This window comes from Gordionus sp. m RMFG-2023, chromosome 1, assembly GCF_954871325.1.
Source record: "Gordionus sp. m RMFG-2023 chromosome 1, tfGorSpeb1-WG-v2, whole genome shotgun sequence".
In the NCBI taxonomy this organism is placed as follows: Eukaryota; Metazoa; Nematomorpha; class Gordioida; order Chordodea; family Parachordodidae; genus Gordionus; species Gordionus sp. m RMFG-2023.
The window spans coordinates 77,212,905-77,284,993 of record NC_088775.1 but is presented as its reverse complement, the minus strand read 5'-3'; the positions used below and the strand labels follow the sequence as shown (position 1 = coordinate 77,284,993).

The 72,089-nt window shown below is 25.8% G+C and overlaps 4 protein-coding genes across 9 annotated transcripts; 3 read left to right on the top strand and 1 right to left on the bottom strand.

Moving 5' to 3' along the window:
- The first annotated feature begins 19,955 nt into the window (after nucleotides 1–19,955).
- LOC135931975 (putative histone H1.6) lies at nucleotides 19,956–23,723 on the top strand. 3 transcript variants are annotated; one of them, XR_010573235.1, is made up of 4 exons: nucleotides 19,956–20,662; nucleotides 21,705–21,888; nucleotides 23,380–23,546; nucleotides 23,591–23,723. XR_010573235.1 is itself a non-coding variant. In XM_065469296.1 (3 exons), the coding sequence occupies exons 1-3, from the start codon at nucleotides 20,090–20,092 to the stop codon at nucleotides 23,481–23,483; spliced, it is 921 nt and encodes a 306-aa protein (XP_065325368.1). In that variant the 5' UTR covers nucleotides 19,956–20,089; the 3' UTR covers nucleotides 23,484–23,585. The 3 variants fall into 3 exon arrangements, 1 of the variants encoding a protein (XP_065325368.1); XR_010573234.1 differs by having other exon boundaries at nucleotides 21,705–21,948; nucleotides 23,591–23,714; XM_065469296.1 differs by lacking the exon at nucleotides 23,591–23,723 and having other exon boundaries at nucleotides 21,705–21,948; nucleotides 23,380–23,585.
- An 8,066-nt stretch (nucleotides 23,724–31,789) lies between these two features.
- LOC135930557 (uncharacterized) lies at nucleotides 31,790–32,778 on the top strand. Its single transcript, XM_065467377.1, has 3 exons — nucleotides 31,790–31,825; nucleotides 32,040–32,109; nucleotides 32,234–32,778. Exons 1-3 carry the CDS (start codon nucleotides 31,790–31,792, stop codon nucleotides 32,776–32,778), a joined length of 651 nt encoding a protein of 216 aa, XP_065323449.1.
- A 5,292-nt stretch (nucleotides 32,779–38,070) lies between these two features.
- On the top strand, nucleotides 38,071–48,683 carry LOC135922767 (very long-chain specific acyl-CoA dehydrogenase, mitochondrial-like). Of its 2 annotated transcripts, XM_065457229.1 has the most exons (13): nucleotides 38,071–38,102; nucleotides 38,260–38,338; nucleotides 38,378–38,450; nucleotides 38,492–38,556; nucleotides 41,850–42,063; nucleotides 43,001–43,165; nucleotides 43,492–43,681; nucleotides 44,222–44,383; nucleotides 44,748–45,021; nucleotides 46,421–46,585; nucleotides 47,347–47,444; nucleotides 47,704–48,055; nucleotides 48,203–48,675. In XM_065457229.1, the coding sequence occupies exons 1-13, from the start codon at nucleotides 38,080–38,082 to the stop codon at nucleotides 48,356–48,358; spliced, it is 2,016 nt and encodes a 671-aa protein (XP_065313301.1). In that variant the 5' UTR covers nucleotides 38,071–38,079; the 3' UTR covers nucleotides 48,359–48,675. The 2 variants fall into 2 exon arrangements, with proteins under 2 accessions (XP_065313301.1, XP_065313302.1); XM_065457230.1 differs by lacking the exon at nucleotides 43,001–43,165 and having other exon boundaries at nucleotides 48,203–48,683.
- A 353-nt stretch (nucleotides 48,684–49,036) lies between these two features.
- On the bottom strand, nucleotides 49,037–71,848 carry LOC135922768 (MAP kinase phosphatase with leucine-rich repeats protein 1-like). Of its 3 annotated transcripts, XM_065457232.1 has the most exons (10): nucleotides 71,775–71,848; nucleotides 65,590–65,755; nucleotides 63,738–63,898; nucleotides 61,963–62,099; nucleotides 52,913–53,225; nucleotides 51,443–51,561; nucleotides 51,013–51,175; nucleotides 49,974–50,245; nucleotides 49,686–49,823; nucleotides 49,038–49,412 (listed from the first exon to the last, which is right to left on the bottom strand). In XM_065457232.1, exons 2-10 carry the CDS (start codon nucleotides 65,703–65,705, stop codon nucleotides 49,383–49,385), a joined length of 1,449 nt encoding a protein of 482 aa, XP_065313304.1. In that variant the 5' UTR covers nucleotides 65,706–65,755; nucleotides 71,775–71,848; the 3' UTR covers nucleotides 49,038–49,382. The 3 variants fall into 3 exon arrangements, with proteins under 3 accessions (XP_065313305.1, XP_065313304.1, XP_065313303.1); XM_065457233.1 differs by lacking the exon at nucleotides 49,686–49,823 and having other exon boundaries at nucleotides 49,037–49,412; XM_065457231.1 differs by having other exon boundaries at nucleotides 49,686–50,245.
- Between the last annotated feature and the right edge of the window lie 241 nt (nucleotides 71,849–72,089).

Here is a 72,089-nt window from a genome sequence, read left to right as displayed (position 1 = left end):
GATAATTTATAAAGAAAAAATAAGATATTATTATTAATTGAAGGATGAATAGAAAATATAAGTATTTTTTTAATAGTTAATAAGAAATTTGGAAGAAGGTAAAGTGAGTAGTAAAATTATAATTATAAAAGAAGATATAAATTTAGTAATCTTATCTATTTTGATCCATAGAATTACCACAACAATAATATAGAATGAAATAAGAATACAAGAATTATTTCTATTGAAATTAATATCAATTGATAAATAATTCCATTTATGAATTTTATAAGATTGTTTAATAATTTCCATTTGTAATTGTAAGTCTATAACGATTTTGAGAGATTTAATGTTCATATCAATTGAATTTCAATTAGTCTAAAGAACAAAATTTAATATATATAATTTATAGTTTCCATTTCATCTAATTCACTTTATACATTACTCTATTAATGTAATCTTGTTTATCTTTCCGTGTTTCAATTAAGATAGAAAGAATTCAATAATAACCATTGTTAAAAACATAACACAATAAATCTGAGAACATTATTAATTAGCAGAATCTTTTTAATTTTTTCAAGCATGTTTATTTCAAAGAATCTAAAAATAATAAATAATAATATATAGAAGAAAAAATGAGATAAAAATTTCTTTTATTGACGCAATTATAAAAAGATTTATTTAAAAAAACATATATATACTACATTATAACTTCTCAATATTATAAAAATAAAAGTATCACATGATTATATCCTTGAGCTTAATTGCTTATTAGCTTTAAAAAAACAGCTGTTGGATAGCTTTTATTTAATTTAAAAAAAATGGTGTTAAAGAGAATAATTTCAGTCCGTGACAGCTACTAACCAGGGTTGCCAGATGTCACGATTTTGCCGTGATTCTCACGATTTCATACCTTATTTTTTACTTACTCACGTTTTCTCACACTTCACGCTTTTCTCACGTTTTTGAGTAAATTAAAATAATCACACTTAGTCTCACACTTTTTTTCACGTTTTAAATTTTTTCAAAATATTTTTAAATTTTTCTAAAATATTTTCAAAAACAAATATAAAATTTTAAATCAATTTTATTTTAAAATATTTAAAAAAATTGTAGTATTTGTTAATAGTCTGACTGACCAATCATATTCATTGTTCAATTCAGTGTTTTAAACGCTACTTTTAAAAATATCGCGCTATCGCACCGCTATCGTTTTCAAATGCGTAGCGCGTTATTAGCTACTTTCATTTTATATAATTGTATAATAGAAAATAAAAATAAAGTTTTGACCTTTTCTCAATGCCCTTCAGCATAGACTCTACCAGTGGTTGGTATAATTTTAGATTATTGATTCTTTTGAGCTTGGTAATTAATATACTCAGTGTGGGAACATAATATCCCATGCTCATATTATCTTGCCCTTCCAAGATTTTAAATGAGGATTTTGTAAGACTATGGATTTCTAAAATAATATTTGCTAGAATGTCATAAGTCTGACAGCTTATTCTTTTTAGAGCTAATGCTACAGATTTTCGTATTAGATTTTTTGGATCAATCCAATGTGCGGTCACTCCTAAATAAGCTCTAAAAATATGAATATCATATTCTAAATCAGAAAATAAACATTTTTACCTTCTATTGTGCGTCCAGCAATCTGCCGTTGTACAGATGTAGGAGACATCTGATAGATTTAATATTAAAGATTCTTTAAGCTATCCAAAATTCTTGCCATCAATGTCTGCCGGCAAAATATCTTGGTACGTGGAGAAAAGGTGTTTATCATCTTTATATGGTTGAACAGTCTCTATTATAAAGTTCATTATGACTTTGTCAATTCATTTTTGAAATACACCTGGTGTTGATGAATCCAAATTGCTTAATTTTGTTTGAATTAAATTTGATTTAGAGATGGATGTATCTTCTTCCATTACCCCAAAACTTTTGAGATATTTTTCAATCTCTTTATAATTTGAGGTGTGAGTGTTGTTAAATGGCTCATTTTGAGCCGATTTTTAAAAACGGCTAACTCAATATTTTATTAAGAAAATTATTATGCAAGCCTTAAGATTTTGCTCATAGGTGGCACAAAGGTTTGAACATCTGTTAACGAAATCTCGAGGCATAGACAATATTTTTTTGGCTAAAATATTGAGTTAGCCGTTTTTAAAAATCGGCTCAAATTGAGCCGTTTAACAACACTAGGTGTGAACAGTCTAAAATTATAACAGTAATACTTAGAATAAAAATTATGTAGAAGATAAGTACATAAAAATGATTGAAATAACTATTTTAAAATGTTTTAAATAATTTAGATAAAATTTATGAATATAAAAAAAAATGATTGGTCTTTGATTTCAATTTATTTTAAAAATTAAGGATTAGCCTACACATTGATATTAAATTTGTTTAATATATTACCTTTAAATGTTTTGTCAAATTAAAGCTGCTTGTATGATTTGAGGATAAAATTTTATCAAAACCGATATCCAGTAGTAATTTTTTCTTCAAGATTAAAGTATTTTTTGAATTTTGGGAAAGGTTAATCTATATTTTTCTCATTTTCCAAAGAAATTTTGCTATATTCAACAATCTCACACATTTTTAATAACTAAATTTATAATGCTAACTAGATTTATAATGTATATTTTTAAATATAAATTTAAATTTCATAATTAAATTAAATAAAAGTATTATAATTTAGATTTAATAAAAAATATATTTATATAATTTTTAAATGTATTTATTATTATAAAATTGAACTTTCTAAACTAGTAGCGAGCTCCCGATATCGCTATTTTCTAAAAAAAGAAGCCCGCTAAAGCTACCGCTACTGAAAAAAGTAACGCGCTACTATAACAACACTGGTTCAAATACCCACACAACACAAATTCAATTTTTAGAAAGTTTATCAAGTATAATTATAATATGAATTTAAATAACTATATATTTCTTTTATGGATTTTATAAATCCTATATTAAAACTCGTAAAATTTTATATGAAATAAATTAATTGTACATACACTCACAAATTATAATTAGTTTAATTTAACTTAGATATTGCTAAATTAACAATCAAATTAAGAAATATCTAAAAACATTAATTGCTAGAGTTGATTAATTAGATTCACGCACGATCATTTTTATATAATTAAGTAAAATTAATTTATAATAAAGGTAATATATATTCAGTAGATCAGATTATTATTTTTAAAAATGCTAATTTATAATTTGATTTATTCTGTATCTTCTTAAAACTAATATTATAAAAATTTATTATAATATCTATTTCTTGAACTTGTTACAGAATGGATTTTCAAATTCAAAATATTTCAGGAAGCTCATCCTCAAGTTATAATTCTCAAGATAAAAAATTGAAATATAAACAAACAAAAAAGAGGAAAGTATGTAAGGTAAGTTATAATAAGTTGGGAACAAAAATATGAATGGTTAAAGCAGCATTCAGGGTCGACTGTAAAATGTGGTATATGTGCATCACGCTTTTCAATAAGCAATGGAGAGTGTGTTATAATCAAACATATGAAATCTAACAAACATAAGCTGGCAAATGAACAATCTAGAACCAATACTTCTATATCATCATACATAACCGAATATTCTAAGAACGAAACCTTGTCTGTTATTGCTGAAACAACATTCATATATCATTCCATAAAACATTCCCATAGCTATATGTCGGCTGATTGTTCAAGCAAGATATTTTACAAACTTTTTCCTGACTCTAAAATTGCATCAATATTTTCATGTGGCAGAATAAAAGGCTCTAAAATATTATAAAATATTTTGGCACCAGAAACAAAGTCAAATATTATAAAAGATCTAAAAAACAATCATCCGTTTTCAATACTAACGGATGCATCGAATAAAGGTAATATAAAAACATTTCCCTTGTTACTTAGATACTTCAACAAAAATAATGGAATAAATGTTAAATTACTTAAAATTTTTTCGTCTGATAGTGAAATCTCTAAAGATATATCTAGATGTTTGCTAGAAAATTTAAAAATCGCTGGACTTGATATGGCTAATGTAACGGCCTATTGTGCAGATAACGCATCTGTAAATTTTGGGAAAAATCAAAGTATTTGGACAGAATTAAAAAGCCATAATAATAATATTATACCAATAGGTTGTATATGCCACATTCTTCACAATACGCTTAAAAAGGCCATAATTTTTCTCAAATATGATAATGAGAGTATAGTAATTAAATGCTATAATAAATTTAGCAACTCGACAAAAAGAGTTACAAATTTAAAAGAATTGGTAGAATGGTGCAATTTAGAATTGCCAGAATTACTTTGCCATGTTTTAAACGCTGGCTTACATTAATCCCAGCGATTGAGCGGATGCTTAAGTATTTTCAACCACTTAAAGAATATTTTTTATCATTATCAGCAACCCCACCAATTTTGAAAATATTTTTTGAAGATGATTTTGCAGAGGCATATTTATGTGTTGTCCTTAACGTTGGCATTACATAAGTTTACAATTGCAATCTGAAGATGTATTAGCAATATACATATATATGAACTTATCCTAAAACTAAAGAATTCATTAAATTTAAAAATTCAACAAAATTTTTATGCATTTCCAAAATTATTTTACAACATAATAATGATGTAGAAAAGGCAATAAATTTCAAAAATGAATCAAAGATATTTAAAAAAATTATTATAGAATATGTAGAAAAACGTTATGATATTATAGATAATATAGGGAAATATCTTAGCCCTATGACATTAGAAAAATGTCTAGAATTTGAACAATTACAAATAATAATTATTAATTTTTAATGCCAAACATAGATACAGATATTCTCTTTGAGGAATATTCACAATTTTATTCCTATTATGAAGAAAAATTATCAAAAAACAATCACATGAATACCCCCCAAAAATGGATGGATTTTCTTTCTAATAAAAACTCACCATTGGTAGAGAAAATATGCAATTTTATATTTTCTATTCCGCATTCAAATGCTTCATCAGATTCAGTCTGATGACTACTGCCTGAAGAAAAGAACGTAATAGATTACAGTTATCATCATTGGAAGCTAAACTTATGGTTAAACAAAATTTTAACTATTCATGCAAAGAGTTGTCAGCCTATCTCCACAGTGCTGATAGGAAATCTCTATAAAATATAATATATAATATTATGCTATATTTATAAACATGGGAAAATTATACATCATAATTGTTATTAGTAAATCAATAAAGAATTTTCATTGTCTTAAAAATCATGTTATATTCAATATAACATTAACCTATATAAGTATGCTATATCGATTAACCCGGCCGAAGGCCGGGCAAAAGCGGGCAAATTGGGGGTATGGGGGCGAAGTCCCTCATTAATTATTATAAAAGAAAAACTCACGTTTTCAAGTGAAGAATATCTGGCAACCCTGGGTGTATGTATCATAATATCTTAGATTTTTTTAGATAAATTGAATCATATTTTAGTAAATTGAGTTCATAAAATGCTATTAAAAAATAATTCAAACCCTCAGAATTATTTAAATACTCAATTAATTAAATTGTGATTTATTTTATTTATAATATAATTTAAAATAAATTACTAATCAATCGTATTTATTTCCTTAGTTAGTGAGTGTATTTTATATTTAAAAAAATATTTTTTTGTTTATATTAATATTAGTAACTAAAAAAGGGGTATGACTAAATACTGCATTGCAAAATTGCATTGCTAAAAAGAAATTACTCATAATCAATCAAATTTTTATTAAGTATTCTTTTTTTAAAAATAATTTTCAGAAACATTTTTTTAAAATATATTTAAATCAATTTTTATTAAAAAATTGATATTAAAAACAAATAATAAATAATTCTACTTTTATTTAATATTCATGGAAAAAAATATATTTACTAGCTTACAACTCAAATTTTATTTTTCAATTTTAAAATTTAACAAATATATCTATAAATGCATAAATATTAAATATTATCTTAGGCAGTGGCGTAGAAAAGGGGGGGGGGCTGAACATCCCCCCCCCCGCCATAACTTCCGAAAAAAAATTTTTTAAATTTATTTTTATTCCGATTAATTTTATTTAAAAAACGGTTTCAATTTATAAATTAAATAATATATATGTTAGCGTCAATGTGTTATTTTCGGCAATGTGTTCCGGTGGTAGGCAGGGTAAATTAGTTATTTAGGCAATGTATTATTTTTGTAATATTATAGATTATTATTTTACTTAATTTATATTTTTTTTAGATAATATAAATATAATATTTTTATAAAATGATTTTTGATCGCTAATTTTTAATATTTTTTAATATTATATTTTACGTATTTTTTTCTGATATATCTTTTGATCGCTAATTTTTAATATTATTTTTTACGTATTTTTTCTGATATATCTTTTGATCGCTAATTTTTAATATTATTTTTAAATATTTTTTAAGATTATTTTTTACGTATTCTTTTGATCGCTAATTTTTAATATTATTTTTTACGTATTTTTTTCTGATTTGATATATCTTTTGATCGCTAATTTTTAATATTATTTTTAAATATTTTTTAAGATTATTATTTACCTATTTTTTTCTGATATATCTTTTGATCGCTAATTTTTAATATTATTTTTAAATATTTTTTAAGATTATTTTTTACGAATCTTTTTCTCTCTTTTGATCGCTAATTGAGTTTTTTTTAAAGTAAATAGGTAAAAATATGTTTTGTAAACATGTTAAATTAATATTTCAGTTAAAGTGTACTATAGAAAAGTGACAATTGTCATAATCGATATTTTTGAACTTTTTTGAGTTTTTTTAAAAGTAAATAGGTAAAAATATGTTTTGTAAACATGTTAAATTAATATTTCAGTTAAAGTGTACTATAGAAAAGTGACAATTGTCATAATCAATATTTTTGAACTTTTTTGAGTTTTTTTAAAGTAAATAGATAAAAATATGTTTTGTAAACATGGTAAATTAATATTTCAGTGAAAGTGTACTGTTGAAAAGTGACAATTGTCATAATCGATATTTTTGAACTTTTTTGAGTTTTTTTAAAGTAAATATGTAAAAATATGTTTTGTAAACTGTTATGTTCTACCTCCCCCACCCCACCCCCTTTGTCCCGTACAACTTATTTCTTTTTTTTCTACTTGTTTCTTTTGTTTTCCCATCTTTTTTTATTTTGTTATGAAATTGATATATTATACCTTATTTTTATATTGCATTTGAAACTGGTTCTTACCAGTTTCATGAATGATTGTATCGCGATAAAATAACAACTTTTTTTTCCCCCTTTTTGTTTTAAAAATTATAAAGGTTGAAAACAAAACACCTTTTGAATTAATTATTTTCGTTCGTTTTAAAAAAAAATTGATACTTTATTTGTAATTTTACTTTGTTGAATAAACTTTGAAAATATTATTTTAACTACGTTGTCCAAGTGATTCCATGACTAAATCGTTAAAACCCGGCCCCCTGGATCCCGTCATCGACCATCCCGGACCCCCAATCACGGACTGTATTTTTCCCATTCAGACTGGGGGATCCATCGGTCCAAATACTACATAAACATGTTAAATTAATATTTCAGTGAAAGTGTACTATGGAAAAGTGACAATTGTCATAATCGTTATTTTTGAACATTTTTAAGATTTTTTAAAGTAAATGGGTAAAAAAATGTTTTGTAAACATGTTAAATTATTATTTCAGTGAAGATGTACCATAGAAAAATGACAATTGTCATAATCGTTATTTTTGAACTTTTTTAAAATAAATAGTGAAAAATATAACTCTAGATATAAAAATTTCGGTAAGATTTATTATGATTGTGTTAATGATTAAAATAATAAAAATTTCTACTATTATAATTAAACTTTACTCTTCACAGCAATCAGAAAGTTTTTAACATAATGTATAATGCTCGCAGATGTATAATTAAGGCATTTTTTAAATTAATTTATTTATAGATTTTTAATAAATATGTCAAAGATAGTTAGGTGATATACAAAATAACCTATATTTAGTAAACATATTTTGAAAAAGTAAATTAATTTAAAATTAATTATACATATGCTAGCTATTATTCATTATGTTAAAAATCTTTCTGATTGCTGTGAAGAGTAAAGTTTTATTATAATAGTGGATTTTTTTATTATTTTAGTCATTAATACAATCATAATAAATCTCACCGAAATTTTTTTATCTAGAGTTTTTATAAAATCAAGGAACGATTTGCAAAAAACTCATCATTAATTTTGATTATAATAATTAAAAGCGAATTAAGGAATTTTGTTTATAACTATATGACAATTGTCACTTTTCTATGGTACATTTTCAATTTTAATTTAACTTGTTTACAATATATATTTTTAGCTATTTATTTTAAATAAATTCAAAAAAGTTCAAATATAACGATTATGACAATTGTCACTTTTCTATGGTACTGAAATTTTAATTTATCTTGGTTACAATATATATTTTTACCTATTTACTTCAAAAAAGTTCAAAAATAACGATTATGACAATTGTCACTTTTCTATGGTACTGAAATTTTAATTTATCTTGGTTACAATATATATTTTTACCTATTTACTTCAAAACAGTTAAAAATAAAGATTTGGACAATTGTCACTTTTCTATGTTACATCTTCACTGAAATTTTAATTTAACTTGTTCAATATATATTTTTAGCTATTTATTTTGAAAAAATTCAGAAAAGTTCAAAAATAACGATTATGACAATTGTCACTTTTCTATGGTACTGAAATTTTAATTTATCTTGGTTTTAATATATATTTTTACCTATTTACTTCAAAACAGTTAAAAATAAAGATTTGGAAAATTGTCACTTTTCTATGTTACATCTTCACTGAAATTTTAATTTAACTTGTTCAATATATATTTTTAGCTATTTATTTTGAAAAAATTCAGAAAAGTTCAAAAATAACGATTATGACAATTGTCACTTTTCTATGGTACATCTTCACTGAAATTTTAATTTATCTTGTTTACAATATATATTTTTACCTATTTACTTTAAAAAAACTCAAAAAATTTCAAAAATAACGATTATGACAATTGTCACTTTTCTATGGTACATCTTAACTGAAATTTTAATATAACATGTTTACAAAACATATTTTTACCTAAACAGAAAAAAAGTACTATTTTAAAAATCCTTTAAAAAAAACTATATATTCAAAAATATTTATGATCAAAAATATTTATGATCAAAAATATTTATGATCAAAAAGATGTACCAGAAAAAAAGTACGTAAAAAATTAAAATATTAATATTTACGATCAAAGATGTATCAGATAAAAAGTACTTAAAAAATTTATATATAAAAAATCATTTAAAAAATTTATTTTTAAAACAATTATCAATCAAAAATATTAAAAATAATAATATAACAAATTAAAAAAAATTATTCAAATATATATTAAAAATCCTTTAATAAAAATATATTCAAAAATATTTACCATCAAAAGATGTACCAGAAAAAAGTACGTAAAAAATTAATTTTTAAAAATATTTACGATGAAAAGATGTACCAAAAAAGAACGTAAAAAATTAATATATATAAATATTTATATAAATCTCAAAATAAAAAACATTGACAATCTTAAAAATATTACTTAAAAATATATCTAATAAAATCTTTAAATTACAAAAATAATAAATTTATAAATAATAAATTCATCTCAAAGAAATATTAAATTAATATCAATTAAATAATAAATTAATCTCACAAATAAATAATAAATTTATTAATTTATAAAATAAAATACATTGCCTAAATAAAATAACTAACTCACCCTGCCTACCACCGTAACACATTGCCTCGAAAATAACACATTGACGCTAACAGGGAAATTTTCATATATTATTTTTTTTTTATTTTTTTTTTAATATTTTTTTTTTACTTATTTTTTTTAAAATTTTTTATTTATTTTTTTTAGATTGTGTGAATTTTGGTAGAAATTTTTGAATTTGGCGTATTTTTAGATTTTTTTTTGATAAATAAATATCGTGTGGAGTATTGAACGTTTATGGAGGGATCTTAAGGCAAGCATCCCAAGAAATGGAAAAAAATCTTTTTCTCATTTATATTTATGTGAATATTCTTATTTCCGTAATATTAAAAATATGTCTAATATAAATAAATTAATTAAATTTTTAAATGATATAAATTTATATAGAACTATTTTTGTTTTTCCTTAAAAATATATATATCTATATTATCATTGTATATATGTTATGTTTATTCAAATAAATTGATTAATTATTTAGTATACCTATTTTTATTAAATTCTTAAATATACTCGGTTTTTCTAAATTCTTAAATATACTTTTTTTTCTAAATTCTTAAATATACTCTTTTTTTCTAAATCTAAATTCTTAAATATACTCTTTTTTTCTAAATTCTTAAATATACTCTTTTTTTCTAAATCTAAATTCTTAAATATACTCTTTTTTTCTAAATTCTTAAATATACTCTTTTTTTCTAAATTCTTAAATGTACTCTTTTTTTCTAAATTCTTAAATATACTCTTTTTTTCTAAATTCTTAAATATACTTAAGATTTTTTTTAAATTTAAAAAAAATAATAAATAAAAAAATATATTTTAAAAAAAATAAATAAAAAAAAATATTAAAAAAAAATAAATAAAAAAAAATAATATATGAAAATTTCCCCGAAAATTTCCCCATGATTTAATCTGTTACCAAAAAAACAAATAAGAATTTTCAATTTTAAATGATAACATGGTTTAAAATTACATATAAAAAATTATATGTAAAATATTAATAACAATAAAAATATATTGTAAATTTTTTCTGGCAAAGTTAAATTAGATATTTATAAATTTAATAAGAAAATTTATATTGTTAAACTAATTAGATAGTTTTAAAAATTTTAATTAATTTTTTATAATATTTAAATAATAGAAAAATCATTTAATTTGGTAAATATAATGAGAAAGTGCAGGTGATTGCTAATATGTTTGGGATTAAAAATTTTAAACCTAGAGTAGTTTCTAGAAAGTCCAATCGCTTAAATATTGATGCATCTACGATTGAGGATTTTATAAAATAAATATTTTTATTTCCCTTATTGATACATTTTTATTTCAATTAAAGATTTATTAGTCACAATTTTATTTTAAACAGCTTTTATTTTCTTTTGCCAGTTGAGTCTGATGAATACACTTGAAACGAGAAAGGATATTAAGAAAATCTCAGTGTTTTATTCTGATGAATTATCAGGATCGTATGATAGTTAATTTGTGATGTCGAATTTTTATATAAAAATCTAGACAGAATGGAGTATTCTTTGAGATCAATGCTTTGCATGCTCTTTCTATTTGTAATTGCACTTTAGATTCCCTGCCTAATATCAAAACATTGCTTTTTATTTTAGCTACCTTACCGATTAGCACCTGCATTAATGAAAGGTTTTTCAACTTTGAAAAGGTTAAAAATCTATTTAAGAAATAGCACCGGTGAAAGCCATTTAAATGGATTCGCAATATTAAGTATTTATAAGGAGATTATTCTAGATAAAAATTTGATTCTAGATGAATTGACCAAGTCTCAGAAAAAAGTAAACCTCTCTTTATAAATTCAAATCATAAAATTGCTATATGATTATAATATGTTTTTAGTCATGAAATTTTTATATTCAAAACGTAATTATAATGAATTCTTAGTCATAATATTTATCTTTATACTATTTTTAATAAAAATATTGCATTTGCAATAAGATTATTGATCTGCATCGAGCCTAATATTTCAAGTCCGGCCCGGCTCGAAATCATTTTAAAAAGTTTTGCCGGCCCAACCTGAAATTTTTTTTTAAAAAGTTTTGTTGGCCCGACCCGAATTAAATTTAAATATAGAAATTCATTTTTATAATTACTCAAAATAAAAGATATATGTATATGGCGTCTAGTTTTTATAAAAAAATCAAATATTTTTATTTTACATAAAAAATTTAACATAAAATTAATTTATTTAGATATATTTTAAAAAATTTCCAAGGCCCGACCCAACCCGGCTAGAATTATTTTAAAAAATAATGGGCACGACCCAGCCCGATCCCCATTTTCTACTTTTGCAGATCTCTAATAAGAATTATTTATGTTTTGTTAATATATTCATTTGTATTAATTATAATCGTTAAATTAGATTTTTTTAAAATATAGTTATTTACAATAAATTTTTAATGTAATCTGTATATAATTTCTACATTTTGAAATTTATTATATTATATATTATCATTAAAATAAATACGTAGTTAAATAAAGGGTTGTTTATGCTAAAGTATTTTAATAATAAATAAAATCTATAATGAAATTCTCTGCAAAGTTTAATTAAAATAATTATTTTTAACTGTAAGATATATTGAGTTATCATAAAAAATGGGTAGTTTGGGGGACAATTTTCTTCTTATTTCTACACCGAATGGATTGAATTAATTTAGAATTGACCAAACATTGATAAAATTTTCAGAATAATGCTTTCAGTCGCTTATTAATCATAAATTTGGCTAAAATTTTGTTACTAATATTTTTTTCATTTAAGCTGGCTACTATGTTAAACACTAATAAAGCACAAAATATTGGCAAATTTTTAAAATGGAGTTTGGGAACGAAGCCCCCTCCCAAAAAAATTTAAACCCCCCACCCCCCATGGATCAATCCTGGCTACGCCATTGATCTTAGGAAACCCGAATGATTATTGGCTAGTACTTTCTTATATTTGGGTGCAAATACATGTGGAAAACCTAAAAATTAAAAAATTATAATATCTTTGACAATTAATTAATGAGTAGGTTTAAAATCGAAAAATAATAGAAAACTTGTAAGGCACATATTGCTGGCATTATTGATCATATCTCTTCATTTTTGTTTCCAATGCTTATATTTACGTGTATAACATTATCCTTATTAAATATCGTGATTTGACCGATAACCGAGTCGTAACAAGAAAGTGGTCGGTTTTGAGCTCGGCAATTGGTCAAATCACAATATTTTTTAAAATAAATTTGGAATAATGCTTAAAACGTAAATATCACGAACCAAAAATAAAGATTTTTTCATGAATAACGCCAAGCAGTATTTACTCATTCGGTCGGTTACGATACAGTTATCGGTTAAATCAAGATATTTTTAAAATATTTTTTGGGATAATGTATACGTATTTATAGATATATAAAACAAAAATGAACACTTTTCAATTGATATTACTAGCAAATTGGTAAATCGAATATTTAGTGAGTGTTTTGAGCCTCGGCAATCGGTCAAATCACAATATTTATAATCACAATATTTATAAAATAATTTATGGAATAAAGCTTAACACGTAAATGTACACATATAAAGCAAAAGTAAAGATTTTATCAAACGCCAACAATGCAGTATTTAGTCATTGGGTCAGTTTCAAATCGGTTATATATGTTTTGGGATGATGTATTGCACATATTTATGAAGATATTAAACAAAAATGAACATTTTTCAATTTATACTACGAGCAAATTCGGTCAATCGAATATTTAGTAAGTGGTCGGTTTTGAGTTCGGTAATCGGTCAAATCAAAATATTTTATAAATTCTTTTTAGGATAATGTTATACATGTAATTATAAGCATTGGAAACAAATATGAAGAGATTTTGATAAAGCCAGCAGGGATGTGAACCCTTCAACAAAAAAAAGGGTCCAGGATCCGGACTCAGGGAACATTAAAAAAATGACTCAAAATAAGACTTTTTTCATTAATTTATTACTATACTTCAATATAGACACCTACATAATTTACAAATAAAAATTTAAAAATGAAATAATTTATATTTGAAATGTTTTATTCAATCACACAATCATAATATCTTCTAAAATATTATATTTAAAAGATGAAAATCCACGTTCTACGCTGACCTAAAATAGATAGTTATCTTTATATTATGTCGCCGGTAGAGCCATGACGATTCTCTTAACTTCTGAGAACTTTTCTTTTAAAGATGTAATAGGCATTTTTTATCCTCCTTACTATCTGATAATAATTTGATTTTTTTTCTCCATCTAAAGTAAAATTTCAAGTCAATGTTGCTATCATTATCATTATTATCACTACAACAAATATATATTGTCGTAGCCTCCATTAAGTTGTAAATAATGGAGTTTTGCGTGTGCCATAAATTCTTAGATGGTCTTTAATTATCTGCTTTTGCTCAATACTCAATAAAACTTAATATCGAGGGTCTAAATATATAGAAGCATATACAACACTATTTTTCAAATATTGTTGTTCTAGAATTTTCATGTGATCATATTTCGTATGAAAAAGGAATAGTAAACTTTCTAAAACTAATCAGCATCTAATCCATAAGCCATAAAAATCAGATAAACACAATTGTTCTGATTGTAATCTTAATGTAGTTATTTTTAAAGGAATTAATACAGTAAGGTCCTTTATTTGGCACCAATCATTCTAAATTAATATTATATTTTAAAATTACTTTAAAGTTTTTAAAAAATATAGGGGATAAGACAAGAGCCCTTACATTTGAACCTAAAGAATTTTATTTTTTAAAACAAAACCTTCAAATCACAATTTTAAAATATAATTACGCATGTTTTTTGGGAACTTGTAGTCCCACCTCCGTTTTTATATAATATTGTTTTATTTTATTTTATATTTGATGTGAGAAAACTATATTGAATAAAAATATATTATTTTAATGTAAAAAAAAAAAATTAATATTATTACTTGCATTACAAAATAATTCACTTTCAAAATAATCATAGTATTTCAATAATATAGCATATTAATAAATTTACATAATAAAATGTTATTACCTACACTAGAAAATAATTTATGATATCAATCTCTAAATAAAATGGAAGTCCAGGAAGAAAATTGAAAGAAAAACGCGAAGATAAAAAAAATGATTCCACGAAAAAATTTTATAACCCCTGGAATCCTTGGACCCTCTATTTTTAAAAAGGGTCCGGGTTCGGGTACAGCCAATTTCGATGGTTCAGGATCCTGGTCCGACTCTGGGTTCATATCCCTAAACGCCAGCAATATATATACCTTATAAGTTTTCTATTATTTTTCGATTCTAATCTTACTCATAATTAGACCTGTGCGCTAGGCCTTCTAATAATTGGTCAACACCACTCTTGTAATTTTTTAATGTCAATCATGATGGTTTCAAATTGGCAATTCCAATGATAATAGTAACAATAATTCCACGCATATGAAAACCTTAAAATTAAATATCCCAACACGTGGCATAGTATATTAATTATGCTAGAAAGCATATCTGGATTAAATAAGAATTTAATTAATAATGTTTTGAAAAGAATTGGGAAGCACTTTCTCAAATTATCAAATTATGAATCTGATCTGGTAGAAGAACTACTCGCATTTCTTTTAAAATTCAAAGAAACTGTCGAATTTCTTTCAGTACTAAAAGGGCCTACTTTAAACTTGGCGTTACTTTTTAGAAGTGAAATTGAAACACATTTAATAGTAAATGATAGTGATAGTTCTGAAATTATTTCACTTAAGGAAAATATGCTAAAAAAACTTGCGTTACGATTTTTGGTTTGTAATTTGCAAGTAATATTATATAAGTATATTCTTTTATTTTTTATTTAAAATTATCTAGGTATTTTTAAAAATTGACAATTGTGTCAAAGTATTTAATAGAGCAAAATTGCTCAGGTTCAGAATTTATAATAAAACATCTTAAACTTATAGAGAATGATGATAATCAGGTAGTAAATATAGCTAATGAGAATGAAGATGAATTATTAAATTCAAGTTGTTTGACAAAATTGGCAAATAAACATTCAACAAATATATTATGATTCTATGTTAGGTGACTTAGAGCAAGAATGCCACAGTTTTCTTGGAAAACGACATTCACAAAATATGGACGTTCTAAATTTTTGGAGAGAAAAGAAGAGTGAACTTCCCAATCTTTCCAGGCTCGCCAAAAAATTTTCTTTGCATTCCGGCGACTAGCACATCTAGTGAAAGAGTTTTCTCTACCGCTGGATTGACGTTAAATTCAAGGAGATCATCATAATGTCCCAAAAATTTTAATAAAATAATTTTTATACATGATAATTAAATTACGAAATCGATTTTGGATATAATAAGTTTTTTATTAAATGAATATTAAAAAATATGCCGAGATATCTGTAGAATAGTGTATATTTATTTGTTTTTTTTAAAATTAATAAGCAATTAAAAAAATTTATCTTATAAAAATTTATATATGCGCCGATTTACGCCGATTTTATTGACGGCGGCTAAAAATCGGAGCGCCGCCGGGTTTATTAGATTTTTTAAAAATTGCGCCGGCCGCCAATATTTTGTTGGCGCACAGGTCTACTCTAAATGTCAAAACATTTTTAATTTTTAGGTTTTCCACATGTATTTACATCCAAATATTAAAAAAAGCGCTAACTAATAATCATTCGTAACGCCCTAAAATAAGGACAATTATTCCTTAATAATTCAATGAATAAAATTTCTAATTTGTTAGATTTTAAAATTGAAAAATAAAATTTGGGTTGTAATAAGCTAGTAAATATATTTTTATATATTATTTGATATTTAATCTAAGTATATATTAAAAAACTTTCTGAAAATTATTTTAAAAAAGTATATAATCAAATTTTGATTGATCATTATTAATTGCTTTTTAGCAATGCAGTATAGCAATGAAATATTTAGTCATACCACAAAGGGTAAAATTTAGAATTTCACTCTATTTAGCACCTAAAAATCAAATATTGTAAATTGAAAATGTTATCGAATGTTGATCATATATTGATAAAATTATCCTATTAAGAGATTAATTTTAATGCACCAAATTTCATTCGTGAATTCTTTAAGGCATAATGGAATATTTGTAGGCTATCTATAAATCAAAGTTTAGTAAAAATCTTAAATAAGAATTTGAAGATTTTTCGTTTAAAGCTTTGAGGAAAAATCTTTGAGGATCATCAAAATTGAATATCTTTTTTAAGATCACTTTTTAAAAATTTAAAATTTTGGGCAAAATTTGATCAAAACTCTTACTTGATTCTGAAAAAATCTTCATTTTTTTATCTTCAGAAGATCAAAAATCTTTGAAGATTTTTTATTTTCAGCAGTTTGTTTTGCTTTAAAGCAACTCGAGATATAACCATATTTTGAAAACAATTAATTAGTATAAGTCTGTATCTGCCAAAACAGATTTGAAAATTGCATATGTTGAAGAAAATTCCGTATCTCAAAGTAATAATCCTAATACATTCAACAATCTCAAATAATTTTGTCAGACATGTAGGCATATCACATTGAAAGTTCAGCTTATTTAGAAGCTACAATAATTATGATCATAGGTCAATCACCTGAAATAAATTTTACCATAGTACCAAATCCTTTTTTGGATTATTAAAAATTAAGTATATTCCTTGTGAAAAACAACGCTACTTCGCATAGCTTAAGCTAATTAAATACTCTAGTTTATAAAAATAGGCTACGACCTTTTGGATCTTTATACAAACTTGAAAAAAATAGTAAAGTGTCCTTCAATTTTCAAATAACGTTTAATATCCATCATTTTTGTACACTAAGCTATATTTATTTGAATCCAGGACAGGTGGACCAGTATTTTGACTGAAATAGGTCTGTGCTGGCAGAACTCTAGTATAAACATTATTTTAATATTTGAAAGTTTATAATACCATTTTTGGGTAACCTTCGCTGCTGTGTAACCAAGGTGTTCGCAAATTTGCCTGCTCTCATAAATATATTATAAGCTTAACCCCCCCCCCCCCCCCCCACAACCTTCTCTCTCAAAAATTAATACAATATATCACTAGAGTGAAGAATTTTAAAGAAAAATTAGAAGTTAATAACATTTAAAAATAATGGTCATAATTCAAAAGTTTTCGAAGAAAAGCCTTTTTATAAATAAGAAACGCAAAATTATTTTTATAAAAATATAATATGGCCAAAGGCCTACAAAAAGTGAACCTAGACCTCCAATAAAATTTATAGGGGTAACCTAAACTAAAAGTGCTTCCCCTTCCTCACTTAGAAAAATCCTGGATACGTCTATGACCCAACTCAACGATATTATTTAAATATATTTTATTATAATTAATGAATTTTAATTGGAAGCTTTCTCAGCTCATTAGTTAAAGGCCTTAGAAGGAAGTCCTTCCCATTCAAAATTGCGCCAAACAGACTCGCGCATAAATAATCCGGCTGACTCGATTGGCAAAAAAATCTGTTTTTAGGATACGATTGTTAGGTTTAACGCAGAGCCCTATTACAAAATCTGCAATGATACATTATTATGATGTTAGTTGAATTTAATATAATTCAGAAATATTTGTAGAAAGAGAATGACAATGATAAATTTATTACAGTGCTATATACGCATACGTATATTGAATAAAGAAATTAAAGAAAAATACATAGCTCTGGCTTAGGCGTCAGCCCTCCATTAATATTGAACATTGATTTAAAAAAACACGATTTCAATTGAATATAGTTTTATAATAAAGAATAAAAGGCAAATCTTTAATATCCTGAAATTTCTCTCCCTTTCACCATTTTTTTCTAACCCATCATAATATTACTTCGAAAGGGTCTAGTTATTTCCGAGAGTATAGCAATCTACATCCATCATATCTCACGAACCACGGAGAAAGTCTAATAGTGTTTACAATTTTATCGTTTTTTTAATATAATGCATGTCTGGATAAATTACTCTATTCTTTTAACAGTATATCTGACTTTTTCACTAATTAAATTTCTTAATTGGTATGGAATATTTGACTAATAATAGTACTCTTTAACAAGGTTCTATAGAACTAGGTAGGGACAGTTTAAAATATATTATTTAAATGCAATACTTAATTATATACACTCAGTTTAAAAATATGAAACATCCTATTAGCCTCGATACCAGTGTTACCAAGTGAAACCTAAGAGACAGTATACCCCATATCGTCCTTAAGGCAATGAGTCTTCTCACAAAATAATACCTCTGCTTCAATGAAGCAATTAAATATTAAGAATTTTTAAAAAAATAAAATACTAATCTTTACCAATTACAATATAGATATCGAAAATAATTCAAATTATAGAAAAATTTTTAACACCCACTTGTGGCAAATGCCTCAAGTGTTTATCATGATAGAATTTACTGAGGTATTGGCTTCAGACTCCCCGGTTATAGGAACCACTTCTAATAGAAGGGAAAGTAGATATTAGAGGCCTAATTCGATTAAGTATCCTAATATAAACAATATGATTCTAATCTAAAAAAAATTTAATTCTGAAGTCAAATCTAGTGGTGGCAGAAAAATAGGTATTCAAGCTTCTAATTAAAATTTCTATTTGTAAGAGTTTTACTCAAATTACTATAAATCTTTACTTCTAATTTTGTTTTTATTTGGTCACATTAAATAGGGGTTTCTGAGTTCAAAATCGTTTTTTAAAATTTTATAATAGTAGTTGATGGCAGTAAGCATATTGTAAAACATATCTTTAACGTTTTATAGCCTCTAAGTTAGCTATTTCTATCGTATTAAAGCATATTTCTTGAAATTTTAGTCAAAACACTTAAAAATGATATAGATTTAGAGGCCTAAAAATGCTCTTAAAATCATATTTAGCGTTGAATTTTCTTTCTGGAAGGATGTATGGTTATTTTTTCTTGATACTGTTACAAAAAAAATTAAGAAAATTGACTTTTAAATTGGTCATACTATCGATTAAAGCAGATTTAACTAACACAAAATTTGGCCAGGCCTTTGTTAAATAAATACAAAAAAAAATTCTCAAATTTTTTTTTTAAAAATTATATTAAAAATTTAAAGGGGTTTCGGAAAGGTTCGAAGTTGTGTATAAATTGGTACTAAATGTATAAATATTTTAAAATTATTAAAAATTTTATTGTGAAATAAAGTTATTTTTGATTATTTATAAATTATTTTATTAAAATTAATCTAGTAAACTTTAAAAATAAGAACGCAAAGTGGTATTTTATTTTTTACTTCAGCTACAATTATAAGGATTGGCTCTACTGAATATGGCTATTGAAACGAATGCTATCAATGGAGAAACTAACAATTCCCATGCAAATGCCTCCAATTCACCAACTTGCGCCGATAATAAATCCAAAACGTTGAAAAGTGTCAATGATAAGAAAAATAAGAGTAAATTTATTCATGGTGGAAGCAGAAAGAAACCTAATGTGAATAGACTGAGTTCCAATTTAAAATCTAAGAAGCCTAGTACTAAAGCTAAACATAACGATGATAGCGTTGATAATAATGAAGTTACATTTAATGTGGGTAATACTAATGGTAATAAAATAACTCATTCTAGTGCAACCAAATCCAAAAAAAATTTGAATAGAAAAAGAGTTGCGATAAAAACTAAAGCGATTAAAAAAGATAGCACTACTTATCATCCACCATACAACACAATGATTCTACAAGCTGTTAGTGATCTCTTGGAAAAAGGTGGAGCCTCGATTTCTAAGCAAGCCATAGTTAAATATATTCTTCAGAATTATGAATTGGGAATAGACATGAAATCTATTAACTCTCGCATGAAAATAGCTATAAAGCGATGCGTGGAAAGCCAGACAATTAAACAGGTATTATATTAATAAATTGGAATTTATCTTAAACTAGTCTAACTTACTCAAGGATAATTAAAGAAATATAATCCTATATTGTTGTTATCCATAAGGATTCGGGATTTTTCATTTTTAAATTATTTACTGAGGGCCATTTTTCAAATCTAAGGGAACCTAATTTGACCGGAAGTATATTCTAACATGTGTAGGTTCCACCTCAAATTTTATCGTGAACATTTGAATTCCTTTTAATTACTATTAATCTTGCAGTTTTCATATAAATTAAAAAATTGTCTGAAATACAACATGTAACTCTAACCGGGAAAATAATTTTAAATGGCGACTTCAGTAAATAATTTGAAATTAAGGGATTCCTAATCACTATGGATTTCATCCTAATGCAACTTAAGGCTGGGAAAATTTGATTGAATATAAATATCTTAAGCTAAAATTAAGCAAGAGGCATTCAGATAGTATTTATATTTTGTGTTTATGGCCATATTTTCAATATATAATCATAAGATGAAAAATATCTTAGGCTTTATTAAAATTATTTGGGCTTAATTTGATGAAAAATCTTTGTAGATTTTTGGTTTGGGAAGCAAATATTTAATTTCTCTACTCTTCCGCCCTGGGAAGACTCAACCTTGGCATTATTTATTATAAAATTGATTTTTTTAATCATTTATAAATAAATACTGACGGGTCTGTGCTCGGGGTTCGTGCTCAGAACTGGTTTAGTCGATATTTTCGACCCAAACACCGGGTCTGGTCTCTACACAACCAACCAATTAACAACACTACATCAGATAGTATTTATATTTTGTGTTTATGGCCATATTTTCAATATATAATCATAAGATGAAAAATATCTTAGGCTTTATTAAAATTATTTGGGCTTAATTTGATGAAAAATCTTTGTAGATTTTTGGTTTGGGAAGCAAATATTTAATTTCCCTACTCTTCCGCCCTGGGAAGACTCAACCTTGGCATTATTTATTATAAAATTGATTTTTTTAATCATTTATAAATAAATACTGAATCTCTATTTTAAATCAAGATTAGTGGAAGTGGCGCAACGGGTTCTTTTAGGCTTAATGACTCAAAACCAGTTCAACCCCATTACAGCAGTAGCTCACGAGGGAAAATGACTTTATCCTCTCCAAAAAAAGTTGTTAAAAAGCCCAAAAAATTATCCCCATCGAAACCGATTCCTGTGGTGGATAAAACTCAAAACTCTTCTCGTATTAGTAACCTTTCAAAATCATCAAAATTTACTAAAAATAAGAGTAAAAGGAAATCTAGTGAGTCATTATATTGATATAAATCTTATAATGCTAGAGACTTTGAATAAATTCCCATTCCTTTAATTTTAAAATGTTTATTTTCAAATTTAGTTCCTTCTTATAATTCCAGTAAACAATAATTAGACCCTTCGAAAATGAGGTAGTTGCAGTGGCGTAGACAAAGGGTGTTGGGGTTGAACCATCCTTATAACCCCCTCCCCCAATAGAATTTATATCTTTATATTTCTATTAAAAAAAACTGAAAAGAACAAGCAACATCTATAAAGATCATAGAATCATGAGATTTATAAAGAAATTTTGAAACGGGGAAAAACTTTTATGTATATAGAGTGTAATTGATTTTTGAATCGTAATTTAAAATTTGATATTTAAGAGTCAATCCTAATGCATGCCGTAGTTTTTATTTCGCTTATAACTGGTTTTTATTTATATTGATTAGAAAAATTGATTGATGAATTAGTAGGTAATACATATGTCTTACATATTGTTTCTATGATCTTCAAGCTGTATACATACCAAACAGGTTGGAGCAATAAAATATGAAATACGTACTAATTATTGACATAAATATCAGAGGTAATGTTTCTATATCTTTGGATTACTTTACTTTAAAGTGATATCAGTTTATATTTGGTTACTTTTTTGTGGCTGGCGAAATTGATAAAAGAATTAATAAGTAAGGCACTAGATATTAACGCAAACCAGATAGTTAAAACTCCTATATTCTTCGTTCTGGCATGATGCTAATTTTGAATTTTTTACCAATATTTTTCTTCTCCTTTAAACAATCTACCAAACAAAATAAAACAATAAATGTTCTAATAAATCACATTGGTTTGGTATACGTTTCATATTAACTTCGCTGACGTCTTAGTTTTCATTTTTTTGTGGTTCTCATATTAGTTGAGGATATAAAAGTACTAGTTAGGCACTAAATATCAGCCCTCACCTGATAAATAATTTTTTATATTTTCTATTCTGGCATAACCATTTTTTTTCATTCCATTCTTATCTGAAAATTAAAAACAACAAATTTCACTTATTCTATTTCCATTTTTTCGATTCTTAGAAAATATTTCTAGGGAAATATTATTCAACTAATCATTAAAGCGAAGGCCGTAGAAAAAATTTATATACCAAAATTTTTTTTTTAAAGAAATTGGGCAGGCATTTTTTTTCAATCTCCAGGTCTGATAAATATACAACTAAATAAAACAATATATTTTTGGAATTTTATATAAAATATAAAAATGTATTCTTTGAAATATTATTTATTTCGTTTTTTTTGTTTAAACTGGAATAATATTCTTAAATCATACTTTCTTTTCTCCAAAACCTTAAGCGTTCCAAATTAGTTTATTTCGTTCTAAGTCTATAAATATAGTGTATTATGAAAATTTACCAATATTTTTACTATTATATTTAAAGATACCAAAGTGACTATTAAAAGTAGTAATACTCTCCAGAAATCAACCAAATCAGCTGGGAAAGACAAAAAACACCCTTCAAAATCGAATAAATCAAGAAAATAACAAAAATCATTATTTGATTAGCATATTTTTAAATTATTCTATGGAGACCTTATTAAATTTTATGTAAACAATAATATTCTTATAAAAAAATTTATATTTTATTCTAGGGGTTAGTATAATATTTAAAAATTAGAAAAACAACCTTAATGAATTAAGCCTTATAAGTCAATGAATAATTGATATAATACTGTTTGTTTTAATAGTTTTCTGAAAATCCAACATGATATGGAATTTAAAGACACATAATGTAATTATTTTCGAAATGAAATATTCTATTTAAGTTTAAAAAAATTAGACAAATCAACAATTGAGTAAAAAGTTATATCTGCTTCACTGAAATATTTTAAAAAAATGATTGCTAAATCAAATTGCACGAGTAGAGGATCAAAATTTTCAATAATGCTTATTAAGTTCATAGCAAACCAATCATTTATTTCTTTCCTCGAAACGCGTTTATTACTAATTATTGTGTTATCTCACAAATCAGATTTAATCGCTTAATACTAATTCGATTTATCTGAACAATAATTCAATTATTGTCCATATCTCTTTTTAAAATGAATTGTCTACGAATTAGTAAATTAACTTTTTTACTTAATAAGTAAATTTCGAAGTAACTTCTGAAGATTAGAATTTCACGTTTTAGAAATATCTCCAAATCTTGCCTTTTTAGCTAGAAAGTTAAAGTATATTTTTTTAAGTGTTTTTTCTATTTCCTCGTAACTCCTCAATCGAATAATCTATAAATTTTTATTTGCGATGTCCTAATTAATGAGTAAACGCTTTCCACGAGTCAGACGCATCCTAAGTTCTCAAATTCCAACTATTATAATGATTATAAATAAAATTAATATATAAAACAATTATAGTATGTCTTCAATGTAATCTTAAATAAATTTATAATTTTAATAGGGAGATAATGTCTAAATAGTCATTTTCAATATTTATTATTACTAAATATAACATTTCTTGTCCTATAATTTCCACTTGTAACATTAAATTCGTTTAACTGATTGTGAAGCAGTGCCCTCTATTTCCCTATCACGGAACGAGATCTTCGTAAGGAAGTACCCTTGGACATACGCAGCACTCGTAAACCTATGTCAACTTTTAAATAACTGATTTCTTAATCTAGTTTGCTTTCCATAATATTATGCAGTGAAAGGTGAAATAAAATGGATAGTTAGCTAATGCGATATCTCACATTCACTACTACCATAAGTTATATAGTGTAAAAGTATCATTAAATTTAGAATTATGCAAATGACGAATTCACCATTTTGTGAATTGTTCAAAATTTAAATTTTTTACGGAGAGCTTAATTTATAAACAGAACTGTTGCATGTTGGTAACATATAAAAATGTTTTATTTCAATTTAATGTTTTAAAGGCGTTAATGTCTTATTATAATATATTTCTTCATTTATTTTTGTCTAAAGCGTTAATATACATGTACATTTAAATGTTCTGTTTAAGGCAATAATTATAGATCGTGTTATGTAAATTGGACATTTAGTTTTATTAAATTATATTTAATTTTGATATGTATTTTAAATGAAAAGATATAGAAAGAAAATTTTTTCTTAAAGATAAAACCTTTTCTGTAAATAAATTCCATCATTATCGATTCTGTATCACAAGACCGTTATTAACAACATATTCCAAGATTTTTATCAACCAATTCTCAGTGCAAGACCACCCCATTTGCATTAAGAACAAAGCTCCATAATATTTTTTAATACCATCTGGAGTAAAATATAGATTTATTTGATACAACATTAAAACATTTCGCTGGTTGCAGAGCCAGTAAGATTAATGCAAACCAGTTTCATTTTTTAAGAAATAAAATTCAAATCTTAGATATTACTCTGTTGCAGGCGCGTATGCAGCGAGAGGAAGTGGACAAATCTTTCCCCCCCCCCCAAGCCAAAAAATGCAGATGCCGGATATATTTTTCTAAAGTATTGTTTATATTAATCTATATTTTATAATATTTATTCTTATCTCTTTCTTGTTAAAAATATATTTAATTACATTTAATTATCATTCATTTACTAATTTATTTTATCATTAATTTCGATTTCAAGTTTTCCTTAGCAAAATTATCTATTATTGTTAAATTTCTAGTGGCGTAATATTTAACTACTGTAGTGTCTTTTTAATAATAATGGAAATATATAAATTTTTTGTATTGTATTTTTTGTAGTAATAGAATTCTCGCAATTTTATTTTATCTCAAAAATAATAATCTAATTTTTTGTTATTCAAATTCATATGATAATATAAAATAATGGAAATAAACATTTTATAAAAAATACAAAAATAACAAATCAACAATTTATTATATATCATTTATCCACAATCTATTGGGTTTCGTTCGTATTCCTTTCGGATAACGATCTTGACTTGTAATTTCTTCCTCCCTCTCCTTTAGATTCATTTCATCGTTATTGCTTATTATATTATGTCCTCTTTGTTTACTCTCTCTTCGGTTCTCTTTTCTACTTCGGGTCTCTCTTCTACTTCGGGTCTCTCTTCTAATTCGTATTCTTCAGTTAATATATTTTGGGTTCTTTTCCTTAATTTTTCAGTATGACGTATAATCGTTTTACCCTCTATACTTACTTCATATCGTAGTGATCCGAGTATGCTTCTAATAAAGGCTTTTTCCCATTTTTTTTTCTTTATTATTGTAAATGCGCGACAACACTTTTACATTTATCTAGAATTTTTGAGTGTAATATCTAACTTCTCCTTTTTGTTCCGTTCAAATATTTGGTCTAACAATCCTCTAGGTTTAATTTTTAGTAGTATTTCAGCAGAACTTTGTTTATTTTCTGCCCCTGGTGTATTTTGTAATTGTAGAGAAAAATAGTTAGACTGGTTTCTAAATCCCCCTCATTTATTTTATTCATGCTCTGTTTAAAAATTCGAACTAAACGTTCGGTCATGGCATTTGTCTGAGGATGGTAAGGACTTCCGTGCGCTAATTGTATTCCGTTTTTTTTCGCAGAGATCATGGAATTCTCTGCTGCTAAATTGTGGCTTTATCAGAAACGATTATCTTAGGAAATCCGAATCAAAAAATATTTATTAATATTTTTATCGTGCTTTCGGTTGTAGTACCAGTCATGGGAACTATTTCTGGCCAGCAACTGCTAGTATCTATCACTACCAACCAATAATGATTTTGAAATGGTCCAGCATAATCAATATGTACTCGGTGCCATGCTTTTGGTGGTTTTGGCCAATTTTGAATTGATGTCTTTTGAGGCATATCATGTTGTTCATGGCATTCTCTACATTTTTCGACCCATGAGCTTGGTTTATATTTGACCACCACGCGTATTGTCTTGCTCTCATCTTCATTTTTACCATTTCAATATGTCTTAGATGTATCATGTCTAACACGTTGTTATGGTATTATCATTTTAGTTCTCCACAATAAACAACCTCTCTGTTGTAACTTCCTCTCTCCTTTGGTTATACTCCTTTAAACATGCATCATAGTTTATTGGTCATCCGTCTATTGTATACCTGTATACTTTAGAGAGTACATCATATCGCATTGTTTCTCTTTCAATTTCGCTTGCATTTAAAGGTGTTTGTTCTCCCACCTGTATTTGATCTAGTGTTTCTTATTTTGTTATTGGGGTTCCCTTTATAGGTAATCGAAATAGCATGTCAGTATTGGCTAGTTGTCGACTACTTTTAAATCTATTTCATATTGGTAACCTGCTAATAATAAAGCCCATCTTTGTATTCTGGCAGTAGATGTTGTTGGAATATCTTTTCTTAGATGAAATAAACTCATTAATGGCTTGTGGTCTATTTGTAATGTGAACTTTTTTCCATATATAAATTCTTTAAATTTTGTAACCCCAAATATGATGGCAAGAGCTTCTCTTTCTATTTGGCTATTGCAAAATTTGAAATAAATTTTGAATAGTATGTAGGTGACCCTAGAAATGACTGTAATTGTTTCAAGTTTGTTGGTTCTGGTGCTTTTTTTACTGTCTTAATATTTTTTTCGGTAGTTGTAATCCCGTTTTTTGAAATTTGGTGTCCTAAGTACTCGATATCTTGTCTGAAAAATTTACATTTTTCTATTTCTAGCCTGATTCCATTTTCATCTAGAAATTTTAGTAACTTTTTAAAATTTGTCGTGCTTCTCTATATTTTTCCCTGTTATTATAATATCCTCTAAATAACAAGCTACCCCTTCAAAACCTTTTAATAAATTCTCGATGGCTTGTTGAAATATGGCTGGAGAAGACGATATACCAAAAGGTAGTCTTGTATATTTAAATAATCCTCTATGCGTATTGATTACAAGAGACTCTTCCCCCACTTTAATTTGAAAATAGGCATCTGAAAGATCCAATATTTAAAATTCCTCTCCTTTCCCCAAACTGGCTAATAAATCTTGGATTGTTGGTATTTGGTATGAATCAATATTAATATTTTGATTTATAGTTCTTTTAAAATCCCCGCAAATTTGTAATGTTTTATTGAACAATTACTATGGGTGATGCATTAAATGAATGATTGATTTTTTCTATTACTCCTTATAGCAATCTGTCTAAATCTTCTTCAACTTTATCTTTTAATGTGTATAGTACGGGACGTGATTTACAGAAAATTGGTTTCTCGTTTTTCATATATATTTGTGCCTTAAATTTTTTCAATCACTCTATCCTTTGGTAAATAATTGAGGAAATTTATTTTGTATATTAATTTTATTTATTTGTATGGTCCTTTCAGGTATTTCAGTCATTTTGGGAAATTTAGTTATCCAGTTTCTTCCAATGAGATTTTTGGTATATCCTTTTGTAATTATGAAAGATAGTACTAATGTTAGTCCTTTATATTGTACTTTTACTACAGTCTGACCTAATAGTGGTAAATTGGTTCCTGTATAACTTTTATGTTTTAGCATGCAATTTGTTAATCCTGGACAATTAAGTTTATTTTTCCAATCTATTTCGTTAATTATGCTTACCCCAGCTCCAGTATCTAATTCCATTCTGATATAGCTGTTGTTTATTTTAACATCCATCCGAAATTCTGGATTATATTCGTTTGTTTTATTATTATTAAAATTCACTATTTCTTTTCTGTAGACTCGAGGAATGTGCCCAATTTTGTTGCATTTATAACAAGTGGCTCTTGAAAAAACTATTTTCTCTTCTATGGTTTCCGCCGCAGGAGTGGTAGGGATTTAGTTTTTTGTAACTCGTATTATAATTATTATATGACTTGTAATGTTTATTATTATCATTATTAACTTTTTTAATTTTATTTATATTATCATTATGTTCCTCTTCTAATTGATCGATTTTAGTTTCATCATTTTGTATTTATTTTGTATTTTTTATAGCTGTTTCTACTGCAGTAGCTATTTGAATAGCTTTATTTATGTCGATATCATCTTCAGATAATAATCTTTGTAAAATTTTAGGAATTTTTATTCCGAAAATAAATTTATCTCATAATGCAGTATTTAAATATTCCCCAAATTCACAAGTCGTTGCTAATTTTTGAAGATTTTGTATATAGTCTATTAATTTTTCCTCATTTTTTTGATTATATTGATAAAAATTATATCTTTCTACAATTATATTAGGAGTAGGATGAAAAAATTTGAGTAAAATGTTATGTATTTTTAATACCTCTTTATTTTCTGGATTATATGGTGCGCATAAATTTACCAATATTTTTAAGTATCACATCCTATTGTTGTTAATAACTGAGATTTTTCTTGTGATGATGTTAACCTTGATTGTGTGTTTTTAAATTCTTTAAATAAGTCGTACCAATCTTTGTAACACAAGTTTGAATCCGTTAAATTTTTATCGATTGCGCCATTTTTGTAGTGTCTTTTTAATAATAATGGAAATATATAAATCTTTTGTATTGTATTTTTTGTAGTAATAGAATTCTCGCAATTATATTTTATATAAATAATAATAATAATCTAATTTTTTGTTATTCAAATTCTTATAATAATATATAATAATAAAAATAAACATTTTACAAAAAATACAAAAATAACAAAACAACTATTCAATATATATCATCTACCATTTTCAAATTTCTAGTCAAATAATAAATATGGACATACGAAATATTTTTGAACATATAGATGATGATGAAAATACAAGTCATCTTACAAAAAGGTACAAATTATTTTATAACATTGTGGGAAATTCAGTGGGCTTCAGACATTTATAAAAAAATGTCCAATAGCTATATATATCACTGTGCTGCTCATGCGATCAACTTGGCAATATCTTATTCATGTTCTTTACCATTGATATCAAATTGCTAGGTATAATTTTATTTATTTTAAATAATTTTTTTTATATTTATATCAGGAAAAATATCTAGGATCTATGAAATGTTTAGATACCCCAGGCGACAAAATATTGTAAATAAAATTATATCTGAAACTCCTTGTCCACAAGGAGAAAGAAATTGCAAAAAGCTTGTCTAACAAAATGGAGTCTTCGCCATCACGCTGTAACGGCTTTTATAGAGTTAGAAGAGCGGATTATTAATGCTATTACTGAAAGATCACAATGGCCTGAAAGAGATATTTCCTCAGAAACAAGCAAATTATTGGATTCAATTCTTATATCAATTTTTTTTTCCTCATTATAATTTATTAATAAATTATTTAATTATACGACTATTTTATTAATACTTTTCAAAAACATGACATTGACTTGATTGAGACGATGAGAATAGCGGCGAACATTTTATTAGAACTCAAGGAAATTATGGCTTATGTTGATGAAGAATTACATATTTTATATGTTATTGTTGAGTCAAAAGCAGAACTATACGAGTTTAATATTTGTCTCCCTTGACTTGCAGCAAGGCAAGCTCATCGTTCAAACATTAATAGGTCAGTAGAAGAGTATTATAAAATAAATGCCGTTATTTTATATTAGATTCATTTATAACCCAAATAAACGAAGGGTTATTAATTCATCGGGCACTAACCAATCTCCAGATATTACTTCCACAAAAGCCTTTCTAACCTTTTCAGATGGTGATAGAAAAAAAAAATATTTGGCAGATTTTTATCATGAAGATGTTAAAGTATCTTATGACGCCTTATTGAATGCCAACTATGGTATAAAAGATTAACTATATTTAGTCCCAAAAGATGCAATGGATGCTTTGCATCATTTCAAACATCTTTTAAATTATCTTCCCAATGTATTAAATTTATTATATATATTAGCAACTCTTCCCATTAGTACTCAACTAATAAGAGAACATTCTCTTCTTTAAGAAGAATAAAAACATATCTAAGAAGAAAAAATTTTAAAAGTAGATTGATTGGTTTAGCCCTTGAATATTAATAGGTATTTGAAGCCAAGCACGGATGAGATAATTGAAAAATTAGCTAAATACCAACGAAGATTGGATTTTACATTATAAATATATAATATGCTTCTTAATAATATTTTTTGTGCAATTTTATTTTTTAATGTGTTATATACTTTTTAATGTATACTTTATAAGTTATTACATACAAAATACAATATTTATATTTCCAACATTTAAATTTTTTATACTTTATACATAAATTTTAAAGGCTCAGCTCAAAAAAATTAAATTTCTATTTTGGGTCATTTATTTTATAGTGATTCATATGCTGGTTCAGTGGCGTAGCTAGGAATTTTCCTTAGAGGGGGTCCATACATATAAAAGCTGGGGGCTTCGCCCCCAGACCCCTTTTAACGGGCCTTCGGCCGGGTTTATCTTACAAATCATAACCATATCTTCGATAATATATAATAAATATATTTTTTAAATGCATCAATAATATGTTATTATAATTTAGTAGATTATTCTCAATGACTTTATAATAATACTATACAGAATTATTTCAATAGTAATATAATTGATATAAAATCACTTTTAAGTCTTTTGAACGTAGGGGAGACCGGGGTAAAGCGATTGACGGGGTAACAATGTTAACGCGAATAACTTTTTAACCATTGAGTATAAAGACCTAAAATTTGGTGTGAAGATGTATTTTTATATCTAATTTCTTACCTATGTTCATCTTTCAAAAAACTTACCTGGTTTTATATATTTTGTCAAAAAACTGTTTTTTACCCAAAAAATATAAAAATCAATCTCTAGTATATTTTGCTTTTAGTAAAATTTACATATCCTCAGGATTCAAAATTTGGCACACATGTTCCTTTATGTATTAACTATAAAATAAAATTTATCTGACATCTTTAGCTATATTAGAAGTCACGCAATAACGATATATATAATATATGTCACCTAGGGGTAAAGCTGTTATGGGTAAAACGGTTAAAATATAAAATTATTCACATTAAATTTTTCATTCATTCATTTATTATAATCAAATAAATATTGATATTTAATATTAAAGTTACCAATTGAGCATTATTAAAATTATGAAATTAATTCAATTTATTTAATTAATTATATATCATTTTAACTCTATGGAACTGGTATTGTTAATTATTAAAATGAAATTGTTTTATTTTATAAATAAACAAGATAAGAGGATTTGCATATCAGCTTGCTAAAGAATATGGCAAATCTTTCCCAGAAAGCTGGACAACTAATGGTATGGCTGGAGAGGACTAGTTTATGGGGTTTAGAAAACGACAAATCCCACAAATGTCAATAAATTTTTTGAAAATTTAATTAAGCTATATAATTCTTATAACTTTGAACCACATAATATACAGATAAAAGTGGTTTCACCACCGTTCAAACTCCTGCAGAAATTATAGCACAGAAGGGTGCCAAACAAGTCGGCTCTATAACGTCAGGAGAAAGAGGAACATTAGTTACAATATGTTTAGCCATCAATGCTATAGGCCATAGCATTCCACCATTTTTTATTTTTCCAAGAAAACGATACAAAGATCACTTTATTCGTGATGGGCCTATTGGATCTAAGGGTGTGGGAAACGCATCGGGTTGGATGCAAGAGGAGGAATTTTTATCTTTTTTGGAACACTTTAAAAAATATTCTAGTGCATCCAATGAGAAAAATGTCTTATTAATCTTAGATAACCATAGCTCTCATTGTTCAATTTCCGTTATAAACTATTGTCGCTCCAATGGGATTGTTATTCTAACACTTCCACCACATTGCTCGCATAAACTCCAACCATTAGACAAAGCAGTTTATGAACCATTGAAAAAGTTTTATAATGGAGCTATTGACACATGGATGAGAAATCATGTGGGCAACAATTTCAGATTTATGATATTCCAGGAGTGTTAAAAAATGAAATACCAAGGGCAGTGACACCAAATAATATATTAAATGGGTTGTTAGCATGTGGCATATTTCCTTTAAACCCAAATATATTTACAGAACAAGATTATATCTGCTGTAATAATTCAAATGCTAGCTCAAATATTGAATTTGAAAATAATGATGAAAATATTACAGTGACTCAAAATCTTACAGTGACTCAAAATCTTACAGTGACTCAAAATCTTACAGTGACACAAAATAATGATAGTGATTTATCTATATTATTAAACGAAAATGTTCCAGATGATATTGATGAACCTTATCATGATATGTTACCATCATGCTCAAAAAATTATAATAAAGTATTCAATTCTTCATCTATAATACCTATTCCAAAATTATTCAATATTTCATCGGATAAAATATCTAAAAAAAAGAATTCAGAAATATTAACATCTACACCTTATAAAAAAAAATTATTAATTCAGAGAAAAAAAAAGATATCAAAAAATAATTGTTTATGTGTTATTTGTAATAAAAACTATAAAAATAGTCGCAAGGGCGATGAATGGCTAAAATGTACAATGTGCCTTGAATGGGCACATTCTAAATGTGCTAATTATGATAATTATTTTACATGTCCTTGTTGTATCGATTAATTTTTAAATAAAAATCATAAATAAATCTTAAATTTGTAATATTTGTTAAATAAAACAATAAATATGTGTCAAATATTATTTTAACCACTTTACCCTAGTGCTTATCCATTTTACCCTGTATGAGTAGTTTTACATAACTAATCATAGCTCCTAAAATATTATAGATAGAGGGCTACACTTTTTTTTATCTTGTAGAAGAGGGATGGGGCTACACATTGATCTATAATTTGTTGTGTTTGACTCTTGTTTAAAATTTTTATGGTAAATATGCAAAATGCCTATCGTTTTACCCCGGTCTCCCCTATAATCTAAAAGAAAAATTTGCTCTGGGAGGGGTCCAAACCCGAAAACCACCCCCGTAGCTACGCCACTGTGTGCTGGTTATATTTACTTAATATTTTATAAATTCACATTTATTTTATGTTTTTCATATGCCGCCGGTTATATCCGTTTAATATTTTTTAATTCACATTTATTTTAGTTTTTTATATGCCGGTTCATATATCTAATATTTTTATAATTCACATTAATTTAAAATTGTTTATTAGAAATAGTTATTAGTCCTAATAAATTTTATGCTTTATATTTTTAAATAACTAATTTTATCTTAAAAAAAATTAAATTATCTCCCCCCCCCCCTTACAGCCAATTCCTGCGTACGCGCCTGCTCTGTTTTATTAATTAATTTGCAAAAATCTACTAAAATTATCCCTTGGAATCGTATGGCGGCTTTTCTGTCAATATAATCAAAATATAAATATATTTTTTATATGATTCTTAATGTATTTCTCAGTTAGTTTACAGATTGCAATATCTAAATTCCAGGTGAGGGATTGGAGTGTTATTTGCTTGAATATAGCTTCCAGATGGTAGGCAGTTTGCTCCTTGTGGGTAAAACGTTTAATTATTTTATTTTCTATATAATAGGAATTACATTTTTTTTTAAAATTTTATATTGGAGTAGAGGATAGAAGGGATACTAGTCTTTACAATCTAAGGAGGCTCAAAAATTTTTTTTTAATTATTTTCAAAGTTGCCTTTATTGGCTAACATTATCCAAAATTACTTTCTTTTTTTTTTGACTATCATTATCTTAATACATTTTTTAGCTAAAATTATCTGTTATTACTTTTTTTTAAGTAGTATAAAAGAAAAATTCAAAATTTTAAAGGGACTCTACAAATTTACTCGAGCCCCTCCCCAGTGGCACTACTGGTAGGGGGTAAATAATAAATCGAGTGTTAAATCTTATTTTTCTCAAGACATTAGCAGATTTTAGCAGGTTTTAAAAAAAATCATTTTTGAGAAAAAAATCTTTGAAGATGAAAATGTGTGAAATTTTTTTAAAAGATCTTTGAAGATTTTTGAATTTGAGCAAATGTTAAAACCTGGATTTTAGTAATAGAACTATCATCTGCTTTGTTCCTAAATTTTGTATCCTTAAAATATTTTCTAACATATAAAAATAATTTACAAATCATTTATAAATAATATCTACCTTAACACAATTTATGCTTGGCCATGTTTTTAAAAATAATTTGGAGAGAGGAGGGGAGTAGAAGGTATATGAAAATATATGTTCTAAATAATATTGAAGAGTGGTACCTTAATGATTGTGATGCTATTTATTAATAATAAAACCTAATCCCCATAGGATGCAAATGAAATTGAGGAGGGTTAGAGATTCTATCAGCAAATGCATATTCATGCCGAACCATACTACAATAATTGATTCATAGCAAATGACAGGTTATGAAGGGTTCACTATTATAATTAAAAAAATATAATTTAATGAGAAATTTTTTTATGGGGGAGGGTATTATTTTTGAGGGGAGTTTGCTTCCCGTAAATATCTTTTAATGTAGACGCTGGGTATCTGTTACGTTATAATCTAATTCTTTTTGTTTTTTGCATTTGAATTTTTTGTAATCTAATTTTTATTATTTTTTGTAATTTAATTTAATAACTTTATTGCGTAACCTTATTTTTATAACTTTCGGCGTAACCTTACTTTTTATATTTTGTAATATTTTTACTTTTTTGTTTTTCTTTTGTATTCTAATTTGGACTTATAAAAATGTATATATACCTTAAGAAAAGAAAAAGAAATTAGTTAATAAAATATATTTTTACTGACTCGCACCTCGCGCCATATCGTTAAGATCCTTATTCTTTTCATGGTGCCCTGGCTCTGGGTGGTGGACTAGAAAAAGATGACTACCTAATCTTCTGAGATGACTATCTAACCTATGGAGACTGCTTAACCTATGGAGATGACTACCTATTATGACTACCTTATCTATTGTGACTACCTTATCTATTGTGACTACCTTATCTATTGTGACTACCTAATCTACTGAGATGACTATCTAACCTATGGAGACTGCTTAACATATGGAGATGACTACCTATTATGACTACCTTATTTATTGTGACTGCCTAATCTATTGATATGACCAATGCCTAATCTATGTAGATGACCAAGAATCAAACCTTAGCACGTTATTTCATGCAAAAAGCTTCTTTTCTCATGGTGTCCTGGCTCTGGATGTTGGACTGGAATATGATAACCAGCACCTAACCTAATGTGACAACCTAGAAAGAACTGATATGGAAGTTGAACGATAGGTTATGAATTCTATTTTGTGAGACCAATGATGATTACTTATTATTCTAATCCACGTAGGAAGAAAAGTTATTAAAAATTAAGATTTTATGCCAGGATAAAGGCATGTTATAAATTTTTAAAATCACTAAAATGTAAAATCATAATGGATATATTTGAACACACAAAAAGCCTTTAAAAAATTATTTATAATTTCTTAGTGAAATATTGATACTAAAATGTAAAATCATAATGGATATATTTGAACACACAAAAAGCCTATAAAAATAATTTACTTAAATTTTTAGTGAAATATTATTTTTTGATTTCTTGAATGATGAATTGTTGTAAATTAACAACTAATCCTAAAGATGAATTCTTAGATATAATTAAAAATAAACCATTAAAAATCCTAAACAAGAAGATAAAACTTTAATTTTAAATGTATTAAAATGTAATCAAAACATATGAATTAAAAGGTTTAAATCACATGATTGATTTAAATAATCCTTAATGCTTAATATGATAAAAATGTTTTTGAAATAAAGCTTTTGAAGATTAGATAAATATTTAAATGATGTGATGAGATCATTTTCTAAAAATTATCTTATGAAGAATTTTTATTAAAATAACACTTTTTGAATTAAAACTAGGGTGTGAAATTTAAATTTTTTATTTAAAGAGAGAGAAATGTGAATAATATTTTATTTGCATATTTTAACCTCGGAGATTGAAAATAAATAAAAATAAATTAAATACTAAAACGCAAAAATTAATTAAACACTAAAACGCGAAAAAATAAAACGCGAAAAATTAAAACGCTAAAAATATAACAATCTTATTTATTTATCATTCTTCACTTATTTTTATATTTTGATGAACTATTATTTCTTATTATTCGCAACTTACTGATGATAATAACGATTTTGAAAAATGATAATAATAACAATGTCACGATTTGTAAAACATTCGATATGGATATCTAGCTCACGATTTAAACAAAAACGAACAAACAATGATTTGGACAAGCCAACGATTAGTGACTTATGCAACATTGACAACCAAAACGATAAACCACTTGGACAACAAACTCTCTGTGACTTCTCCGATGTAATTATCAGAAGATGGAAAATGTTACGTTATAATCTAATTCTTTTTATTTTTTGCATTTGAATTTTTTGTAATATTATTTTTTGTAATTTAATTTAATAATTTTATTGCATAACCTTATATTTATAACTTTTGGCGTAACCTTACTTTTTATATTTTATAATATTTTTACTTTTTTGTTTTTCGTTTGTATTCTAATTTGGACTTATAAAAATGTATATATACCTTAAGAAAAGAAAAAGAAATTAGTTAATAAAATATATTTTTACTGACTCGCACCTCGCGCCATATCGTTAGTTGCCTTATTCTTTGCAGTATCCATATTAATAATATTAAAACAAAATATCTGAACCTCTGTTATTAGTTTATACATAATGGACGATAAAAAAAATACAAACAGAATACATAATTTTATTACAAACCAAACAAGATAAAACACCATATTTTGTATAGACAAAAAAACATGGATTCAAACTTAACCGTTATATTTACTGACCCTAACCCATTAAAAAGTATGCCTGTGAACCAGGTTAAACTCTTTTATTTTATAATTCTTTTAGAATAGTAATCAATTTTGACTGATAAATCTGTAATTATATTTGGATATTTTTGTATATTGTTATTTAAGAGTGTCGGCTGCCCAAATTAACATAAGGAAGAGTTTTCAGTTATAATTTATTCTTCTTCCTTATATCTTTACCAGAAATGTGATTTTTATCTGAACCGAACCGATATTCCTTATGGTTTGAATCTCTGCAATCTAAAAAAATATATTAATCAAAAAACGGTAGATAAATATAACAGGTCTAAGATTAAAAAGACCAATTATAGAGTAGAGTTGATACATATTTAAAAAATGATTTAATAATTTAGTCATTATTAATTTGCTAAACAACCCAAGAGAACATATGTTCTATTTTTGAAATTATCAATCCATTTACACCTGTTTTAATGCAGAATGTGTTTTTCAAAAAGTTGAAAATATATATTTTTTCAATCTGTGGTTATAATTAGCTTAAATTCAATAATATATTGATTATTATAATAAAGCATTAGATAAATTTAGAAAGTTTTTTTTTTATTTAGGCAGAATTATTGTTTTATAATAAAATATGTAAATATTTTATAAAGCTATTCCCTTCATGGTCAAATCAAATATTGGATAAAATCATATGAATATTCTACCAAATCAAAGGAAAAACAATTTAGAGTAAATTAAAGTGTGATTTAATTTAAACTTATATTCTAGGAAAGCAAGTCTTTTATCAAAAATCTCTTTAGGGGTAAAATTGTAACAGATCAAATATATCCTTACCCTCAAAGTATATTTATATAACTTTATAACATAATATTTTTTCCATAGTTTTGAATGAAGATCAAAAAGATACATTGAAGATGTTAATTGATCCAACAACAAAATTTTTAACTGTATATTTATTATATTGATAGTATTTTAATTGGTCAAATACCAGATATGATATAGAAAGGGGGGAAAAAATTAAGGGATAGAAATAAAATGGAAAATTAGAAATATATATAAGAAATTATATTAAAACCAATATAAATCTTTAGAAATATATTATTAATTTTGCTATATTAAGAAGATGGTTATAAATAGGTTTTATTAGTGATTTATATGATAGAAATTATTAAAGAATGACACAAAAAGATATATACATATTATCTATTGAAAATGTTGCACTAGGGTTTGGAAATAATGCTTGGAGACCTGTTATATTTATTTGAAAAATAATAAATTCTTATTGTTGCAAAAATAACTAGTTTATTTCAATTTTATTAATTAACATTTTATTCAAACTTTGATAATTATGTCACGTCGAAAACTTTTAATAAATTAAGTTTCTTATTTATTTTTAAAAGTTCTTCCCAAGTTCTTAAATAAATATTTATAAAATGGGTTTTACCAATGTTTATTATATTTATACCAAAACTTAAATTAAATTCATAAAATATACTGGATTTTTAATAAATTATAAATTTCTTTTTATTAATAACCCTTAAATCTATAAAATCCCTCAAAAAATACTTAAATAGGTTACACTTATGTCTGGTAATGTGTTGATAATCATTATCTATTAAATTATTTTGTCATTACATTTTATGCTTACTCATCAAAAGTAGAATTATAAATTAATAGAAAAAAATTAACAATACATGATATTTTATGACATGTTATATAAACGATATAAAAAGACCATTTATAAATAAACCAAGAAGCTCATCTTTGTAATAAAAAGAATTTTTCATAGTTGCCATCTTTCAAAATATGGCAGGAGCTATTGGTATATACAACTTTAATGTAATGAACTGCAACAAACATTCCAATGTATACCACATGAGAGATTGAGATTCATAGAAATGATAGATGGGGATATTTTTATAACCTACTTTAGGAGATTGGGATTGGGAGAAACATAAAATGGAAATACTACTTTCGTCCTTTAGACAATAATAAAAATTATTCAATCATCAATAATAATCCACCCAATAAATTTATTTGATATATATTTTGACAATGAAATATTCGAACGTATATATTAAATCAAACAACCAGTGAGTGACCTGATATCGAAGAGAAATTTATTAGTTTATATTTGACTTTCCAGCTATACAATATCCTAAAAAAAGGATTTTTTTTGAACGATAATATCTCGATTCACGATATCATTTGTAAGAAAAATATGAGCCAGCTAAAATTCTGAAATATCAGGAGAAATTTACATCCCTCATATAATTCTATGAATTGTATACGGAAATTAGTTATTGGAATTATATACAATCCAATTAAGAAAAGGTCATTAAATGTTGTCTTGAGAAGTTAGAAAATATTTAATTCAAACGCTTTTGGAATTAAACATGCTAAACGATTATTCCTGCCTAAAAACAAATTTCTAAATCTAATATATAACCAGGGCCGAACCAGAACCCTTCGAACCCTCATTATTTTATCGAACCCAAACCTGAAACTTTTTTTTTAAATTTAGGGTTCAGGGTTTAATAACTTTTTTTAAAATTTTAAGTGTTATTTATTTTAAAATATATATTTAAAATAACATATAAAACTATATTAAAATAAAATATAAAAAATACATGCAAACTATTTAATACATAAAACATAATTTTTTTTTATTATCAATATAAAAAAAATTTTTTTGGTGAAAATTATTGAATCCTTTTTATTATATTTTAGAGTACTCCATAAAAAATTTAATTTTGCCAGCATATTTTGTAACTTTTTTCAAATAATAGATAAGGTAGTGATCTGCATTGGGCCTCATTTTTCAAGCCCGGCCCGGTCCGAAATTATTTTTTTTATAAAGTTTTGCCGGCCCGACCCGAATTTATTTAAATATAGAAATTAATTTTTATAATTATTCAAAGTAAACGATATGTTATATGGCGTCTACTTTCTAGAAATAAAATCACTACATAAAAAATTCAACATAAAATTGATAAATTTAGATATATTTTAAAAAATTTCCAAGGCCCTATCCGACCCGGCCCGAATTTTCTTAAAAAATATTAGGCCCGGCCCTATCTGAAGCCCGTTTGGGTCGGGTACGGGCCGAGCCTTCTTTTGCAGATCTCTAAGATAAGGCATATTTATTTTTGTTGGATTATTAAATTAAAAGTAAGATCAGAGAAAAAAAATGTAATCACAAGGTAAGATAGCTTTATTAATTGCAAGTTGCAATGCACTCTCAAAGTTAGGGATATAATTCTATATTTTAATTTTAACATCTCGATTATGAAAATTATGATAATTCGCTTATATTCTAATTATAATAATAAATTATTTATATGATATGGCCTAAATACAATATAAAGTTCATAAAAAACTGATATTTCTTTATTATTAAATTTTATAAGTTTTTATTTTTCTGGACCACTAACCCTGAACCCAACTAAACCCGAACCTGATTCAGAGATATTTCATTGAGCTAGAACTCTAACCTGAACTTTTTTAGAGAGTTTACGGTCCTGTATATAACACACTCTTCGATATTCTTCATTAGACCGAATTGCTTCCAAAATTATCATTAGTATATTTTCTTATATCGAATTTCATAATATCTTTAGGTTATTGTATATATTTTATTTAAATATATAAAATTAAATAATAAATGCATTTTTTGAAACATATTTTGTTATTTTTCTATGTTGTGTTTATGCAGCAAAAATATTTGATCAAAATTATATGTATTAATATAATTATATTTAAATTTTAGTTGGGTAGTTTAACCTAGACCATTAGTATGCTATAGAAAAACACACATATCAGAATAAAAATAAATAACGATATAATTTTTTTTAATTTTTAATAGAGATAATATTTATCGTCTTTTGGATTTTGATTATACCATATCGAATTTGAATACTCATTAGCGCCATCTAATTAATATTTTCGAGTGGAACTTGTTTCTTTATCATTTTAATTAAATAATGTATAATCAATATTAAGTACAAAGAAAAATAAAAATGTATAACATTATATATTGGAAAATATATAATATATACATTAAAGATGTATCATATAACATTTTTGGCGTAAGAGGTGTCCAGACCGAACCACCCCCCCCCCTCCCATGGCAACGTCACTGATTATTTGTCTAAGCCACAGTGCCATCATTGATGACGCTAAATTTCTCTAAACCCTGCGATCTATATAAACAAAAATAATTTATATAAATCTTATCAAGGAAGTAAATAATCCGGCCCTAAATGACGAGAAGTGCGAAATATCTGAAAAAGTGATGCATGGTTTAAAAGATATGGGAGCCTTCGGATTGCAGATACCTACTAAATATGGTGGACTGGGCTTGAATAATACTCAATATGCTCGAATGGTGGAATGTGTGGGCAGAGGCATGGATATGGGTCTCGGAATCACCCTGGGAGCTCATCAATCTATTGGTTTTTGCTGATTTATTTATGTATCAAATAATTATTTTATTTATTAAACTTCCAAATTGTGGAAATTTTTTTTTAGCCTACTTCGTCTGTCTCATTTTTGTATTCGGATATCTGTAATTTAATCAAACCGCACAACTGTTAAATTTTTATATAGAAGTTAGGGGTTAGATCATCTGTATACGGTTATATGATATATCCTAGAAATCTACATTTTTCATTGTTTAGAACATATTTCTTTGTCAGTTTTTTTGAAAATCTCTTCGTTTTCCGAAAGTTTGGATCTCTCTTGCAAGGAATTAGCTTTCTAATTTTTCTATTTACTTTTATCATAAAATTTGGTTTCTATTTTTTCCATTTTAATTTAGATCCACTCAGATCACGCTTTGTTAGAATGTGTATTTATAATTGAGGTTTTTTTTTTATTGTACTATTAAGTAAAGGCGTTTGACCCAATATAAGTCAAGAACGATTTAAACCCCCTTTTTTTAACATTCCTGTCAGACTCCATTGATAAATTGAATTGATTACATTTTATTATTTAATTTATTTAAAATGAAATTTGATTTTGAATCGATAATTAATTGTTTAATGACAGTTTCTTATTTATACTTATCTTCTAAATTTGTTTATAACTCTTAGACGTTACACATTTTATCGCTTTTGTCATTATATCATCGAGTACCGATCGATGCTTTGATTTTTGCCAATACTATTACCCGATATATTTAATTATTTTTATTCAAATGGTCTTAATGTCTTATTATTTTATCTAGATATCGTCACAGGTGCATTTTCACCTTACTCAGTTTAGTTTATTTTGTTAGTTCTTGCAGGCATTAAAAGTTCCTTGGCATTTATATTTTATCCATACTTATTTAATATTTATTTTGTATATTTCACATATCAATACTTTTCAAAATCGATCACAAAAAAATAGGCCTAAAAGGTATAATTATGTATGGGACCGAAGAACAAAAAGCCAAATACTTGCCCAAGCTGGCAACGGGCGAACATGTGGCAGCATTTTGTTTGACCGAACCATCGGCGGGCTCCGATGCCGCTGCCATTAAAACTACCGCCACTCTTGTTGATACAGAATATGGTAGATTTTTTAAAAATTGACTTTGATTTATTTTTTCTAAAGACCTGCAGGCCACGAATATTTTTAAAAAAAATATTGTCAGGCGCGATAATATTTGATAGAATTTGTTTTTTCTTCTCGTTGGTCCCACCCGGGTTTTTACTCGCCTTTTTCAGGCATAATCCCGGTTTCTGAGCTAATTTTTCCGTTCTATGCTGCAGCTTCTGATTTTTTTATCTGATAAAATGTTTCTTTATACTTAGGTTTAAAATTGATAAATAGTTATTAAATTATTGCTACATATGAACTCAATTAAACAAGCCAGGGATTTATTTTATCCCCCTTAGGAAAAGCTTACAAGCTAAACGGAACTAAATTATGGATAAGTAACGCCGGTTTTGCAGAGATATTCACCGTTTTTGCCAGGCTCAAAGATCCTAGTAATGCTGCTAATGTCAAAAAGGGCGCCGAATCTAAAAATGATTATGATGACATTCGCGCTTTTATAGTCGAAAGAAAGTTTGGCGGTGTAACCAGGTTTTTTTTATTAACGTTATAATTGCAAGGTTTGTTTGATTTCTTATATAAAAAATTAAAATAGTCTAAATTTTACCATATTTTGAGGCAACAATCACAATCCATTCATTACTCAAATTAAATAGTTATACATCTTTTTTCCGCTTTTTCTCTCATTTGTTTAAAATAACAAAACAGTTGTTATGCCTTCCCACAGCCTCCTTATCTCAAATTATTCTCTTAAATCTTTATTTTATGCATAGTAATAATTAGAACGGTTATAACCTTGTAATAATTAAACATTGGCCTAAATGTATTGTCTGATCAAAAGTTATATTCCCATAATTTGTAAAAAGATCGGATATATTTTCTTCAAAATTGATTGTTTTAGAAATAAAGCCTCCAGGCGAATATCGCACTTTGGGAGCACCTCTTTAATTTTTTTAAAAAATAATCAAAAAATATGGAATGGGATATAGTATAATTCTTATTTTAGTGAACGATCGTTACCTTTTCCAACTCACTATAAGAAGGTTTACTATGTTTTCTATCAAAATTAAGCGGGCCACCGGAAAAAAAGATGGGAATCAGAGGTTCGAACACGGCTGAATTGGTATTCAACGATACGCTGGTACCAGAGGCCAACTTGCTGGGCCAGACCACAGGTGCTCAAAACCCTATAAATGGCTTCAAAATAGCCGTTTCCATCTTGAACGGAGGAAGGTTTTTTTTGAAATATTTAATACATTTTAATGTTGATTTAAGAAAGACTTCTTGATGAATAATTTTCTAGTAAATTGATAAAATTACCTCCTTAAATTTACATTTATGATAATTTTATAGTCAATTTATTATATGAGTGATATAAAATGGATGATAGATGTTTTGTGAATAAAAAATTTAAAAAAAGTCTAACAATGAAGGAAAAGATTTATATAAAGTGTAAATAATAAAATTGAATCCCACCTCCCCACATAATATAGATATATTTCTTATTTGAATTTTTCATATAAACGATATTTCCAATTTAAAAAAAAATAGAGGAAGCGATTATAAATAATGAACAAAATTTTTATTCAAATCATAGGTTTGGCATGGCAGGCGCTTTGGCGGGCTTGATGCGTTGTTGTGTTGAAAAGTCGGCCGCCTTTGCCGATGCTAGGCACCAATTTGATTCCCGTCCTATTCGAAATTACGGGGCAGTGCAGGAAAAACTTTCTAAGATGGCCGCTAGGCAGTATATTTGCGAAAGTATAGCTTTCCATTTGGCGGGAATAATGGACTTAGAAGCTAAAGGCAAAGATGGTGAAGCTGAAGGAGATTATCAGCTGGAAGCGGCCGTTTGTAAAGTCATGGCTTCGGTAAAATTGAATATAATTATTCTGATTTATTCCCACGTTTTAAAATAATATAATTTTTTAATAATATCTAAATTCTCGTTTGCTTTATATGATATTGTGACATGCGCGTAGCCATTGGAGGGGTAGGAGGATAAAAGGTTTTCATTAATTGTGATATGAATTACTATATTTCAAAGATATATTATACTTTAAATTTTAGAAAAAAGTTAAAATTAATTTAAATATTTTATTCTTGTGTGTTATTACTTTAACCCACGAAAATTAATATTATCTTAATGTTATGTAATGATACTAATAATTTTATAATTTTTAAATATATATATAAAACTAGCGTTGGCGGAAATCTTTTTTTAAAATATAAATTAAAAATTTCTTTAATTTTGTTACATGATACTTTTTATAATTATATTATAATCTATATTCATTAGGTATAGGTTAAAACAAAACCTAAAATAAATAAATTTACATATTTAAAAAAATACCAAAATAAATTATTAATAATAATACTATTATTAACGATGGATAGGCTACACGGAACCGTGAATAAGCCAATGTTATGGCGAAGATAGAAATATTCTTTTGGATGTGAGATGAATTTTTTCTTCCTATTTCTTTCAGGAAGGGAAGTGCCTCACGGCCGATTCTTGGGTTGATGTGACAACAGAAACAAATTTAATAGTTTAGCATATTATGTTTGTTTTTTATTTCTGACACCAAAAACATAAGTGTATTTTAGCGAATATATCTACACAAGTGTAATCCTAAGCGAGAGGGATACTTCTTTCCCATGAAATTAACTTTAATCCATCTGGCCTCTTACCATCTAAGTATTGAGACCTAAAGGTTCGAGAGTGTACGGTATGTTGACTCTTCTAGAACTTTGAATATTATATTGTTGATGGCTTAAAAAACGGGATGATGCTATCTGCTTTCCTATGAACCATTGTTAAATTAATAAAATTAAAATTGACTAAATCAAATGTATCTTATCATAATGTAATCTTCATTATCTAATACATGTTTCTAAAAAAAAAGAATTTATAATTAAAGAAAGTAAAATGTCAACACGATTATTTATATAATAATTAAATATTTTTGCATAAAATAGTTTCATAAACTGCTTCTGAATTAATTTTAGTAAATATGGAATATTAAACGGGAAAATATTACAGCAATTTATCATATCAATAAAATATTTTCAGGATTAACCCAATATACATAATTATTTATATTAAAATTTAGCAATCAATTAAAAACTCATCCAAAATATAGTAAAATTAAGGTTTTTATTTATAACAAAACAATCATTATACAAAAAAAAAATAATAGCCTAACTTTTTTGGCTAATATAATTTATTTTTTAAAAAAAATTTATTTTAATATATTATTTTTTAAATAGGAATTCGCTTGGTTTGTCATAGACGAGGCTATTCAAATCCACGGGGGCATGGGATTTATGACAGATACCGGATTGGAGAGAGTTATGAGAGATTTGAGGGTTTTCAGGATCTTCGAGGGAACAAGCGAAATTCTCAAAATCTTTATAGCTCTGGGTGGATGTCAAGTTTGATACAACCATTCTTGATTTTATTACTTTAAGTCAGGTTTGATTTTTTTTTTTTTTTGGAACCGAGTCTGATCCGAGGAATATATTTGTAATGTTTAAACTTAAATTGCAAAACTTGTTTTATCCTAAATCTCAGAGAATATTCCAATTATAAATATATTTTAACAAAAGAAGAAACGTAATTAATTTTTCTTTTTAAACCCAAATCCCGGTTCAAATTTTTTTTTATGGCCCAAACCTGATCTCGTATATATTTACGATATATCTTTTTACCCATTCTTCTAAAAAATTTAAAAAATTTAAAACTAACGATTATGACAATTGTCACTTTTTTATACTTATTCATTTGAAATCATAATTTATTTTAACTATATATTTTTCCCTTTTTTTCACAAAAAAATGCGAAAAATTATAAAAAGTGTCATTGAATTTGAACAATAATTTAACCTCTTCAAAAAAATTATAAAAATGATTATTTAACCAAATTTAATAAATAACATTTAAAAATTATTTAAATAATAATAAAGATTAAATTTACATATGCATAATCATAAAAATTATCTTTACAAATTATTTAATCATCAAAGATTTTAATATCTCTAAGATCACGAAAGATTTAGATTACAAGATTTTATTATCCCAAATTCATCAAAGATTTAACTTTAAAGATTTTATATTTAAAAACCGCCAAAGATCGAAATCATAAAAACTTTTTTACATTAATTAGATGTTTAAATTTTTTTTAAATATAAAAAAAGTATATTGGAGTTTATTTGAAGAATTTGCAAAGAGCTTTGAAAAATCCTATCTCCAATTTCGAACTGCTCAAAAATGATTTCTTCGATCAAATTAAAAGGTTTCATTTATTATTTTACAATAAATATATATTTTGTCAAATTTATATAAATGTATGAGTGAGATTAAAATTCATAATGAGAAATACTATAGAACTTCAAAGATAGACTTAACACTAAATCATGTCTAATTTACGCCTAAATATTCTTTACCCTGGTCCAGACGAAAAAAATAATCTTTTGAAACCTGATTATAGCGAAGAAATTTGAGAAAATATTTTAAAATTACAAAAAAAACATGAACTGCGTGATTTATATAAGGACACCTATTTCGATGTTTCCTCCCTTATCGAACACCACTACTTTACCTCCTCCCTTGAATCTCATCCTCAAACGTTGCGAATCCACTCTCGCTTGCTTGGCTCACTATTTTTCGGCAACGGTCCGAGCTTACGTTTTGAAAAACGGTATAGCCATTAAAAACGAACCATTCACCTTTGACGAGTTCGGTCTCACACGATTAGCTGAAAGCGCTTCGTTGATATTCGCCACCAGTGTAGGTCTATCTCGTATTTTAACCGCCTTGAATACTACTTCTAATAAGTGGTCAGATGAAAACTGGCTAACTGGCTTACAGCATCAGGCCAGTCTCGTCAGTCTGTTTTGTGCCGAGGTATGATATAATCATTTCTGCTTTAAGAGTGAGTTTTTTTTAAAAAAAAACTAACGTTCATAACTACAGCATTTTTTTAAACTATAGGCAATACAATAAATTTAAACAAAATACACATTTATATCAAATAATAATTTATTTATATAGGCAGACGAAAAAGTAAGGATGGATTTAGCTGCGGTGATAGAACATAGCATCAAAAAATCTCCCGATAAAGAAGGAAGGTTTCATGATATGAAAAAAGTTTCCGATGAAATTGTTAAGCATGGAACTATTATGGGCAATCATCCATTGGGATTTTAAAAATTTTAAGAATTTTCCTATTCACTTTAGCTCAAAATAAGATTCTTATACTAAATTATATCTGCAAAATAAAGCTAAGTCAAATTTAATTTATTAAATATAATCTATTATCTGACTCAAATACATTAAATTTGAGTTTATTAGATAAGGTTCTCTCAATCAAACTTTCATCAAGCTTTGATATTTTGAATATATAATAGTAATTTACACTATTATATCGATATTATTTATATGTTTTTTTATAAAATTGCTAAATTATTTAATTCAAATCTAATATAAAAATTTTAATGTATTCACAATTGGTTTTTTCAAGGGCGACGACTATATATATACATGTAATCAGAAACTAAAAAAGCATATAATTATTTGTGCAACTTTTTAGTAAGATGACATAATGATCATATTAATAAAAAAATGATATATTAAGAATTAATATTTTGCAAGAATTGATTTCAACCATTGATAATAGGTTATTTAGCGTTCTCATTAAATTATATAAATTACAGGGTTTTTTAAATAGCTTTTTTTATAAATAAGTAATCATTTAATTTTTGTCATTTAAATCAAGTCTAAACATAAATCATAATGGTAATAAGTAAATTTTATAATAATAATATATATATATACAATTATTAATGATTCAAATTTATGGTAACGTTCGATTTATAACGAATAGTTTCGCGCCTTGTTATAATCAATTTAATGATTTAAAGGTATTCAAAAAAATATAATATTTTAAACAAATGATTAAATTAAATTTTATTATAATGTGGATCAAAAAATAAATTGGAATTTTATTGTTTTTTTACAACAAGATCTAAAAAGTAATCGAACAATTTGTTTCCTTTTTCATCAACACAGAAATAAACAATTTATTTTTTAGATTTTGTTTTATTATCAGATGAATGACTAGAGTTTGATGAACTTGAAGAACTAGATGAAGAGGTTGAACTACTAGATGAGGTTGATGATGATGAACTAGAAGAACGTTTTTTATGAGATTTTTCTGAGATGTTCGCGGCATTTAACCCCAAGGGGGCTTGTACCCTCCCAGCTTTATTATTAATTTTTTTATTATCGATTGAAGATGAATCAATGTTTTTGTTAGTTAAGGTTCCAGCAGTATTTAATTTGTTAGCATTGCTATCATTTTTATCGGTGTTAGCATGAGTTATAGGCTTCGATTTTCGAAAATTTATATATAGCGATTAGTATAAAAAAAAATTAATTAAATATTTGATGCTAAGCATATTAGTAAAAAATAATAATAAAGCGCGGATTTTATTTAACATTTAAGCGATTAGCAAATAATAATTAAATATCAAACCTGGGATAATTTCGCTGTTTTTGTAACCTCTTCTTTTTTGGCAGACAAAGGACTAGCTATCTTAGATTTTACATCTTTTTCTTGAGTACTAGAAGGTAACGTTTTATGCGGCAAATCACTGGAAGGTTTTTTATTATCCTTAGGAAGAGGGGGTGGGGGTACGAGTGATTTATTACTAGACTCCTTAGAGTCCTTATTAGTTGAAGCTGGTTGCTTGTTAGTGTTAGTGGTAGTAATATGATCTTTTTTATTAATAATAGGAGGAGCGGGTGGTGCATTAGAAATTACTTTGGGCTTGATAGATTTATTGCCGTTTTTATTGTCCTCGTTGGTTTCTTTCTTTTCTTCGATTTCGTTGTCCAAATCGGAATCCAACGCCTTGGCAAGGGCATCCATATCTTCACCTTCCAAATTGTCCCACATCGATTCCTCTTCTAGATCTTTCTCGAAATGCTTGAGCCTGCGTAAGAAGTTATCACCTGGTTTGGCGTTCGGTCTTTTTTCGTGTAAAAAATCGAAGGCTTCTTTATATTTTTTACCCTGGAATTTTATCATGTATCCTGTGATTAGTAAAGAAATTTTAATATTTATAACTAAAAATGACTTAATAAATATTGTTTAAAAAATATATGATTTTATCATGAAAGATTTTTAAAACATAAATATCACAAAAGATTTGTATTTTGAGCAAACAGAGATAAAAAAAAATCCTTATTGAGAAACACTACATTATACAATAAAAAACATTTTGCATCCTTTTAAATATTTTTAATATTAATATGACCATCGTAAATAAAAATTTATTAATACAATACAATCATGTTCCCGTTGTTTATAGAGTTTTCACATTTTGAAGTTAAAGTTTCAGAAATTTTTTAATTTATACAATATTTGCTTTTAGAGTTTTATACTTCCGGATTTCTATTCTCGCAATGTATGCGTTTATAACGCGTAGCCTTTGCAGTAGTGTTGTTAGACGGCTCGAATTTAAAAACGGTTAACCCCATATTTTAGCCAGAAAATATTACGTGAGCCGGCAAATTTTGCTCATACAGAAAGGTTTGAACATCTATAAACGAAATCTCAAGGCTTGCGCAATTTTTTTTTAGTTAAAATATTGGGTTTAAAAATCGAGCCGTTAACAACGCTCCTTTTTGGATGATAGATAAAATCTTAACGAATAATAAATCAATAAGTTTCTTTCTAATATTTACAGCATAAGATCTAACTCCCTACCGGTTTTACCCCAAAATAAACTTGTCTAAAATGTAATTAAATTATTTTAAACTTTAGAAACAAATCATAGATTTAAGAAACTATATTGTACCTATCATTATACACGATGATATGTATTCGTTTTCGGTGCAAAATAGCAAAACCTTGCCATTCTGCCCCGATTCTGTTTTATAGGCTAAAGCCTTATCTATGAATTCAAAGCATTCTGGAAAAAATTGTCTTATATCTGTCAATGGATTGTCTTGAATTTCAACCTGCAAAAATGTAAGAAAAATAAATTTTAAATCGAATCACTAAAACCTTTATAAATTAAAATATTATATAAGTATAAAGCAACTCGTACGTGTGTTTAAAAAAGACTTAAAAATAAGTGTAATGTTAAAAGATAGGAATTCAAAATTTTTCGCACATATCTTTTAACAAATTATTTTTTTACTATCTTAAGCCTATCGTAAGAGAAGTAAGCCGGTGGGCAATAAATATAATTAATCTAAATTTTTGATTCGTTTCGAATTGCAAACCTTTTTGTAAATAAAATCTTTTTGACTAGAGTTGTCTAACGTTAAACGAGGAAGGAAATTTAGCACGTGTGTAATTCCCATATCGAGATTGGGCAATCTTTCTTTCAAATCTCTGTAACCTAAAAAGTTTAATAATGACTAAATAAATACACCATTTTATAATTATTTTTCTTCTCCTTTCCTTTCCCCTTCTTTGTAAAATAAATGTTAAAGACTCAGAAATTTTAAAATCAATACTCACTATATATATATATATATTAAAAATTAATTAAAATTAAGGTGCAAATTAAATGGATTTTGTGAAATATTAGGCATCAAATACTTAGGGAATACCGGAATTGCCAATCAAAATAGATGAAAATGAAAAATATATAAGGCAAAAAACATTTATTTTTTTATATATTTCGTTTAAACAAAATCAAATCGATATTTCAAGGCTAAAAATTTGTGTTTATTAAATCTAAGGTCTACACATATTTCATTACAAACTTAATACGCATTAAATAAAAACAGTGCTCGTCATTAAAAATAAATGGGGAAAATAACATCATGCGTTAACTTGGAATGTGTAGCGAGTAAAATATACACTTTTTTAATTATTATATGATATAATAAAAATTATACATTTAGATATTTAATTAAATTTATTTTAGCTCAGTATATAGATCAAATCGTCATACTTATGAATTTGTTGGACATATAATTTATATCCCATAAGTCTCGTGGCAACATCAGCAATAAAATATAGGCTCGGTCGGTAGCCCAAAAATATTATGTTTATATTTCCTTCCTATTTCCCTTATATTGCCTGATTTACAATTTAAAAAATAAGAATTTTTTTAAAAAAAACAGGATGCAATAATTAGAAGAAAATAGATAATCATCATTAATCATAGTTATTTTAAATTCAATGCATTAAATTGAATACAGAATAAAATAAATATTTTGTGTTAGAGATCTCTTCTCTTAAACTTTTTTAAAATTCGGCGGGCCGCATCACGAGCCGGACAAGAATTGCCACTGGCCCATAGGTTGTCTCGGGCTGGAAAAACTCGATACTTAACACCATTCTTTATAAATGGATACTGTTGTTAAAACTAGGATAAAATGAAATAATAAAGTAAAAGCGTATTTTGAAATTACGGAATGATATTGAGTCAATAAACAAGGCGGGGGGGGGGGGGGGCTTATTGTTTTAATATAGATAAAGAAAAGCCATCAACATTGAGATGCAATATTTTTATAAAGATAAGATCATGAGGATTATCATGAAAATTAATTAGTTAAATTTTTTATAAATAATCATGCAAACCATTTTGAAAAAAAATATAACGCATTTTTTTCCTTTTTTTGTAAAGTAAAGAGTAATTTAATGGCGTTTTATTTTTTGGACATTACATTTTAAAATTAACGTTTTCAGCACTGAATAAAAATAATAATTTGTAATTATGTTTGAAATAAGTAATATACCCATAACTATGCCAGGCAGAACCTCACTACACTGCTTGCCACCGGACATACGTTTACTTATGGCATCTTGGGGAATCTCTTCAGATTGTTTCCTACTAGGTGGTGAAACTTCATGTATAGGACTAGGCATTTTTGACGGGAATGGTTTCTTGACACTTTCAGTGGGTTTGGGTTCTGCAATGTTATCTTGTTTGAAGAGTTTTTTTGGAGCTAATTTATTTGCGGGAGGAGGCATTGATTTTGTTTGGGCAATTGGTGGAGTTGTAACAGATGGGGGAAGAACTATTTTATTGGGAGATTTTGGTAGAGGAACCTTAGATGAAAAAAATATCATATCAATTGCTTATCTAAGGGATGATTATTTTAATTTAATTTTTTTTTAATTATGTTTTGTGCAAATCCAATTAATAAGGTGTCTAAATCAACAAAATTAAATCCGATATATAAAATTGATTTTATTATAAAAGAAGGTTCTTGGTTTCTCAAACCCTTAAATATAAATATAGATTTAAAAAATAGATATGATCAAGATTGTATTTAGGAAAGTGTTTGAATAACTAATACATCGTTCCAGTTTTTTTTATAAGACGAAAAAAATTAGTTTAAAGTCGATTCTGTTCAGAAAATTAGGCGCCGAGATAGTTCCACGCATGTTTATTAGGCGTTTATGTTAATTCTGAGCAATGACAATTAGGCTAGGTAATTTAGTACAACAACAATAAGTGGTCAATTGGTCGTAAATATAATTTGGCGCTAGCCAGCCACGACAATTCGGCCCAACGATAGTTCCATAAAATAAAAATGATAAAATAATATTTAATGTGGGCAAGATAATACGCCAATTAGACGGACTCTCGAAGAATCAACACGCAAATATTCAGAGAATTCATATGAATCATTTATAGATAAATTTATAAACTTACATTATAGATTTAACGTAATGCCAAATAATATTTAACAACTAGTTTAGAGTATGAATAAAACTTGAATATATTCTGAAACTTTGATATATATATTTATTTTAAAATTATATAATATATAATTTTTTATCGGTTAAAACCAAACCGAACTAAAGGGCGATTGCAATAACCGAACTGATGAATTATCTTGAGTAATTAAATCTTATGTATAAAAAAAAAGGTTGATTGGAGTGATTTCTTTAAATTGTTAACATGCGCATGTTCTAGTTACTTGATTTTTAATAAATAAACCAAATAATTTCAATTATTCTATCCTGCCGGGGAGATTCTTAAGTTTTTAAGAATAAAGTTTGTATATATTTAATTTAAAAAAAATTAAGCTTCAAATTCTGCCCGAATTATATTTCCGACCAATTGACAGCGCCGAATTAACATGAGCAAAATTATCGTTGAGTTGAAATATCTCCGCGCCAAAATGACAGCGCTAATTGTCACTATGTCGTAATGACATGTGCCGGCTGCGCGGAATTGTGTTTGCGTCAAATTGTCAGTGTGCCTAATTGAAATTCACTAGAATTTCTCTGCATCAAATTATCTCTGCGCTGCCCATAATTGACCTGCACCGAAATGACATTCATCGAAATGAAATTCATAGAAATGACATTTCATAAATGACGTATAAGCATAAAAATTCAAGAAAAATCAGTGCTTTAATCTATATTATTAGGACAAAGTGTTTTAAACGAGGTATATTATTTGAAGAATGTCATAGATTTAATAACAACCAAAAAAAATTCAAAATTTTGTTGTTTGTTATTAAAAATTGACTTTTATTTTTCGAGTTTAGTTTTATTTTTGGTTTTTTCTTCTCAAAGCCACGTGTTTTGCCTTTGGTTAGAGTCCGTAACATAAATTATTATTCTCCTTTTTTTAAGTATAAAACTTACCCTATACATTTATATTTTTGACTAAGAAATATTTATCTAACCTTAATTTAAATACATCTTATTGGTCCAGTAAACCCAGGCCTAGCTTCGAAATAAAATAGCTTAAGATTAGATTAAGAGGATTTCATAAAATTCATAAATTGGCCGCAATATTTTTTATAAACGGGAGTTGAGGTTTCCATTTCTTAGCACACCTGAACTGGTGTACGTTAAGTGACGCCGTTAACTCTTATAATTTAAGCATGCTCAAAAAGTAAAGACCTGTATTTTGGTTAGATTGATATCCCAATACCATAACCTCTATAACAAGACTTAAATAAAAAGAGTTTTTCTATAATATGAGATATAAAAAAAATTTTTTAACCATTATAAAATTTTACTTATAATATTTATGCATTTTAGGGATAACGATCTCATACAAACCCCGGTCTCTCACAATTTTACGCAAATAAACTACTCAAATTGATTCTTTGAACAAAAATATCAATACAATATATACTAATTTAGAGGAAAATTGAATTATTTTATTTATAAAATTTTAATTATTTTTAAATATGAGTTATATGATGAGTACATTTTAGTTTTAGGTTTCCTATAAGTAACAAAGAGAGGGCTAGAGGTCAAGGGTTTATCGGAATATTTAAAATCTAAAATTTATCCAATCATAATCAGCATTTATGAAAGTTTAAATAGAGATTTTTGTTCAGTTCAATACTAATAAGCTGCTACAAATAGGCATATTTAAAGGGAGGCATAGTGATATTAGTATTTTTGATAAATTATTTAATTAACAAATTAAATAACTAAAGCTAACTAGAGATAAAATTTTGGGGAAAAGTGTTTAAAATTGTTTCTATTGACATGAGTTTCTTATTTTTTATATGCCAATTTTTTATTTATACCCTAAATATGACCTCTCATAGGCACCAGTGATGCCCCCACACTTCGGCATAACTTCGTAAAATGTTCCTGCTAGATATCTTATTAAGCTTGTGCCCATCAAGGAATAAAATATAAACTCTTAAAAAATTTATTGAAAATATGGTTATCAGTCAATACCGCTGAACTTTCCAGCAAACGGCATTATCGCAAATGTCAATTATAGTGAGAAAATATTTCGTCGAATGCATTACCATGAGTGAATCTCCTATACGTTAACCTGAATCATTTATGACAATCTATCTGAGCGAAAACATTACCGCGAAAGCATTTTCAAAAGTATATAACAGCAAAAGCGTTTTCCCGATAATATTACCGCAAAAATCAGCCATATACCTGAATAATTAAACGATGGGAAATAACATGGCCTTATCCCATATTTGGTTTCAATGAAATTAGGTAACATTTTGCTAATCGCCCATATTAGGCCTCAATTTGGATCAGGAATCAGTACGGGTAACTAATAGTCTTTAGCCCTGACTTAGTTCCGATAATATTTAAAACATTTAATCTCTTAATAACTAACAAAATATTCTATATATAGTAACCGACAACCCAAGCCTTAATTTGAACTTTGAAGAAATTAAGAAGAAAAAAATATATTATATTAGTTGATGTTATTTTAAACTTCCATATTAGGTCTTAGCGTTAGAAATTAGCTATCTGCGATAATGTTTGCGCTGTAATAATTTCGCGGTAATACAGTTAAACGACATTGGTAATACCTTTCCTGGAAAGATTTTCGCTGTAATAATTTCGCGGTAATGCAGTTAAAAGACATTAGTAATACCTTTCCTGGAAAGATTTTCGCTGTATTTACGTGATACGACAAATATAAAGATTTTCATGTATTTATTAATAAATCACAAATAAATTTTAAATCAAATATATATTTATTTATATAATATATTATATCTTTATAATATTTCTAATTAACAATGTTTAAATAAATTTGGTTCATAATGAATAATGAATATAATATTTAATAAATATCTGTAAAATAAATTGTTAATTTTTTGGTACAATTATGATTATAAGTATTTTACTAAAATAAAATATCACAATTTATTTAATTTTTTAATAAATTTTACAAGTATTTGACATATTAATGAATGTTATATCTTCTTTGTATTAGTATATTTTATATAATTTAATTAATTGTATGTTGGTTAAATTTATCTATAATATAAATAATAAATTGTTTATTTTTGATTAATAAATAATAAATTGCCTATTGTAAAAAATATTTGCAAAAAAAATCTATATATATTAAAATATAATATAATATCAATAATATAATATCTATAATATAATATCTATAATATAATATCTATAATATAATATCTATAATATAATATCTATAATATAATATCTATAATATAATATCTATAATATAATATCTATAATATAATATCTATAATATAATATCTATAATATAATATCTATAATATAATATCTATAAAATAATATCTATAATATAATATCTATAATATAATATCTATAATATAATATCTATAATATAATATCTATAATATAATATAAATAATATAAATAATATAAACATTAATTTTGCATATTTATCTATCATTTAATTATTATTATCATTGATTATTATTATTTTCAACATAGATTTTGAATACTTTTTCAGACTTCTGAAGCCTATTAAGTTTTAGATCCGATAAACCCCAGACAAGGCCTAATAAGCCCCATACATATAATTTTATTTCTTATCGGCCAAAATATATTTTTATGAAAAGTAATGGGTAAAAGTGTTAAATTTTAAAGTAAAATAAAAATGTATATTAAAAGTTAGCTAGATAGATTGATTAAAATTATGATTATTAAAATAAGTCTAAATAAATTTTAAAGGCGATCGATAAGCCATCAATTCTTCTTCAGGGAGATCATGATTAAGCATACAAATATAAAATATATGATTTAGTAAGAAATTTAAATGTTATATAATTACTATAAGATTTAACATTGAATCATGAATCAATTTTAAATTAAAGAGTAATTAAAATAATATATTTCATTTTATAAATAGGATATAATTATAAACTGCTACATATCATCATTTTAGAATTAGAGTGCGTTATTAAACAATATGATGATGAGGATATAAAAAGAAAATTATAATTGATGAATGGACATGGGAGGAATGATTCCAACATTCAATTTGGAAATTCTTCTTTAAAAAAAAGATGGGCATCTTATACGTGAGAAGGATAAGAATGTATTAATGAAATCTGTAAAAAACTCTACACTTAAAATCTGTAAGGTTATGAGATTCTCCCAATGCAGCAAAAATAGATGTTAATAAATTTTAGTGTTCTAAAAGAAAAGAAAGAAGAAAAGCTCTCTTCTAAAATTAAATGAGAAAATTTACTCATAATAACATGCATTTGTTTTACTAATTTCATTCTATATCAAATAATTCAGCTGTATATATATGTAGTTGAGTATATCTGTTATAATAAGATAGATAAATGATTTAGTCATGGGATGTCCAAAGTAGAGGCCAAAGAAGTATGTGTTTAGTTTGGTATAAATCAATGGCTTTAAAAATAAGAAAAAATAATGGTAAAGCAACGAGAAAAATTAAAAAAAATTTCACAATTTATATCCTTATGCCCAATTACGCCCGATGATAATTGGGCAAGCTCATCATATCCTGTCATGAAGTAGGCAAGGGCTCCTCCGGTATTCAAAAATATAAAGGGGGTATACAAGACTGTGGCAATCCTAAATAATAATATTAAATGAGCCTTGCCTTGAAAATATAGGAGAAATAGAAGAAGAAAAACCTAATTTTGGATTTATGACAAGATAAGAGAAAGCATTTAATCGAGAAAAACTTATATCAGATTATTTCAAGATATGTATAAAGAAATTAAAACTTATGTAAAAACGGGAAATGAAGGGTCAACTGTGCAACTATGTTAGGGTTAAGATTCTACGCTATCCTGCTCATTATCCTCATGGCTGAAATTGCTAAATATATTAATACAACTTTGGGTAATCGTGTTTGCTGATGATGTGGTATTGATTTCCTCAGAAATGAAAGAGGTATTCGACAGTTATGTAGAGTAATATAAAATGAAAAAACAAAATGTGGGAGATTTAAGAGAGGGGAGAATCATAATATATAGGTGAATTTATTAAGAAATTAAAGATAAAAATAAAGAAAAGTCGTAATTCAAATAACTCTGTGGATAAGGATCTTAGCCTAGAAAAGTAAAAGAGAGGAATCGGAGTGATCACGTGCGAAATAGTTGTATTTAAAAAATTAGTATTTTACCTTGTAAGTCGTAAACGTAAAGTATCATTCAAAATTTATTTTACATATTTAAAATGATAAAATGCTATACATATCTAGATAAGTTAAGGTTGCAAATTAACCGTATATCATATGATCCAATGAATATAATTGGCAATCTAGTGAATATATTGTTATATATTGCTAGAATAAGATGTCAAGGGACAAAAATAAAGGGTTTGAAGGAACTAACCATCCTTAAAAATTGCTTTTATTATTATATGATAATTAGAAACTTTACTAGCGCACTCTAATTCTAAAGTTAAGATGATTGCCATAATGATTAAATAAAGCTGTTAATTATTTCTCCAGTATTTTATTCGAAAAAATCAATTAATAAAATTTATTTCCATGACAATATGTCTGTATCTTAGGGTTTAGTATAGAATATTTCTTTTTCCGCATTTTAAGATTTGCCAGTAAAAAGTTAATAATTTTCAGTATTTTAATTGATCTGTCAGTAGAAAAATATTTTCTTTGTTATTTTAATTATGGAGAGTTGGGCGTTGTTTTCTAATAAAAACGCTTACGATGAATGAGAGCCAAAATTGTCAATACCCCTATTTTTTTATAGTTCTTTCGAACAATTTCTCATTTAAAACGAGCATTTATTTTTAAAAAATAATTTTTTACAATAAACTTATAATTTATTTATTAAACGCCAGCGGAATATCGATAAAATTATTTAAAAAATTTCTAAATAATTTTATGCATCAATGGTATTGTATAAAAATATATTATAAAATTCTATATAATCTCTTTTTTTTAATATAAAAAGAATATTGAAATTATTTTTGAATAAAAAAGAAAGTTGTAATCTTTTTTATAAAAATACTCAAATATTCTTATTTTTACGTGATTTCGAAAGTAATATAGAATTATATATTTTTATTTGCATGTTCATTGATATAAAAAATAATTAAACATGTAAATCGCAAGTGCATAATAAGTTGGAACTTGGAAAAAACATATTTTTATTGATGAGTAACGAAAGTGAAATGTGAATTTAATATTGATGAAATTACTGCATAATCCTTTTAAATTTATAGATATCAATTCAAGACTGTATGTTTCTCATGTAGAGGTATGTATAAATCGCCATGACCCTTTAATTAAAATAACAATATAAAAAATTTTCAGTGTTGTTAAACGGCTCGATTTAAGCCGATTTTTAAAAACGGCTAACTCAATATTTTGGCTAGAAAAATTGTCTAAGTTTCGAGATTTCATTAATAGATATTCAAACCTTTGTGCCACCTATGAGCAAAATCTTACGTCTTGCATAATATATTTCTGACTAAAATGTTGAGTTAGCCGTTTCTAAAAATCGGCTCAAAATGACCCGTTTATCAACACTGAATTTTTCCATAGTATTAAATATTTATTATTTAGCTATAAATTAATTTTTTAAAATCATTTCGATTATTTTATAACAGACTTACATTGATGCAAAAATTATTTTAAACAAATAAATTTATATAGAATATTTATAAAAATAATAGATATTCCGCTGGCTTTTAATGAATAATTATAAGTTTAATGTAAAATATTATTTATTGTAATAAATGCTTGTTTAAATAAGAATTTGTTCAAAAGAATGATAACATTAGGATATTGACATTATTTATTTTTCTATATAATTTCGAATTAAATGAGAACAAAATATAAAAATGTTATTCACGTATTGGGTACTCTTATAATTAGAGTTTACGTATGGCAATTATATTAATAGTAAAATAAGTACTTTCTTTTAATATATCCGTTAAATAAATTTACAGTTATAATTGATTAAATCCTAATTTAAATATTTTTGAAATGAAAAAATAAATTTAAATTCATAGATTTCTAATTTCTCAAAATTTATTAGTGATACTATTTAATTTTATTATAGAATAAACTCCATCTTGCGAATTAAATATTATAAAATTATATTTTCTTATTTTAGTTATTATTTTAGATTTAATAGAATATAATTATTAATTTATGTTACTTTTATTAATAAATATATCAGTAATTTAATTTTAATGATTTTGATTATTTATATAACAGCATAAGGAGAAAAATTATTATTTAATAATCATTTATGATTTTTGTCTTAATAATTTAAATTTTGTAGGATTCTTTAATTTAAAAATATTAACCGACAATCAAAATTGATAATGATTTGTGATTTTTCATCATAATAAATTAAATTTCCAATATAATTTTTTTTAAATATCTATGATGTTTAAGTTTAGATAATTACTTTCCCTTTTTTTAGTTTTATAATATGATAAATTAAAATAAAAACTATTTGTTTATCTCCTTTTGCATTAAATTTTAAAATAGCATACTTTTAACTGTAATAGAAGAATATATAAATAATTTTAACTTTCAAGATTTGCATTTACCTGGATATTTACTCTTTTAATCATGTCTTATATACACACCTACCTCTTATCTCTTTAACCAAGTAATCTTATTGTCCTAATCTCGTCCAAGAGCCTGATATCAGAAATTTTTTGTCCCATAATGGGGACGGCTCCATAATTCTGAGTATCAATCTAAGAAAAATTTGCAAAAAGACAATTCGCAGGAAACTTAATGATCTCTATTAATAATTAATTTAATTTTTATAGTTATTAAAAAACGTTATTTTTTTATTAAACAAATAATTCTCTTTTATATCAATTTTATTTTTACTGATCAAAAAATAGTGAATAATTTTTTAGTTAATACTGATTATTTTATTTATCATTTAAATTGGTTAAATATATATTTTTTTATACTGCTAAAATAATTAAAAATATATATTGACCAACCAAAAGTGTACTGAGAATTTCAGAAGAAAATACTGGAGCTCTTAATTATTCGCCAATAAAAAAATTTAATTACAATAAAATATCTAATTTTAAATTATAAAATAATGATTCTAAAATATAATACCTTTTTAGGCGTCTCGTTTGTTTCGTCTTTGGACTTGGGGGCGCCCCCGCCAAACGCGTTCATCCTATTTTTAAGGCTTGTTGAAGATTTTATCATATCTAAACTTGCTTGCCTGTCCAGTCTACTCCTGTCCAACCCTATAATAAATAAATATATTATTACAATTGGTATACAAGTTTTAAAAAAATACTTTGTAGAAGATATTTAGTTAAAAAATCTGAGTTTTACATATGAACTAAAAACCGATGAGTCAAAAATTTAAGGATACATTTTGTAGTAAGAGATTTATTATTTTATAATTATAGTCAAACCTGTCTAATTTTGGCTCTTAATGATCCAGGAAGCTCTCTGAAAATTTGACTAAAATTTAAGTTCCAATCGAATTCCTATTATCAATATTAGAAAATGCCAGGGCAACTTTATACTAAGAAAAGTGGGCAAAGTCCATTTTCGTAAGACCTTTATAATATGGGCAGCATTTATTGTTTGCATTCATTTATTTATATTATAAGATTTTATCATTTTTTTCAATATTCATGTTCAAATAACAAAAAAAACAAATATAACAAGTTATAGTTGGTTAAAAAAATGATGTTATTTTCTAAATTATCGTTCTCAAAGTGAATGTCCTAAAAGAAAATTTCTAAATGAACACTTCACAATATTCATAAATCTAAAGAAGACTATATCAAATGCCATGCAAATGAAAAATATAACATATTGTATCAAATAAAAACAATGACAACATTTTATTTTGTATACAACAATTTTATATATTATGCATATAATTTCTTATACTTATGATTTTGATGTATTAAAAATAAATTTTTGAAATTTTACTAAACTATAAATATTAAGATGGCAAAGTGTTTTTTTTTCAAAGTAAAAAAATTGGGCAAGTTGGGCAAAAATCTTGGTCCCAACGGTGCCCAAATTAGAGCCCGGCCTAGAAAGGACTTAAGTATTTTTTTTGCAAAACCAATTGGATAGCTGGAATATTGTGTAAGAGATCATTTATCATTTTTACTGCTCGTATCTTCAATTTCCTTTAACAATAAAATATACCGCAAGATCATTTAAAATGAATTTTTAAAAATTCTAAACAAGCCTAATAAAAAATACTAGGGCCGAGCTGGTCTATTTTTTAAAAAATTTGATCTCTGCAGGTATTTAATATAAATATATAGGAGTCCGTTTTAAAAATTTTATTTTTTGAATTTTGATTTCTTCTTTGATGATTATTATCAATAATAAAATGTGAATTTTTTTTAATAAACTTTTTAAATCACTTTAATTCTCTATAAAACTGTTGTTGCTTTATTGGAAGCTTCAGGAATTTAAATAATGTTAAAAAAAAGAAAAAAAAATTTTTTTTAAATTTTAATAAATTTTAATTTAATAGAACATAGTCTTAGGTATTTTAGTTAATATAATTTTATTTTAGTAATCCCCATTCTGCCGGAGTAGTAGTCCCTACTTCCATCGTTCAGTCAATTTAACGAAGCGAATAAATAGAATTAGAAATAATTTAAACAAAATTCCCTAATAAAAATAAAGTTTAATATAAGGCGACCTGGCGAAGACCAAGCATTCGTCGGTTGGGAATGTTTGTAACCCCTTTCCCCTTGAAAAAATCGTGGATAGGCCACTGCCAATTATTACTTTGCTATATTAAATATTACAATAATTGGAAAATTTCAAATTTCTATTATATGGCTTCTGGTTATTGATCATAAAAATATACATTATATTATTAATTTAGTGGGGAAATAAACCTGATTTAATATTGTCATTGATGTCTTCTGTTTCAGCTTCAGCGTCTCCATTAACAGCTTTATCATCTGTCACCTTTGGTTTGGGTGCTGATATTTTATCAGGTGGAGCGGCTTGGCTAGGAATGATCGTTCCATCCTCTGCTGTAACTATTATGTTGCCCCTATGAAAAGAAGAAGAAAAAAAGAAATGTAAAGGAGTCTAATCATATCTTGGCTTAATCGCTTAGTTGTTACGTTGTACAAAATATTTAAGCAGAATTTTGCTCAATTTTAATTCAACAATTTTTAACATTAATCTAAAATTCTATATAACTCCAAAAAAAATCATCCTTGCAATTATTTATTGACTAGGTATCATAAAATGATCTTTAAGCCGTTTTTACCATTAAATAATTATATATAAATTATCAAAAAAGAATTTTTTTTACACGAACATAATTACGATAAATTTAAGAGATCTTTCCAAAATCTTAAATCATTTGAAAAGAAATTTGTTTTGCCTTATTGTAAAATTCCAGTAAGAGATCAAATCCCAAGAATACACTAAAATTAATGAATTAATATATTCTAATAATAATAAATTTGCATCCTTTAAAGCATTGAGTAAATAAAGGAGGAAAGGAGAAATCTCCTGAAAAATAGATTTTGTAATAATAAAAATTATAATTAAAATTTTTGTGAAAAAAAATAATTTTTTTAAAAGTGTAAAAACCAAAATTATTTTAAAAAATGTTTAAGACAACAAATGCATTCAAAAGGCGGGTCTAACTAAAGCGTTCCACAAAATTATAGCAAAAAAAGAGATATAACCCCCTTACCCCATGCGAAAATCATGGATACACACATCTATGCTTTTTTAAAGAGTTAATTATATATGATCACGTGGTCAATTATTAACACTAATTGTTTGTGTCGATATGTTATATAGTATATTAATATTTTAGAAGATAGAGACTGGATATAGTATGAACTGAGGCTAATACAATTTAGTCTTAAATTCCTAAACTACTAAACACTGATAAATATATCATTTTGAAATTTATATATGAAATGTGACTATAAAAGCTATTTAATCTTAAATTTTAAGAACTAAACACTGATTTTTCAAACTAGTATTCATTTTTCATATAAACATATGATTTATGTCCTAAAAAAACAAGTAGTGTAAAATAACAATGGAAAATGACATTAGGAACCAAATTTCTTTTTTTTATAGATACGTCTACTAAAAGTTATTTCTTTTCTCTATTTTGGTAATTTTATTTTTAAACATTTGAAACCTCATTTTTTTAAATTTTTTATATCCTGAAATCAAAGTTATAGATTAAAATAGTCAATTTTTATGAATATTATATATTCTTTATCATTAGAAAAATCTCTATTCCATTATATAAAACGATACCTTTAAATCTGCATATACCTATAACAAAGCCTACCCTAATTTCAAATTTTAAGAAACGCGGAGAGGGGCAATGGGGCATGTTGGAGGTTGAGCCTCCAAGCACCATTATGTAATAACAATCAAATTGGAACTCATAATATTTGATCCAAAATCAATTTTCCTTATTTTAAATTTAAAAGAAAAAAAAGCGACAAATAAAAAGCGAGATATTATATAATTCTTGAATGAGGCCCCAACCAAAAAGCTCATTTTCCTCCCCCCAGTATGACTTAATTTATAATATAAAATTAATTGAAATAACTATATTTTATAAACTCTTTATAAATGATATTTAAATTTTATATATTTTATGCTAAAAAAAGGATATAGTAGTTTTCATTTTAGGGGCTTTCAACTTTGGGGTATAGCATCAACCCCGATCATCCCATATACATTATATAAAAATATAACTGAGCATCTCTAGTTTCTACGAGTCTCTGTCCATCGGCTGTGATCACTTTGGTTTGAACTTTTTTTAACTTTTTTTTCGAAAAAGCTTGAATATCCTTTAAGAATGGTGAGGCCATTTAGAAAATTTTATTGAAGCAGGAAGATAATATTCCTTTATATTTTTCGTCTAGAAAAGTTTGTTTTTTTAATTTAAAAAAAAATATATATATTATTCAAAAGAATAAATTAAAATAATTGAAATAATATGATCCGTGATCATTTATAATGTAATTAATCCAAAACTCAATCTGATTTGGTTAGACTTGTTTTTATGGCTTTAAACCCAAAAAATGTGACCGCAAGTTTGAATTTTTATCCGATTTAGGTATTTTGTCGTATCGCAATTTCTGAAGCCTTTCTCGGAAAAATCAATTAGTTTTTTAAAATGAATTTAAGGATTATCTAGGGCTGTGAATATCGGATTGGGTAGATATTTTATTGTTTTGGGTTATTTAATGATTGTATTTGTATTTGTATATAATTGTATAATATTTCTAATTTTATTATTAATAATATATTAATAAAAGAACCAAAATTCAATTTATTTGTAATGTTTAAAAAAAAATCGAATTATTTTAAAAGATGTGGCTAAAAATATATTATCTGTATTAAGAAAAATATATTTAAAAATATCTAGCAAGTCACATTTAGCTAGTGTTGTTAGATGATTCGATTTCGCCAATTTTTAAAATTTATAACTCACCAAAAAAAATTCAGAAAAAGAATTTTTTTTTTGAGAGCCCCTAAGACTGTAAAGGTTAGTGACACCACTGAGGGTATAATATAAATTAAAAAACTCATCTATTCAATGTTTTTTATGGTCACTCACTTTATATGTATATTAAATAAGGTTTGCTTGTAGTTGTAAGTTCTAATTTTTTATATAAATAATGTTTGTTATAAGTCAGTCTTCAAATAATATTTATATAAAATATCAGTAATTTTTTCAAGGAACAAAAATAATGTATAAAATGATTTTTTAAAAGAAGTAATAAAAAAGCATATTTTTAAAAATACATATATTTTGTTAGATGGCTCAATTTCAATTGAATAATGAACTTTAAGATAAGGTACATATCATGAGTATACACATTTTGACCAATTTTGAGAGAAATTGGTTTAATAAATAAAAAGTGAAAGAGAGTGGCCAAATGCCTAAGACCGCTTAAGACTTTTCCTTTATCTTTGATTAAATGATTTATTCGAGTTAACAAATTTTTTACAAATTTCTTTAAATAATATTTTTATTAGGGAAATCAGTAGTCGGCGCAGGATTCGTCAAAATCATCATAAGTCCAAAAATAATAATAGTATAGGAATTCAAAAAAAATACTATGAGATGGTTAAAATCTCTACTACATAACAATTTTTTAAAAATATTTTAATAATTTTTTATCAAGAGGGAATATAGTAAATGTAGATTTTTGTCCCAAGCTCCAACCAGGGGTTTGTAGAATCATGTGATTTATTAATTCCATCATATTTTTATTTAGAAGAGATGGCTCCGCATTTAAAGGGAACACCAAAAACGGTTTTTATCGCATTTTTCAGCAAAATATTTTTTTGGTTTATTTTGCTTAGAGGCAAAGTTTCGGATTGAGGCAACGGACTCTTTCGGATTTTATATAATTTTTATGATAGATTCTTCACGGTTGAACTTAATTAAACGCATCTGGTATTTCTAGCTCATCCAGAAAAAACTCTAGCGTTATTTAGGATGCTCCTTACACCGGAAGTATTTGGCAAGGGGTAGAGTGATATACCAAATTAAATTGCAAATATTATCTATGATTTTAAGTATATAGACTTTAGTTGACAACAGTTGCGTTTTAGTCGTTACAATCTCAGGGGACAGGGGATCAACTTTAAAAGCGGGGATTGGGGGGGGGCTCTTCAAATTTTCAGAGCGCACTCGCCCCTATGTCCTTTCCTAGTGACCCTATAGGATGACAATAATTCCGGTAAAAATTCAGCCCCGAATAGTTGATTCAACATCCAGAAGAGCTGATAACTCATTTAAAATAGATCATGCTATCACTTATCTAATAATGATAACGAAAGAACGTCTCTCAAATGATAATCATCAATCCTGTTACTAAAAAAAATTATTTCGAATTCTGCTTTCCTCTCTAATTATAATAACATTGTCTTATAATAAAAAGGTTAAATAAACATTATATAATTTTTAAACTTAAGATATGAGAAGGGCAATATTGATAACATAATTGTTAAACTACCAAAGTAGTGGTAGTATAAAATGGAGAAGGATGAACATATCGTAAAACTTTCCTCTATTTGTGACAAGATAGGAATGACCAGTGTATATATGTTTATTTATTAGAATAATTTTTAATTATCAAAATTTATAATTTTTTTATTGATTTCAACATTATAAACTATTTTTTAGTTTTTTGGTTTTATTTCGATATTTGTCATTTCTAAATTGCTATCCATCTAAACCCAGAGTCTACAGTATGCTATTAGCTTAAATATTTCTTAACAAATTCATCTATCGCATCGCACTCTAATTTTGAAGGCGAAGAAATATCATAATTCATTATTAATTTTTTATAAGATGTTCAATTCTTCCAAACCAACCTTTCACCCAATATCATCATAATCATCATAAATAAATATTAATATAATTCTTATTTTTTAAAACTTGCAATTGATTATATATAAATTCCTTGTGCATCATCAATCAAGCATTATTCTTTTCTTTTTTTTAAATTTAAAATAAAACAACAAAGATTAATATTAAAAATATAATTTTCTATTATTGCAAAAAATATATTTCAGGAAATCTAAGATGCAACGGTGTAGTATAAGATAATAGACATAGACTATACGTTTACTTATTTTTTTATTTACATTAATGTTGATAATTGAAGATATAATATAAAATACAAACTAATATAATTTTCCAAGAAATCATATTCGTTATAATATAAAAAAATGTAATAATCCACCCTAATAATAATAAATGTTGGATAAGTTATCTTAATTCTCATTTGTAAGAAACTCGGATTTTTCTTTTCTTTGCGCCTGTTATTTTAACTAAATGAAAACGGATCTTATTCTTTCATAATATATAAAATAATTAAATATCCCAATAATAAAAAATTGGCTTATATTATTTCCGCTAATCTTCCAAATTGAAAATGAGTTTCTAAATTAAAGGAATAAATAAATTACGATAAAATTAAAACAATATTGATTTATTTTTATAATTTTTAAAAGAATAATTAAATTCTCAAAATTTAAATAAAATTTTTAATCAAAGAATTTGAAGAACACTCATGGTTGATAAATAAACTCGATAAATTTTAAAACTGCAGGAAATTTTTTTAATTGAATAAGATATATTTAAAATTAAATAAGTATCTGAAGTAAGGAGTAGAATTAAAGATTAGAGAGATAAGGGTTAGGGTTCCTTATTCCATTTTTTCGTATTCGTTAATTAGGTCTTGAAAAACGGATTTTTGCTGGAGTTTATAAATTGGTAACTCAGCATATAGTTTATAGACTAATTCTGTATGAAGTTGAAGTGTATAAATATGGTATAATTCAACTTCGTGATATGCAAATCTTATTTTAAAAAAAGAATTTAAAAATTTTTATTATTTTCTAATAACTGAATTCATTTAAATTATTCTATTTCATTTTCAAATAACTTTCTTAGTATCACAAACATATCTGTTTAAAATTCTCGTTGCTAGGTTAGAAAATATAATGCTGATGGTTTGAAGATGAAAAGCATAAATATCAAAAAAACTCTATAGCAATATAATAGCAAAATTTTATTCAATACCTTAGGAATTCATTTATAATTTTTAAAATCAATTGGGAAAAATCAAAAAAGGAAATTTCTTGTTGTAATAAAAAAAGTAAAATGAAGAAAAATATAAACTTGCCAAGGTTTAAAAATTATACTTCTCCACTCTGATATTATATATATACTCAATGTTGTTTATAAAATTTTTTAAAAGACTGGTTAAATAATTAAAGAAAGTTTATGATTTTAGGTAACAACGATTTCATCGAATAATATTTTTAAGACAATTGTAATGTTTTATTTACATCACAATAACAAAATATTTGATTTTTTTTTAAAAAACGACTTATTATTCCAAATGTTAAAAGAATATAGCAATAAAGCGGATAGTCTTTTTTTGTTGAAATTAAAAAGCTAGAAGCTAATATCAGTAAATTATACGGCCAAAAGTATTGTTAAAAATGGAGCCTGTTTTATTGAATCTTAAGAAGTTTTAAGTATATACTAATTAATATATGATCAAAAAAACTTTGTGCAATTTTATTAGCTTTTTCTTCCCTCTACAAATAATGTTTTTGATAAATTTTTTGATTTAAACAATGAGTAATTAATATCTTATTCAAAACTACCCAAAATAATAATTACGAAGAGGAATATGAAACCCTTCGTATAATTATGCCCCCTTCCCCGTTTTAAAATATACGTTTTGTGCAATCGTATATGGAATTAGGGAGTAAATTTTAACTTTAAATATACAACACTATATTTTCAACAATTTATTTAGATAATACTACATTTTATTATATTCATTCAAATAAATATTTGTTATAGGCTTAGGAAACAAGACCTAACTATAAAATGTGAGGTACTAGAATGAATGAATGAATCCAAGCTATTCATAATTATATAAGAAAAAAATAGATTAATTTTTTTTAATAACATTCTTAGTAAAATTAAATAATATCTGGTATAAGTAATCTATTTTGGGGAAAATTGTATCCAAATAAAATATTTGTTTTGTTGTTAGGCTTGGGAAGCGAAAACCACATATATGAGGGCTACAAGAATATTTTGAATGAATGAATGTATCCAAGCTATTCGTGATTATTTATAAGAAAAAAGGATTTAACATTTTGGTATAATTATACCTACCTAGGTATATGTAATCTTTGGGATTTTGTGAATATTACATTTCAATAAATTCCCAGTGAATATTCATGGGAATTTCCTAAAACTCTTGGGCATATGCCGGATTTAATAGTCCTAGTTTTTGAGAAATCATTTTAGCTCAATTATAAACTAAATATAAAATATTACCCCGCCTCTGTTGCACGATTTCGTAAATATTTTCTCTAAAAAATTAATGGTTATGACACTAAACTACCTATTGAAATTATTATGTATACAAGCTAGAACCCTGCAAATTTAAACTTTCTTACCTAAGCTCAAATTATTTTGAAAATTTTAAGCCCAATCTCCCTAGATTTTTGTCTGAGCCCGCCTAGAAATTTTTTAATTAAAAAATATTCCAGACGTATTTTTTTATAAAGTTATAAATAAGTATAAAAAAAATCAGGAATGAAAAAAAAAATATTAAAAATTCTTTGAAGACAAATTTATTTTTTTTTCTTGAAAGATCAAAAATAAAAAAATTTTAAAAATTATTTTTTAATAAAAAATCATGAAAGATATGAATAATTTTTTTTACAAATTCAGAATTTTAAGTAAAATTTGATCAAAAGAGCCTCTCTTTGAGAATTCTCAATTGTAATTTTGAAAATCCTCAAAAGATTAAAATAAGATTTTTGAAGATTTCTAATTTTAAAAATCATTTCAAGCTCTAAAAGATCACTTTGCTCCTATCAAAGAAAAATTCTGATTTTATTCAAACCCCCAAGCCGGGCTTAATATTTAAATAAAATAACTGCCGAGCATTGAGTCCTTATGAAGCATTATATTTTATGGAATAGCGCCCGAAATTTAAAAAAATTAATATAACAAAAATTCCCGAGGATAATTATTTTTTACCTTATGATGCATCTAGAATAAATTAACTAAGGTTAGATAGTAGTACTGTTGTTAAAAAGCCATATTAGGTCGATTTAACAGCCCAATTAAAATTTTAGCAAAAATAATATCATGTGAGCATCGAGATTTGGTAAATAGATGTCCAATCATTTCTGCCAGCTATGAGCAAAATCGTAGGCTTATATAATGTTATTTTTATAACCTTAATCGGGCCGTTTTTTAAAACCGACCCGAATCGGGCTTTTTTACAACACAATTAGAATGAATACATGAATTGAATATTATGTTATTTTTTATAATTATTACATAGTAAAATAAAAATATATAATTCCAATTATATTACCGATAATTTTTCCGAATTTTTTTAATGTAAAAACTTGAACTTGAAATAATATAATAAATAAAATTGTTATGATTCCAACCAAATCTTTATTTTTTAATTTTTTTTTATTGAAGACATATGGGATTATTGATCTTAAATTAAAAAAAAAATATCTACCAATTATACTATAATAAAATATTTTCAAAATTTAAAAAAAAAATCACAATTTCCTCTTTTTTTAAAGAATGATTTCATTTTATTGAAAGATTTAATTAGTATAATTAGAAATGTTAGAGAGGAGTGGAATGTATCCTAAAAAAGTTTTTCTCTGATATT

What these genes read in the sequence shown, in the direction of transcription:
- LOC135931975 (XM_065469296.1), top strand. Translation starts at nt 20,090, where the DNA reads ATGGCTATTGAAACGAATGCTATCAATGGAGAAACTAACAATTCCCAT. An exon ending in AAAGCCAGACAATTAAACAG is followed by an intron (nt 20,663 to 21,704) that starts GTATTATATTAA and finishes TTTTAAATCAAG; the next exon opens with ATTAGTGGAAGTGGCGCAAC. An exon ending in TAAGAGTAAAAGGAAATCTA is followed by an intron (nt 21,949 to 23,379) that starts GTGAGTCATTAT and finishes TTATATTTAAAG; the next exon opens with ATACCAAAGTGACTATTAAA.
- LOC135930557 (XM_065467377.1), top strand. Translation starts at nt 31,790, where the DNA reads ATGTCACCTAGGGGTAAAGCTGTTATGGGTAAAACG. An exon ending in AAGCTGTTATGGGTAAAACG is followed by an intron (nt 31,826 to 32,039) that starts GTTAAAATATAA and finishes TAAATAAACAAG; the next exon opens with ATAAGAGGATTTGCATATCA. An exon ending in AGAAAGCTGGACAACTAATG is followed by an intron (nt 32,110 to 32,233) that starts GTATGGCTGGAG and finishes CATAATATACAG; the next exon opens with ATAAAAGTGGTTTCACCACC.
- LOC135922767 (XM_065457229.1), top strand. Translation starts at nt 38,080, where the DNA reads ATGCAGAATGTGTTTTTCAAAAA. An exon ending in TAGCTCTGGGTGGATGTCAA is followed by an intron (nt 46,586 to 47,346) that starts GTTTGATACAAC and finishes ATATAAAAAAAG; the next exon opens with TATATTGGAGTTTATTTGAA. An exon ending in TCAGTCTGTTTTGTGCCGAG is followed by an intron (nt 48,056 to 48,202) that starts GTATGATATAAT and finishes TTATTTATATAG; the next exon opens with GCAGACGAAAAAGTAAGGAT.
- LOC135922768 (XM_065457231.1), bottom strand. Translation starts at nt 65,705, where the DNA reads ATGGCCTCACCATTCTTAAAGGATATTCAAGCTTTTTCGAAAAAAAAG. An exon ending in GTAGAAACTAGAGATGCTCA is followed by an intron (nt 63,899 to 65,589) that starts GTTATATTTTTA and finishes TTCTTTTCATAG; the next exon opens with GGGCAACATAATAGTTACAG. An exon ending in AAACAGCGAAATTATCCCAG is followed by an intron (nt 49,413 to 49,685) that starts GTTTGATATTTA and finishes TTAATAATAAAG; the next exon opens with CTGGGAGGGTACAAGCCCCC.